Raw genomic sequence first — 72,089 nt, 5'->3', positions numbered from 1 at the left:
TTCTGTTAGTGTCATACCTTGAAATAAGAAAGAGGCTCGGACAAGTTACTAAGCCGGATGGCCTTTTGGTTCCCGGTACGTAGCCCCTCCTCTACTCGAGTTGTCAGCTCGGGTACATAGTCTAGAACAAATACCCAGGTTATGAACCTAGAATAACTCAGCTTCATGCCGGATCCTTAGTAGGAACGTTTGTTTACATCACGTGCATTTGACTTTGGAGGCTCAACACAGGGGTTGGGTCTGTCTAGGACAGGTGTACCAAAAATGACAAAAGACCATCCTGATGCATCTTACTTGCTGCTTGTGCATTTGTTTGCTTCGGACTTGCATACTGACCGACTTTTGAATATTTTGAGGAAAGGGAGATAGAGGTACGAGGGTTAAAGAGAGTTAATCGCCTGTTTTGAAAAAAAACAATGTCCAAATAGTGTCGAAATTCTGCCCATTTTTTGAGAAAATGAAAAAAAAAGTTTTGTTTATGAAAAAATAGTTTTATTTGCCAATGAAAAGAGTCTTGTTTTCAAAATAAGTTTGTTTTATCGGCCCGAACTACGCCAGTTTGATTCTCACAAGGGTGTGGGATATGTAGGCAACCCCAATCGAGTCAAACTCCACTTTTTGCGAAAATAGCCAAAAGAACAAAGTTTTTATTTAAAAATAATTAGGATGGTGCCATTCTTGTTAGGAATAACCGAATGTCCCTAAAAGGGTGCCGGAAGGCTGTTTTTGCAAGAACAGCCGCATGTGGTCATTTTTTCAAGGCTTTCACCGGTTAGCCGACACAGCCTTAAAATCTTCGACCTCGAGGTGCTGAAAGGCCGTATTGGCAAAACCGGATTTTATTTCAAATAGAAGAGTGTCCATGTTATCCTTGAGTCAATTGAATCGTGATTTTTGCTTAACCACCCTAATAAATGTGCAGAATGAGCACAAGTAAGAATTTACACGTAACAGTAGTGAACAAGATCCCTTTGGAGTTGCACATGTCGTGGGATGACTTGGACGAATCAGGGCACGACATGGTCAAGCTATACCTGGGAGACCTCACTGGGTTGCTGAAGATTAATCCTAGGGGGGGATATCATAAAGGCCTTGGTCGCATTCTAGGACCCGGATCACAATGTATTTCATTTCTCAGATTTTGAACTTACCCCAACATTGGAAGAAATAGCCGGATACATCGGGGGTCCCAAGGTTCCTCTGAGACACCAGTACTTGATTGCTCCAAGGGCCATAGCCGTACACAGGTTCCTAGACTCTTTGAAAATAAGCAGGGGGTCCACAACCCAGACTTGGCAGCTGGTTTTTGTACTTTGCAGTTTATATACAACAGATATGGCCACATAGGGGGTTCAACAAGCCGGAAAACAAAATCTGTAGCAAAGGAAACCGCCTTAAGTGGGAAGAACATAGGTGTTTTGCATTCATGGTAGCCTTTTTGGGACTCCTGGTGTTTCCTAGAAAAGACAGGAACATTGACATACGAGTATCTGGGGTTGTCAGCACTTTACTTACTCAGGCCAACAGCACCCTCGCACCCATGATAGTAGCTGAAATCTTCCGCGCTCTCGCAGCCTACAAAGCCGGGGGAGACTTTTTTGAGGGGTGCAATGTGTTGCTGCAGATGTGGATGATCGAACACCTATGTCGTCGTCCTCAATTTATGAGTTATGGGTCAATAGAGAAAACATGCATAGAGGAATTTTCTACGAGGGTTGACGGAATCAGCTTACCAAAAGGGGTCACAGAATGGATAGCACATCTCTGTTCCGTCACTGCAAGCCAAATAGAGTGGACATTTGGATGGCTACCTGTGGATGAAATCATATATATGCCAGCCGCTGGACCCCATTTCCTTTTGATGGGGCTCAGGAGTATCCAGCCCTATACCCCTTATCGAGTTTTGAGGCAGTTGGGGAGATGCCAAATAGTTCCGAAAGATGAAGATCTTAGTGGCCAAGTAGTCGAGATCGGGCCTAACAGACAATTTCATGAAGCAGCAGTCCGCCAAATTTGGAGTGAGTATCTATACTTAACGGCAAATACGTGTGTACGTAATCGGTCCAAAGGTGTAGTTTCGCCGGGATACCTTGCTTGGTATATGAGAGAAATCGAGTTTCAGAGGCCAGCCAAAATACCCCATCTCCAGGAGTTCGTCGAGGCGTCGCAAGGACAGTGGGATTGGTTGACTAAAGAACATGAGTATAGAGCCATAATAGGCTGATTTGAGAAGCAAGTCATGGAGCTTCAGTTTGAAAATGGTGTTCAAGCCGCTGCAAACAAGGGAGAAAAGAAAAAACTAGCTCAGGAAAATGAGGTCCTCAAAGCTCAAATCCAGAAAATGAAAAGAAACCCGGAGAGAAGTCGGGCTGATAAAAGGCTCATAAACGGTCTGAAGAAGAAAATCCTCGAGTATCAAGAAAACCTGGAAAAATCTGAAGCTGGTCTAGCGAGAATCCAGGCGAAATGGATAAAGAAGGCAGAAGAGCGAGTATGAATTTATGAAGGGACCATCACTATCCTAAGAAGAAAGATAGCCACTCTCAAGAATGAGGCAGTCAAGCAGGCTCAAAATTTCAAAGCTGATAGGGAACATTGTTATGATCTGATGGCTCAGATAGAGGAAGGAATGCAACAGTTGCAAAATCGACACCTTCATGACTCTCGAGTGTTAGAAGCCCGTAATCAGCAAATAGGGCGGTTGCTTCAGGAGAAAGGCGTCATAAGAGAGAGAATTAGAAACATCGATGACTATATCGTTATGAAGTGCCACATTTGTGAGGATATGACTCGCACTACATTCTTTGCAGCGGTGATGACCTTTGTTAAACAATTTGGACCGACTTCAAAGGGATCTTGCACATAGGCCCGTGGCGAGACCGAACGATGTCCCACGGACACCAGGAGCATTGATGTACTCATAATTTTCCATTTGAATCTGTATTTCCTTTTCTGTCAGAGTCTGTGAGTCATGTTGGGTTTGCATTTTCTTTCTATTCCGAGTCTGCATTTCTTTAGAGTATGATAGCTTGATTTCGGAGTCTGTTTGTCGTCTTTGCGTCAGAGTCTGTTGGTCTTTTGAAACTTGTTGATATTGAGTCTGTGTAATCGAAGCATCTGTTTTATAAACACTAAAAATCCCAAAAATGTTTTATTTACTTGCACACTTATCTGGCAGAACTACGCACGGTCTGATTCATGCGGGGACATGATACGTAGGCAATCTCTATAGGATTCGACCACCACTAAAAGGGAAAAGGAAAAATAAAGAAGGATAGAATAAAGAATGTTTAAAAGAAGAGGCACAATTGTGAGAGGCCGGAATGACGCACGCAACCGAAGCAAATGCATGATAGAAATGGTCAATTGCCTAGGTGCATTGCATCTCAACGTGTAATTGCATATGTGTTAAACTCTAAAAAAACTAACAAGTTTGTTGATTTCCAGAGAATTCAAGCAGTTAGTTTATTTAGAGGATACTGACACATTATCATTACCAAACCAGATCGAAGGGACCAATACCGGAAATCATGTCTATCCCAGATGTCGACACTAGTGTTGAGGTAGAGGAGTTGGACGTCAATAAAATGAAAGAGGAGATGCTCAAGCTTAAGCAACAGATAGCCGAAATGTACCAGGCCTGGTCCAAAGGGCAATCACCGCCAGCTTACCCTGCTAACCCTGCTTTTACCCTACCATTAGCTTAGTCTCAGGATCATCCCTCCATCGATTCAGGTTTTCCCATTTATCAACACTACCATGGCACTACTTCTCATACGCCACAAGCTCCACCACCAAAATCAATTCCATACCCTCCTCCGCCAATCACCCCTGTCTTTGTGGCATATCCACCAGCTGCACTCCATAAATCCCCGAGTGAACCTGTGTTCCAAGCTCAAGACAACCAGTATTATCCCCTGGATCTCACCTTCAAAGCGCCCGAAACCTATCCATATGATCCACATTCTGACCTACCGGGGAAAATAGAAAAACCGGCCAAAAATCCTGAACAGGAAGAGATGTTCAAAAAAATGAAAAGCATAGAACAATCCTTCAGGGATATGAGAGGGTTAGGAGGTCAGGTAAGTGTAGATTACAAAGACTTGTGTTTGTTCCCAAATGTACAACTTCAGGGATATGAGAGGGTTAGGAGGTCAGGTAAGGTTGAGAGGTTTTTGCAGTAAGATGAGGGGAGCCGGAGGAAAGGATGAATTTATAATGGCTTACTTCAGTCAGAGTTTGAGCGGAGCAGCATTGGAGTGGTACACCCGCCAAGATCACGGAAGATAGTACACATGGGATGATCTGGCACAAGCGTTCACTTGTCACTGTCAGTATAATCTTGAGATCATTCCAAATCGACTATATTTGACTAAACTAGAGAAGAAGCACAGTGAAAGCTTTAGAGAATATGGTTTCCGGTGGAGGGAGCAAGCAACAAGGGTAGATCCCCCAATGAAAGAGAGCGAGATGGTCGATTACTTTTTGCAGGCTTTGGAGCCAACTTACTTTGGTCATTTGGTGTCCTCAATTGGCAAGTCTTTTAATGAGGTTGTAAAAATGGGAGGCATGGTCGAGGAGGGGCTTAAGTCCAACAAAATCATGAGTTATTCAGCGATCAAGGCGACCATCAGGCCATCCAAAGCGGCACTGGGGGTGTACTTGGGAAGAAGAAGAAAGAAGATGTCACGACTGTTGAGTCCGGAGCCTGGCTCGGATCTAGAGGCCCGTCACCCTAATATAGCCAACCACGACCCTACCATCAAAATTACCCCTACACTCCATATAGCCCTCCACAACTTTACTACCCACCGCCAGATCCCCATTTTTCCGTCCATCATGCACAAACCTATACCCAAACTCCGGCACACGCACAATGGCGTGCACAGGCTCCACAAAATCCATACCCAGCTCCACAAAACACATATCCACCCCCAAGGGCCTACAAACCCCCCCTCCCCCCAGTACAGGTTTCCGACCAAACCAAGCCCTCAAGAATGAGAGGTCACAGAAGCAAAAGACTTTCACTCCACTGGGGGAATCATATACCAGTCTTTTCCACAGATTGAGGCAGTTGGGCATGTTGAATCCAATTGAGCCTAAAATGCCAAATCCTCCCCCTAGAAATCTTGACCACTCGGTAAGTTGTGAGTACTGTTCAGGGGTCCCTAGGCATGATACAGAGAAGTGTTGGAAACTAAAAACGGTTGTGCAAGAGCTTATTGATACTCATCGGATCGAGGTTCAATCCCCAGAAGCACCAAATATCAATCAGAATCCACTACTAACTCACCATGAGACATACATGATTGAGTTGATACACAAAGAGGGGGAGCCCCGAAAGCCCTCGCAGACGGTAATGATGATTCGTTCCAGTGAAACCAGCTCAAAGGAAAAAGTAACCAGTAGGAAATCAGTGGCCCAGTTGAGAGGGGTAGATGATAAGCCAGCTGTGATAGCCGAGAGAGGGTCGTCAAGCATTGTTGCAGTAAAACCAGAGAAAGCTAAAGTGGTAGTGCTAGGGGTTGCAAGTAAACCTATTGTGGTCGTAAAGGGTGATCGCACAGAGCCTGTTATTATAAAACCAGTAACTCAGCTTCCAGTAATAAACAGCAACGCTATTCCTTGGAATTATGAACGGGTGACGGTGATTTACAAGGGTAAAGAAGTCAAAGAAGAAGTTTGTGAAGCGCAAGGTTTGACTCACTCAGGAAGGTGTTTTACTCCCGAGGAATTAAGAAGAGCCAAAGATAATTCAACGCTGGTATAGAAAGCTGTAACTAAAGAAGAGGCAGAGGAATTTTTGAGGAAAATGAAAGTGCATGACTATTCTGTTGTAGAACAGTTGAGGAAAACGCCCGCTCAGATCTCATTACTCTCGTTGCTAATCCATTCAGATGAGCACCACCAATCACTGATGAAAATCTTGAATGAGGCTCATGTTCCCAACAAGATCTCGGTAAACCATCTGGAAAAGATAGCCAACAAGATTTTTGAAGTAAATAGAGTCACTTTTTCCGATGATAAATTGCCGGTAGAGGGTACTGAGCATAACAAAGCCCTTTACCTTACAGTGAAATGCGAGGATTATGTGGTTACCTGGGTATTCATTGATAATGGTTCAAGTGCGAACATGTGTCCTCTCTCCACTCTAAGCAAGCTGAGAGTAGAAGATGGGAGGATCCATAAGAACAGTATCTGTGTGCGGGGATTTGACGGCGGAGGCAAAGACTCAGTCGGGGATATAATGTTGGAGCTGACCATAGGTCCAGTAGAATTCACAATGGAATTCCAAGTGTTGGATATAGTTGTTTCCTACAATTTGCTGTTAGGGCGACCGTGGATTCACACCGCTAAAGCAGTGCCATCAACACTCCATCAGATGGTCAAGTTTGAATGGGACAGACAGGAAATAGTGGTGCATGACGAAGATAATTTGTGCGCTCACAACAACACCAATGTACTATTCATTGAAGTGGAAGATGACAAGGGACCATGGGTCTACCAAGTTTCTGACGCAATGTCAGTCGAGAAAGTTCTAGAGGGGAAATGTATCCCGAATCCAAAGATAAATGCTGCCTCAATCATGGTAGCATATGAAATGTTGAAAAATGGTTTTGTACCAGGAAAGGGTTTGGGATCAGCGTTGCAACGCATCATACAGCCCGTGTCTCTTCCTGAAAACTTGGGAACATTTGGTCTGGGATTCAAGCCCACAGCCGCAGATATAAAAAGAGCCAGGAAATTGAAACAGAGGACATAGGTCCTCCCAAAGCCGGTCCCACATCTTTCCAGATCATTTGTCAAGTCCGGTACAAGGAGTCGCCCAGTGACAACAATTCCCAGTTCTGCGATTAATCCTGACAAGGAGTTGATTGAAAGATTTGAGAAGTTGTTCGACAGTGTGAACATGGTGGAAATTGGAGTGGGTTCTAGCAACTCGAAAGTGCAATTTGTCGGGCCAAAAATGAAGTTTAATAATTGGAAGGCTACTTCTCTCCCTACTCGGAAGGAGTCTTGTTTTTTTTCTGCTGGTTCTAATGACATGGCGTGCATAAGGAATCCTCAGCCCAGTCTTAAAAATCAATCTGATTCTAAAATGTTAGTTCAAGAAGTAGATTGTGGTTACGAATCAGAATATGATGATGAAGCCTTCGAAGAGATTAGTAAGGAGTTAATTCACTTCGAAGAAAACCCAAACCCAATTTGAATGACACATAAGTCGTCAATTTAGGGGACACAGACAATGTTCGAGAGACTAAAATAAGTGTCCACCTCGAGCCAAAAATTCGGGAGGAGTTAATCAAAGCACTCATCGAGTACAAAGATGTTTTTGCATGGTCATATGATGACATGCCTAGTTTAAGCACTGATTTAGTAGTCCACAAATTGCCCACTGATCCAGCATTCCCTCCCGTCAAGCAAAAGTTGAGGAAATTCAAAACTGATATGAGTGTGAAGATTAAAGAAGAAGTTACCAAACAGTTGGATGCAAAGGTTATTCGGGTCACCCGATATCCTGTTTGGTTGGCTAATGTCGTGCCTGTGCCGAAGAAGGATGGCAAGATCAGAGTATGCGTTGATTACCGCAATCTTAACAAAGCAAGTCCGAAGGATAACTTCCCACTACCCAATATCCACATTTTGATCGATAATTGTGCCAAGCGCGAGATTGGATCTTTTGTGGATTGCTATGCCGGGTATCATCATATTCTAATGGATGAAGAAGATGCATAAAAGACGGTGTTCATCAAGTCATGGGGAACTTATTGCTACTGGGTAATGCCATTTGGTTTGAAGAATGCTGGGGCAACTTATATGAGGGCGATGACTACTGTATTTCATAATATGATACACAAGGAGATTGAGGTATACGTAGATCATGTGATCATAAAATCAAAGCATCAGGCCGACCACGTCGAGGATTTGAGGAAATTCTTCCAAAGGCTTCGCAGGTACAACCTCAAGCTTAACCCCGCCAAATGTGCATTTGGTGTTCCATCCGGAAAGCTGCTAGGATTCATAGTCAGTCGGCGAGGCATCGAGTTGGACCCATCAAAGATCAAAGCCATACAAGAATTTCCCCCTCCGAGGAACAAGACTGAAGTGATGAGTCTGTTAGGAAGGCTGAACTACATCAGCAGGTTTATTGCTCAGCTCACGACAACTTGTGAGCCAATTTTCAAGTTGTTGAGGAAGGACGATGCGATCAAGTGGACTGATGAGTGTCAAGAAGCATTTGATAAGATAAAAGGTTACTTGACAAACCCACCTGTGTTGGTTCCGCCAGAACCAAGGAGACCTTTGATTCTTTACTTGACAGTCTTAGAAAATTCATTTGGTTGTGTACTGGGGCAGCATGACGTCACCGGCAGGAAAGAACAAGCCATCTATTATCTTAGCAAAAAATTCACAGCTTATGAGGTTAAGTACACTCACCTGGAAAGGACATGTTGCGCCCTAACTTGGGTGGCACAGAAATTGAAACATTATTTGTCATCCTACACTACCTACCTCATTTCGCATTTGGATCCATTGAAGTATATCTTTCAAAAGCCTATGCCGACAGGAAGACTTGCAAAATGGCAGATTTTGCTCACAGAGTTTGACATAATCTATGTGACTCGGACTGCGATAAAAGCCCAAGCATTGGCCGATCATTTGGCCGAGAACCCAATCGATGAAGAGTATGAGCCGCTGAGGACTTATTTTCCCGATGAAGAGGTGATGCATATTGACGAGCTAGAACAGGCAGAAAAACCAGGCTGGAAACTTTTCTTTGATGGGTCTTCTAACATGAAAGGAGTCGGAATAGGAGCTGTGCTTATTTTTGAAACAGGGCATCACTATCTTGTTACGGCTCAGCTTCGGTTTTATTGCACCAACAATATGGCTGAATATGAGGCATGCATTTTGGGTTTGAGGCTAGCTGCAGACATGAATGTCCGGGAAGTTCTGGTCTTGGGAGACTCGGATCTTCTGGTGCACCAAATTCAAGGAGAATGGGAAATGTGAGATCTGAAGCTCATACCATACCGACAATGCTTGCTTGATCTTTGTCAACAGTTTAGATCAGTGGAGTTTAGGCATATTCCAAGGGTCCATAATGAGGTCGCCGATGCTTTGGCTACCCTAGCGTCAATGCTGCACCATTCAGACAAAGCCTATGTCGATCCTTTGCACATTCAAGTACGAGATCAACATGCTTACTGCAACATGATTGAAGAAGAATTTGATGGCGAACCGTGGTTCCATGATATCAAGGAATACATCAGAATGGGGATATACCCAATGCAAGCTACAGGGGATCAAAAGAGAACAATTCGACAGTTGGCAAGCGGATTTTTCTTGAGTGGAGGAGTTTTGTACAAAAGAACACCAGACCTGGGATTGTTAAGATGCATAAATGCTAGACAAGCTACGTCTGTCATGTCCGAAGTACATTCAGGAGTCTGTGGACCACATATGAGCGGATATGTGTTGGCAAAGAAAATTCTCCGAGCAGGTTATTATTGGCTCACCATGGAGCGAGATTGTATTAGTTTTGTGCGCAAATGTCATCAGTGCCAGATACACGGAGATTTGATTCATTCTCCGCCATCGGAATTACACATAATGTCAGCGCCATGGCCCTTCGTCGCTTGGGGCATGGATATTATTGGACCAATTGAGCCAGCAGCATCCAACGGGCATAGGTTCATTCTGGTAGTCATTGATTATTTCACAAAATGGGTTGAGGCCAAAACTTTCAAGTCTGTGACCAAGAAAGCAGTGGTCGATTTTGTTCACTCACATATCATCTGTCGATTTGGAATCCCGAAGGTGATCATCACAGATAACGGTGCTAATCTTAATAGGAATTTGATGAAAGAGGTATGTCAACAGTTTAAGATTACACACCGCAATTCCACCCCATATCGTCCCAAGGCGAATGGAGCAGTTGAGGCAACCAACAAAAACATAAAAAAGATACTTCGGAAAATGGTAGAAGGTTCTAGGCAGTGGCATGAAAAATTACCATTTGTGTTGTTGGGTTATCGCACTACTGTCCGTACTTCAGTAGGGGCAACTCCTTATTTGTTAGTATATGGAACTGAAGCCGTAATACCTGCGGAAGTTGAAATCCCGTCCCTTCGGATTGTCGCTGAGGCTGAGATTGATGATGATGAGTGGGTCAAAACCCGTCTGGAGCAGTTGAACTTGATTGATGAAAAAAGATTGGCAGCTGTGTGTCATGGCCAGTTATATCAAAAGAGAATGGCAAGAGCATACGACAAAAAGGTGAGTCCCCGGAAGTTTGAGGTGGGCCAGCAAGTGCTGAAACGCATCCTTCCACATCAGGCCGAAGCAAAAGGCAAGTTCGCCCCGAATTAGCAAGGGCCATTCATTGTAACCAGAGTATTGTTCAATGGTGCTTTATGTTTAACAGATATCGAAGGAAAATGCATAGACATGGCTATCAATTCTGATGCAGTAAAAAGATATTATGTATGATTTCTTTGGTATAATTGTTGATTGTTTGTATTTGGCATTATTTCGAAGATTGAAATGACGAAGGCAATTTGTTCTACTATCTAAACATTTTACCCTTTGTTCCCTTTTTCGAGCCTTATTTATTTCTTTCATACCCCTCTTTTGGAATCAATAACGAAAAAGAGAGAAAAGGAAAGAAAAGAAAAAGAGAAAAGAAAAGAAATGAAAAATATAACAACAAGGAAATTCAGGTGTGAACTACATTTGACCTGATCACTATTAAGGGTACGTAGGCAGCTTTACGGCTCGGTCATAGTAAAATAAAAATCAAAAGATCCCCAAGCAAGAAACTGGGGCAGAGGTTGTATTTGTAATAAGAAATGTGATTCCAAAAGTTGTAATTTTAAACCCATGTCAAATTATTTTGAGCCTTTAATACCCTTTCTTTCTAATCTCATCCAAAAGCCCACATTACGGTCCAAAGAAAAACATTCTGATCAGTTTTCGAGAGATGCCAAGTTGAGCAAATAGAGTGATTCATATCAGGGTAATACTCCGGTCCAAGCAGGGAAATTAATGAAAATGAGAGAGTCTTATGGGTGAAAACTTTCACAGGCATCATAAGGCAACAGAAGTTGAGAGAAAGAAAATGAGAGAGTCTTATTGGTGAAAACCTTCACAGGCACCATAAGGCAACAGAAGTTGAGAGAAATAAAATGAGAGAGTCTTATCGGTGAAAACCTTCACAGGCACCATAAGGCGACGGGAGTTGAGAGAAACGAGAGAGTCCTATTAGTGAAAACCCCTCGAAGGGCACTATAGGGCGACAAGGAATTAAAAGGGGCAAACGAGACAAGCTTGATGGAAAGGATCCGTCGAGACATCAAACAGAATAAAGATGTTGTTTCAGCAAAAGAAGATGGGTTGCGGGACCTTTGAAATACAAAGTAAGGACATCAGAAAGATTGATTGATGTAAATAGACTGGGTTGATTAATCCAAAAATGCACGACATGACCATTGGGATCGGTTATACCATTCAGGGTGCAAGGTAAATCAGGCGAGGATAATGTAATGGGACTAGAAAGACGTCGTTGTAAGACCAGATGATGGATTGGTCTAAGATTTCGGGACAGTGTCGAGCAAAGGTGGAAAATAACGGTTGAGAGGTTGGTGAATACAGAATCATCAAGAAGGTCGGAAGTTATCAGCCAAGTTTCAAGATGGTCGAACAACGCAGAGCATGGAAAAGAGCGAAAGGGAAAACTGTCCCCAACAGGAGTATCCTCACATTTTAAACTAACAAATTCTCTTTGATTTTAAGCAGGGACAGGAAATGTTATTGATGACAGAAAGACATGCCACAAGAAAGATTGTCAAACTAGGGCAGAATTTTTTTTTCATTTTGAAAATTTTCTGGAAGTCAGGTACCCACTTGGGGAAGAAGGAAGATAACACAAGTTCGGTGAAAAGCGGTATCCCCAGCAGTTTTCGGAAGAAGGTAAAACAAGTTTTAAAGAAAGCAATTTCGGGAGGAAGATAACACAAGTCTCAAGGGAAGTAGTTCCAGAGGAAGGAAAACACCAGCTTTAAGGGAAGTAGTCTTTGAAGGAGGAAAATAACATATTTTTAAATGAAACACCGGTGTTATCCCCAACAATTTTCAGAGGAATGAAACACCAGTTTTGAGGGAAGCAGTTCTGAAAGAAGATAATTCAAGTTAGAAGGAAAATGGTTCAGGAAGCAGGAAGGAACAACGGCAATAGAACGCATTTTAAGAAGTTGTTGAAGTCAGGAGCCCGCCTGGAGAATGGAAGTATTATCTTTTTAAGTCGTAGTAGAAGTCAAGAGCCCGCCTGGAGAATGGAGGTGTTATATTTTAAGAAGTAGTCGAAGTCAGGAGCCCGCCTGGAGAATGGAGGTGTTATATTTTAAGAAGTAGTTTAAGTCAGGAGCCCGCCTGGAGAATGAAGGTATTATATTTTAAGAAGTAGTTGAAGTCAGGAGCCCGCTTGGAGAATGGAGGTGTTATATTTTAAAAAGTAGTTGAAGTCAGGAGCCCGCCTGGAGAATGGAGGTATTATATTTTAAAAAGTAGTTGAAGTCAGGAGCCCGCCTGGAGAATGGAGGTATTATATTTTAAGAAGTAGTTGAAGTCAGGAGCCCGCATGGAGAATAGAGGTTGTTATATTTTTCAAGTTGTAGTCGAAGTCAGAATCCCGCCTGACGAATGGAGGTTGTTATCATTTCAAGTTGTAGTCGAAGTCAGGAGCCCGCCTGGAGAATGGAGGTATTATCTTTAAGTTGTTTATTGAAGTCAGGAGCCCGCCCGGAGAGCGGAGGGTTACAACAAAAAACCCCAGCATAAACTCAAGTGCAGAAGTCAAAAGAGAGGCAACGATGGTCAAAGGAAGATAATTCGCGTGTCGGAGGAAAAACAATTCGAATTTCACAAGAAAGAAAGAAACATCAGAGGAAACACAAACCAACAAGAAAGAAAGGCAACAAGAGCAAGTTTGAAGACCTAGATAAGATTTTGTAATCCCTAGTTTAGTCTAACTTCTTGTTTTCTTTTACCATGGTGTAATAAGGAGGTCAGTAAGCGGTAGCAGCAACAACAACAACAGTAACAGTAAAACCACAGCTCCGTGGTAGTCCCAGCTACCAAAACTTCCCGAACTACATTGACCTGATTCCCTTTTGGCCAGAGATATGTAGGAAACCTTTGAAGCAACGGTTCGGTCAAATCTTTCAAAAATGCTTCACACGGAGTAGCCGAACGGGCAAAAATCGCTCGTATCCGCTCACTTTATCTTTGCACGAAAACTCTTCATGTTTCCGGACAAAGAGGGGCAGCTGTGAGCACGTGATTTTTGCCCTACAAGAACTACTCCCAAAAATTCAAAATAAAATAGTTTTGTGTTGCTTGTGATTTATTTGTACTTGTCTGTGCATGTTTATTTTTACTTTAATTAAGAAAAATACAAAAATATGTGTTGCATGTGCATTTAGGATTTAATTTTACAATTAGGAATTAATTAAACAATATTTGGATTTGCGAGAATGAAAATCACAAAAAATATGTACTTGGCATTTTTTAGCATTTTCTCCAATTATGTGATTTTATTTTAGTTGGTATTTAATGGTGTGTGATAATTGTTATTAGGAATTAATTAGTATTTTTAATTTGGTTTATAATTTAATTTATAATTTTAGTTTTATTAATTAGGAAATAAAAGAAAAGAAGGAAAAGGAACAAAATGGAAACCGGACTGGGCCAAATTGGCCACAGCCCAGTTCTTACCCAAAAAAAAAAATCAGCCCAATACCCGCCCCAATCCAGTCCATCTCCAGATATATCCAAACGACGTCGTATCTGGCCAATAGATCCAAGCCATTGATTTGTTTTGATCGAACGGTCTAGATCACCCCTCCCATAACCCGTTTTGACCCATTCCCTGTACCCGTCTAACCCGATCCCCTCACAAAACCAAACGACGTCGTTTCTCATTAGTGAAGTAATCCAGGCCGTTGATCGTGAATGATCCAACAGCCAAGATCAAATCCCCACCCCATTATATATTTCTAAAACCTCACCCCACGCCCCTTAAGCCATACCCCCCCTCGCCTTCGTCTCTAACCTAGAGACAGGCCCAACACCCTCTGTCTTCAACCACCGCCCTCCGCCCAACGGAAATCGCCTCACTTCGGTTCCGGTGGTCCAAACGGCCCCAAAATTACACTACAGCCTCCCCACGACGTCCTCTTTCCAAATCCCGAATCAGTTTTCTTCGAATCAGTACCATACGCTTCGAATCTTCAATCGAAGAACAATCCCAAAACCCTAGTTCGTCCGTTTGACCCCAAAGTTACACCACTGAACCACCTAGCTACCCTCGTCCCAAATCCCACCCCAGTTCTGTCTGAATCTTGTTAGAGCCTTTCGAATTTCAAATCGAAGGCAAACCCTAAAGGAACCAAACTTTAGACTGTGTACGAAGTTAAAAATTTGAGGTTTTAACCGACTTTAGTCGAGACTCGATTAAGGTCCGTTTTGGCTTCAAAATTTCAAGACGAAGTGTCGACTAAAACGGATTGAGTTTGGTCTGAAATTTCGAGGTATTTCTTTTGTTTTCCTTTTTCTTTTGTTGTTGTTTTTGACTGGTTAATTCGTCATTTTTGTCAAGTAGTTCTTCCTCCTCTTTCGGACCTTTTTCTTGGTCCAGTTTTCTTCTGTTGATTAACATATGTTATAAATAGTTTCGTCGATTAATCCGTTCAAGTTTGTAGTTTAGTAGTTCTCGTCAAGTTGTTTCGTGTCGATTGTTTTGTTCTCAACCTCAGGGCTCCATTCAGTATATCCTCAGTGTTCCTACATTTTGTGTTTAAGGTTAATTTAGAACTATGAGTGTTTGCTGTTATTATTGTTTGGAATTGCTTCATTTTGGGTGATGTTTGGTTCACTTTTCTTTATTGTTCATCATTTTTGCATATGAGTTCAGTTCGTTTGTCGATTCAGTGCGTTTACAGTGATCATTCATTTTGCCTAAGTTTAATTTAGAATTGTGAATATAGTTAGTCATTCCCATGTATCTGTGTCAATCATGGTCTGAAATTTGACCTTGGTAGTTCAATATGATTTTTGTTCGGATTCATTGGTCTTTATTTTTTATGCTATTTGATCTGATCTGAATTCTAGCTTGAACTGCTGATTGAATTTGATGAGTTGAATTGGTTATAGATGTTGGGGTTGGTACCGATTGAAGGGGGAATTGGGATAAGACAGTAATTTCAGGGATATCATGAGGGTAATGTGGGGAGTTTAAAAGTTTGGCAAATGGTCTTGCTAGTGAGCTATCAGTAAAGTACTTAATTAACCATTAATCTAATGTGTTAGTGGGGAACAAAACATAATGGTATGTGGAGGCTTAAAAGGAATTGATTAAAATATAGCATGCCCATACCAATTGAATTAAATAATGGCAAGGAACATATAATAGTGGGGAATGCACTTGCTGATTTTAGGGACTGAAATAGGCATTAATGATTAAAATAAAAGCACTAGGGTAATAGAGGGTAATAAAAGAATTGAAAAGATAAGATGTTAGTGGATTGAGCATTAATGGTATGCCTATTAAAAGAGCTATGAATCAGTCATTGAGGGAGGAGACCTTAAGGAAGAGAGTTGAGAGAGCTTTTACTGTTTCATTACCTTAATTAACTTGTCAAAATCTCAGCCAGTAGTCCAGCTCCCTGAGAATCATAAACAGTTTTAAAATTCTCTGCTTCAAGTTTCAAAGATCACTTTTGAGAGTCTTTAATCAGTTAGAGAGGGTCTTGAAAATCAGTTTCTAAAGCTTAAAGACTGGAGAGCTTGGTCAGTCTTTGAACAATATTCTGAGGAGTTCAGAGAGTTTTTTTTAGAGTTCTTTTGAAAGGCAGTCAGTTTTGGAACAAATTTCGAAAGTTTAAAGTCAGTTTCTGAGAGTTTAAAAGATCAGTTTTATAGTAGAATCTTGGATTGACTCAAGCTCGGTTGAGTCTGTTTGTGGCTGTTTGGAACTTCAAATTGCTGCTGTGAACTGCTGTTGTATTACTGCTCGTATTACTGCTCGTATTACTGCTGATGCTGATCTTTCTTCTACTTTATTTATGTTCCAATTCCAGGTACACAACTTGACTTCAATAATTGTAAAGCTGAAATGTAAAAGATGAACTTGTAATTGAAGCCTGAAGACTTTAATTTAATTCAGTTTCTGATTTGTATATTTGAACGTTTTTGTTCATTAAGGATGTTTAGATTCTTGTTTATAGTTGCGTTGGCTGAACTGAACCGGGCTATGCAATAATTGGATTATAGACTATTATAGCTTAGTTTTCTTGGATTGGTTTTCCCAGTAAATCACCAATTGTAGTTAATTCCTTGTTAGCTGATTCTTGCACCTGTTGAGTACTGGTCGTAGCCAAATTCATGGTACAGAGTAGTTCATGACTAGTCATAGTTAATTTCGTGTTAAAGACCTTTGTGAATCCGTTTAGCATAGTATAAGATAAAACCTAGAGTGGCTGTTTTGTTTCATTCAGGTAATTTAAATATGACCAGGTTGTATAGGGATTGTAGTAGACTGCCAAAATTTCCCTGGATGGTTTACTACGGCTGCATAGTGTGACTTGATTTCAGTAGTTCTTTTAGAACCTTAGTTAAAAGGTCTACCTTGAATGTTTAATTTCAGTAGTTATAAAATAGGCTTGAATGGTTTTTAGTCTTAATGTGTCCTTCAACAGTTCTATTAGGAAATCGTGAATCATTAAAGTGGTTAGTGTTAGTTTATTTTTTTCATGACAATTCTTAAGCATTGATTCGTTTCAATAATTGTAAAAACAAGTTCAAATAGCTCCGGATTTCATATAGTTCACTTCCGTATCCCAATAGTTTAAAATACCAAGTTAATCGAGTACTAGTTCAGTACTGATAATGTAAATAAAGTACTGTTTGGGTCTGGGCCATCAGATGATTCGTTTGGAGCTGATTGGGCTGCCCAGATTCGTGTTGTGATGTTCCCGTCCAGGCTCGAACCCCGGGCTCGTTGGGCTGCAAACGTCCTTATAGGCCCAATGTTGGAGGCAACCTTTCTCATAGTAAGGTTGTTGACGTATTAATTAATTAAGGTCTTTTCTTTATTTTTAAAGACAAAAATAAAAATAGCAAATCATAGTCGCTTTTAGGTTTGCCTTTTAAATAATACTTGAGACGAGTCTCGCCAAACAAAAATACATAAATTGCGGGGCCCTTAATAAATGGTTAAAATGAAACATTTAGAATTCGGGATGGGCCGCTTAGTGAATTTCACGGCCCTCCCCAAAGATAATAACGCGCTAGTCATTTTAGACGCGCTTTTAATAATTTACTTTCTTAAACTCGAGTGCACATTTATGTGACCCAAATCCAAATCTCAACAGAGTCGAAATGTGTCAATAATCATGGGTGCATTGATGTGACGTGGTTCGAGATGTGTTTTCACGACGTTGCAATTCTCGTTAAAAATAATAATAATAAAAGCGGTAAAAAGTTAAAATTTGCACATAGGTTCAACATGTATTAAAATCAGATAAATAAGCCGAATATGACATTTGAGCGACCGTGCTAGAACCACGGAACTCGGGAATGCCTAACACCTTCTCCCGGGTTAACAGAATTCCTTATCCAAATTTTTGATTCGCGGACTGTAATACAGAGTCAATCTTTTCCTCGATTCGGGATTCAACCGGTAACTTGGGACACCATAAATTTCCCAAGTGGCGACTCTGAATTAAATAATAAATCACGTTTCGATTGTCCTTTAATTGGAAAAACTCCCCTATGCCCCTGCGGGCGCAGGTAAAAGGGAGGTGTGACAATATACACTATACTTCGTCTTCTTCCTTGCGTCTTTTCTGAAATTTAACTCAAATCTACTCCAAATCACTTCAAATTTAAATTTTGAACTCCTTTTGATATTTTCAATCAATTGGAACAACACCCAATCCAAACAACTAATAAATTCGAAGAAATCCATTTTCAAAAGCAAAGCTTTGTATGGTCTTCAATGGTAAACTTCGACTCTTCAATTTTCTTACATTGCAAGCAGGTGACACAAGAGGAGAAGCAGAAAATATATGGCCCATTAAAGCATATGTAGAAGATGTGAGAAGAAGAGAGAGTGAAAACAATGGTTGTGAGAATATATATTTAACTCTATAGCTTTTAGAAGCAATGGTTGTAAGAACACAGATTTTGAATTTGCCAGTGCTTTCAAAATATGTACATTGTGGGCTAGGTCAGGTAAAACTTAAAAACATAAGTCATTTTTTTTATGGTGTGAAGTCATATATATTTTCTTGTAATTCTTTCTATTTTCTCCCCCTAACTTTCTTTTAAAATCTAGAATTATCCGTATAAACGTTTCCTACCCTTAGATCATGATCTAGCAATTTACCAAGTCTTTTTTGGTACATCAAGCCAATTAAAAGGTGATTTTAGAAAAAAAGATATTTATTTTGCCTTTATGTAACATATTTTGTGACTCTCCTTTTATTTTCCTTTTCACGATATTGGTTGTTTTCATTAGAGGTGTTTATCGGGCGAGTTAGGACGGACTGAACGGAAAAAATCCCAGCTTGTTCGGTTAGCGGGTGGGCTGTTAGCGGGCTGGGGGATAACGGACTGTTATAGGGCTGTGATTTTTGGGTTTTTGTGGGCCCGTACGGGTTAGGGCTCACACGGGCTCGGGAGGGTCGGGCTCCAATGTTTTTTTTTTTTTTTTTAATTTAAATTTTATTATTCTTATTCAATGTTATTGATAGTTAAGTATTTGCAAATTTTTAAGGGTTAGAATTAAACTTTGAACTTTAAAGTTTAAAGTTTTAAATTTGAAATTTGTATTTTAAAATTATAAAATTGAAATTAGAAAGTAAGTGGCTACAAAAAATTATTTAATAAGAGTATAAGACCAATAGGCAAATGTAAGGAACAAACTCCGAAGGCTTTCATTTATATTTTTAATACTTCAAATTAATTTGCAAATTCCTTTTTTTATTTTTTTTATTTTTGAACTTGCAAATTAAAATTTAAAAGTTTACAATAATTATAAAAAATAAGAAATAGTACATCACATGCTTTGCATCATTTTTGTAAGTTCTTCCATGTCAACATGAGGTTCTTAGTTTCCGGGATTGGTTGAATCGGAACCATAAACCATTATATCTCCAATTTCTTGGTCCTCCTCTTCGTCTACCTCGTCACGCCCTTGATTTCGCCGTTCTGATCTTATCCAATCTCTGAAGCATACTAGAATTTTCAAAGCGTTGTTTCCCAATGAATGACGGGTATCTCCTAGCTGCTGTCTTGCTTGGCTAAATGCGCTCTCTAATGCGACTGTTGAAATCGGCACATTAGCACGTCTCGAGCCATGGCCGAAAGAATAGGAAATTGATTTGAGTTGCTCCTCCACCAACTCAGCGGTAGAAAATCCTTTGTGATGGGCTCTGGTGACTTTTGCAAGTAGAATTGTAGTTCATCAATATTCTTGCTATTGGTTTGTTGATGCTCTCCTAGTGTAGACCAAATCTGATAATCTTGAACACAGTCATCATCATCCATAGTTGTTCCAGATGTTGAAGGATTAGTTGAAGGAATATTTTCATCTACAACCGAAGAAGCGTCAACAATGTTAGCATAAGAATTATATAAAGTTTGTAAATGTGTGTGTAGCTCAAAATACAAGTGTCAATATCAGGAGTTTCAGTTGGGCCAATATCCATTTAAGTATATAAAGCTCTAATTAATTGGCGACACTTTATCATTTTGACAGTAGGGTTTAAAATAGCACCAATTAGGTAAATATAGGGAATTAGGTAGAAATACTTTTTAAACTTATCTAGCATAGATTCAACAACAGTAGCATATCCTTCTTTCTGCTTCAAATTATGTAGTAAAAGAGAAATTTCAGCAATATGAACTAAACCATTTGAAATGGTAGGATAATAAGCTCCAGAAAACTCAAGTGTAGCCACATAAAATTTTTGTAAAAATTGTATAACATCATGAATGACTTCCCAAGTTCTAGATGTTAACAAACGGTTAGGATCGGTACAATGAGAATTAACAACTTCAGTTATAGACATTCTATATTTATAACAACATCTTAAGAACAAATAAGTATAATTCCACCTAGTAACTATTTCTTCAGGCGTGAGTCTTGGTTTTAGTCCATAGTGTACACATTTTTCCTTAAATGCATTTAATCTAGCACTTCTATTATTTTCTTGAATTACACCAACAACTCTCCTAATTAAAGTAATTTCATCTCTAAATAATTCAAGGCCACTCTTCACAATCAAGTTATAAATATGACATGCACATCTAACATGAAATATTTCAGGAATTGGTGGGTGTAGATGCAATTTTAATATTGTAATAGCAGCAGTGTTGTTAGAAGCATTATCAAATGACATACACAAAACTTTTTCTGCAAGATTATAAAATATAGCAACTTCATGTATAGTATTACTTATAAATGCACCAGTATGACTTTGATCTTCATCATATTTAAAAGCAATAATACGTTTTTGCATACAAAAATTATCATCTATCCAATGGCATGTAACAGTTAAATAATCATTTTCATTCACAGCACGACCAATATCAGAAGTAAGAGAAACTTTACAAGGAAGACTTGCGAACAAATAACGTATATATGTCTGATATTGTCCAAAAAGCCTAAAGATATCAGCTCTACAAGTACTTCTAGGAATACATTTAAACATAGGGTTATAAATTCTTTGAATATAAGTAACAAGATACGGTGAAGAAGCAAAACTAAAAGATAAACAACCTAAAATAATCATTTTAGCTAATTCTTCCCGATCTTTCTTAATATCGTATTTCCCCAATAACCCCCAGTACTCGGGTTAAGTTTTTGTTGCCCAGATTCCTCATCTACTCCCCAATCAAGAGCGTGTTTCTCCTCCATATGCCTATGAAGTTTACCCATTCCCCCTCCTTTACCGGACTCATATTTATAATGTTCACTACAAATTTTACATTTTACATAATTTTTTTGAACTTCTAGTCTTTCAAAAAACATCCAACACTTACTTCTTAATCGTCGATTCTTCTTAATAGGGAGAGGAGGCCTACTTGTTGCATCCCTAATATTTTGAGTTTGACTAGCATTACCAGGTATAGGTGGTGGTGTTTCAAGATTATCGGGTGATTAAATATCATCTAACAAAGCATCTAAATCATCATCTATACCAAAATTTTCTTGCATTCGATCATAATCTACATTTAAATTCTCAGGTGAACTTTCAGAAATATGTGTAAAGCTACTAGAAGAACCAACACCACCTCTTGTTCTTTTTGAAGTTTTCTTACTACCACCTCTAGCACATTTTTTTGGCCGCTCTAAGTAAATTCATTATATAAATTAAAGTAAGTAATTAAAGTAAGAAATTAAATTAGGAAATTCAAATAAGAAATTAAATTAAGAAACTAATTAATAAAATAAGTGTACACCAAATAAGAGAAAGAGATGGAACGAGTGTGCTGGGATTCCTTATGCCGCACTAATTTTGAATTTTTGATATCAAAATTCAAACTTCAATTGATAGATCAAAACTTGATAGTTGATAATACTTGAATACTTAATAATTGATACCACACTTCACTTGAATAATTGATATTTGATAATAATAATTTTGTAATGGCTAAACTAAATAATTGATGAAACTTGAAATAATAAATAATTGAGAATTTGAGATTTGAGAATTTAAGAACTATAATATCAAGAAAGAATTGAGAGTTTGATACTTGAGAGAGAATTAGAGTAGTAAGAGAGTGAATTTGTGAGAAAAAATGAAGAATAAGGGGGGCTATTTATAGATTTTGGGGTGGGAGGGCTATATTATTAATTGGGGAGGGGGGGGCGAAATTGGTCATTTCTGCAATTTCTGGCCGTTCCCCAACAGTCATTTCTGAATTTGACCGTTGGGAACGATCCAATTTAATTAAAAAAAAAAATTCAAACGGTAACCGGGCTGCAGCCCATGTTCAACCCGTTAAGCGATTTCGGGTTCAACGGGTTTGGGGCACCGTTAATCTAAACGTGAACGTACACAACCCGCCCCCCTTAACAACCCGTCCCAACCTGTCCTAATATGAACAGTAGCGGGCTGAAAACGGGTCAGCTCGGCCCGATTAACACCCTTAGTTTTCATACCTATTAAGGATCCACATTTTAATATTAATTAATAATAAAATTGACCATATTAACCTTAATTTGTTCATTAGAAATACAATAAATACTCCTAGATTCTTTACTCCAGGAGCAATTTAAAAAAAATAATTAATTCGGTCTTATATTTGACAAAATCAAAATTATGGACCACGAAAAAAAGCCTAGGAGGGAGTAACTATCAAGGTCGTTTAGCCTTTAATCCCAAATTTTCAGTTTTTAGATAACATTTATACTCCTAGTTTATTTGGCCAAACTTTTATAAAATTCAAATTATTGTTATAAGTATAAATTATATTATGGATTTTTATTTAGTACTCCGTTGTAAATAAGCTTCCTGAATAAGCTTATCATTTCGGTAATCCGTTATGGATAAATATTACCCCCAGCAAAAGATTATCTATATTTGGTACAGTAGCAGCTTACAAGCAACTTACAAGAAGCTTACACAGCAGCTTGCAGTAGCAGCTTGCAGTAGTAGCTTACAAGCAGCTTACACAACAGCTTGCAGTAGTAGTTTACAAGCAGCTTGTAGTAGCAGCCTACACAACTGCTTCCTTTCTTCTATAAATAGAGGAGATTTTAGTTCATTATGTACATGAATTTGAAGTTGAATAATAAATCTCTCTCTCTCTCTCTCTACTTGTCTTTGATTTCTTTACTTGACAATCTTTATTTTATAACACGTTATCAGCACGAGACTCTGCCATTTTGAGCATTTACTTCAAATTTAATTTCTATTTCAGTGTTTATCTCCGATGTAAGGCGACGCTCTTACATTCATGGTTAGATCTTGTTCATTCTGAGCATCATAAAGCAAATTATATCCTTGAAGTGGAGTACTTCTTCTCTCCTGATGTAATTGGTTAGTCTTTGTTATAAATTCCATTTCTCTCAACACCTGAGATGCAATCCTACTGGTATTCTTAAGATAAGTACTACTATTAAATTATGTTCTTTATGTCTTTCGAGCTTGAATAAATATATGTTTATCATGTATGTTAATTAATGTCTTTCTAGCCAACTAATGCTGCAGATGTCGTTTTACTTGGATGTGGTCTCGTGAAATTGAAAAAAACAATTGATTTTACTTAAGTTGTTATATGGTCGCGAGACACACCAGTTTTTATGTGGCAAATGAATGTGATACATATATGTATATAATAGTTATTTTGTGCTTATTGTCATTTTAGTTATCTTAATAAAGGGTTGCAAACTGGATAACATTGTTAGATTCACTTAAACTCCAGCAGAGTTTGTAAGATATATACAACCACCTGAATTAGTTATGTTTCGTATATCTCATTGTGAAATTTTGTTAACCACCAGAAGTGGTATATGCCTATGACCACCAGAAGTGATAATTTAGGCTTTCTATGGTTACAATTGAAGATGAGCTAGAGAAAATTTCTCTATATTACTTGCATGCCTCGATTTGCTCCTGAAGTAGCATTATCTTAAAAGAGGTTGAAGCATCACACGATTTGGTGTGATTAATACACGTTCAGATAATTATGTTCCGTTCCCTGAAGAATGAGAACTTTTGATAAATATTAATCCATTCCCCGAAGTGAATGTGACAATATTAATAAAGCTCGTAAATATGAACACGTTTTTGATGTAAATATATTACAATTTACCTCCAGAAGAGGTAATATGATTGAGAGAATATATACTCATTTTTTCGTATTTTAAATTTACTCCTGAAGAAGTAACACGACTGAAATTTTCTCCTGAAGAAGGAAAATATTATGAAACTCTGTCTTTCTGTGCTTAAATAAAATAATAAGCTATTCAAAGTTATTTTTGAAGCACATTTTTATTCCCTGGAGTGAATAAAGAAATACCACAACTCACCTCCTGAAGAGGTATAATAACAAAGGATATAAATCTTGTTTTTTGACATAAAGATCATTATCGCACGTACCCGTTGTACGTAAAATATCTTGAATAATTTTATTAAATATCATTCTAAGGCAAAAGCATTCTTGTATAATGCTTTGTACTACAATCACATTAATATGTTATGGTTAGTTATCGATTCCCGAAAGAAATAACAACTCGTGTATCTTTCCCTGAAGGATGTATGATTATGTGGTTGCCGCTTTGATATAAAATATTCAGATGTTAATGGCGTTTCTCCCTGAATGAGACATTTGTCACAAAGTTGGTGGTAAAAATACTGAAATTCTTAATTTCTTACATTTATAAACTTAGAATTGTCTTTATAATGTTCATTTTATTATGATTTTCTCTCATGATACCATAAGTGTCTGAGTAATATTTGATAGTACAAATATATCAACAACTCCTGAAGAGCTAACTGTTTGTCTAGAAGACACATGACACCAGTAGTGTCTGATAAATATTAAATTGTGGATAATAAATGAAGGCTCTCGAAGAGTTTATGTACAAATATGTCATTCATATTATATGATTATGGTCAAGACATATGTTGTAGTAAACTTGAAGTTTACTAATACAAATGACTATCATATTGAGACTACAAATGATTGGAAGATTAAAAATCTTCATGTTTCCACAATCATGGGGGGGGGGGGGTAAAATAATATGTATATGAGAAGTTACCCGTCTTATATCTTCAATTTGTACTTTATCATGTATCATAGTAAACCAGAAGTTTACCAATGAAAAAGTTTATGCCATAGTAAACTAGAAGTTTACTAAGAGATAGCACATGCCATGATAAACTTGAAATTTTCATTTGCCATTTTTTAAATGAGCTATTTGAGAATTCTGATAAACATATACCGAAGAACCAGAAGATTCTTCAATAATTCTCTTGTGCTGTTTGTTCTCATAATAAATTGGTTATACCGGCTAAAGTTGGGACTAACCCCTGAATTCTAGAATATATAAAGGTGAATATGGCCTCATTCACCTATCATGTGAACCACTCATAGATGCATATATAAGATGGTTACATGCGTGTTCATTGTCAACCTGCAGTTTGATATTTGAAATTGCTTTTCTCAACTAAGAGCAAAACTTTCAGATTATGAAATCAAGACAGTTCATCTTGATAATGTTGGTTTATATCCAAGCTGGTTTAGCATTGAATACCTCCTGTTAATGGCTAAACCATTGCTTATGAGAACAAAGCTTCATGTGTTGGTCTAAGATTTTCTAAATTGCATATAACAACACTTGTATGCATCAGACCAACAATATATGATAAGTCCTCCCCTCATAATTAGTTTAGGATTAGAAACCAAATATTTTTACTATCTTTTGATATGTGGTATATGGTTAATTTCTCTACCACAATGCTCAAAGATATGTTTCCAAAAAAATATTGAGAATATATGTTAGTTTTCTAACATTTGGGGGATGAAATAAACAGCTAAAAAATATGATATATGAATCAAATTATCATTAATATGATCCTCACTTAGAAGATAATTCAAGTCAAATGCCAGAAGCATTTGCTGATCCAAAATCAAATATCATATTTCAGCGGCAAATGCTCCTATTAAAATTTAAAGTCCCTGAAGGATAGAGTTTACTGTTCACATGAAGCGTGGTAGACCAATCGGTTCCAAAGGTAACGATCCTTGAAAAATGATAAGGAGCTAATGATCAAAATGATCATAATGAGGAGGAAATGAGCTCGAGAAGAGCTCACGACATAACATTTCATGAAAGTCCAGAAGAAGTTCAAGTACCTGAAAATAAAGAAAGTGATGAGATCTCAACAAGTTATGTCGCTTGCGAACCGATACAAAATGATCGTCGACGATATATTTAATACAATATAGTGCACAATACTATAAAATATTGTAAGGATCGGACCAGTAGTCCAGACACCTGAAGATGTTATGCCATTTAAATGCGATTCATAACCTATATGACTCATTTGACCAAATCTCTATAAAGATCCCTGAATGATTTAAAATGCCTGAAGCATATTCAAAATCTCAGGAAATGTACTCAATCAGATTACAAATATCTTTGTACGGTTTAAAGCAATCTGGGCGTATGTGGTATTATCGCCTCAGTGAATATTTGTTGAAAGAAAGTTACATATATGATGTTATTTGTCCATGTATTCAGAATTTGATATACTTGTTGTTTATGTTGATGACATAAATCTTATTGGAACTCCAAAAGAGCTCCAAAAGGCAATTGAATATCTTAAGAAGGAATTTGAGACGAAAGATCTTGATGAGATAAAACTTTGTCTTGGTCTGCAAATTGTACATTTAGTGGACATGATCTTTATTCATCAATCTGCCTATGCAAAAAGGGTTTTAAAACGCTTTTACATGGACAAAGCACACCCATTGAGTACAAAAATGGTTGTTCGATCACTTGAAGTGGATAAGTGTCACGACTATTCGGTTGACTTTTCCAACTCAAACTTTCTTAAAAGAGACTAAGTATCTCAAACCTTACCAAAATCATTTTGGATTCGATCCGACCAACCCGATACCACAAAATACGAATAACGAAGCATAAAAAAGCAGAAATGGGGGAAACAGAGCGGTAACTCATGAAACGACTGGTCAGGTCGTCACAATAAGGATTTGTTCCGACCTCCAAAAGAGGATGAGGAACTCATTGGTCCTGAAGTACCCTATCCTAGTGCAATTGGTGCATTAATGTATCTTGCTAATGATACAAAGCCTGACATAACATTTTCTGTTAATTTACTAGCAAGATATAGTTCTTCTCCTATACTGATTTAGGATCCGTTCTTAGCTCCAGAAGAAAATGATGAACTCCTTGGTCCAGATATACCCAAGTCTCTGCACTGTACTCTTTTTCCCTTGCTCGGATTTTTTTCCTAGTAAGGTTTTTAATGAGGCAGCTTGCAATGTATATTATTAGTGTGCTCTTTTTCCTTGTCTAGGATTTTTTCCCATGGGGTTTCTCCTAGTAAGGTTTTAACGAGACACATAATAATGAACATCCAAGGAGGAGTGTTTTGAAAATATTTTTGTGGATGTCTATTTATTACTCCGCTGTAGATAATCTTCCTAAAGAAGATTATCCATTTAGTACTCCATTGAAATTTTCTACAAACAGCTGATGCAGGCAGGTTGCAAGCAACTCAATGAAATGACTTGTAGCAGCTTCTTGATTTGATGAGATTAATTTAAATTGATCTGAAATAGTGGTGGATAATATTCTCTACAAATTCAACTTTTGAGAAGATAGTATACAAGATTGGAATGCGGAGACTCGAATATTTGAAACAAGGTTTTCATTAAGGGGAGTAAAATACGCATTGCACTCTTTTTTCCTTGCTAAGGTTTTTTCCCACGGGGTTTTCCTTATAAGGTTTTTAATGAAGCACCTAGCAATGCGTATTACTAAATATGTGTACTCTTTTTCCTTCACTAGATTTTTTTTCCACGGGGTTTTTCCTAGTAAGATTTTAATGATGCACATTATCTTTAATTGAACATCCAAGGGGGAGTGTTATGAATATATATTATATTATGAATGTTCATTTAGTACTCCGTTGTAAATAAGTTTCCTGAAGAAGCTTATCATTCCGGTAATCCGTTATGGATAAATATTACCCTCGGTAGAAGATTATTTATATTTGGTACAGTAGTAGCTTCCAATCAACTTACAAGAAGCTTACACAGCAGCTTGCAGTAGCAGCTTACGAACAACTTACAAGCAACTTACACAACAACTTGCAATAGCAGCTTACAAGCAGCTTGCAGTAGCAGCTTACACAACATCTTACTTTCTTCTATAAATAGAGGAGATTTTAGTTCATTATGTATATGAATTTGAAGTTGAATAATAAATTGCTCTCTACTTGTCTTTGATTTCTTTACTTGACCGTCTTTATTTTATAACAATTATTATATTATTATTATTATTATTATTTTATTTTGACAAAAAACCACTCCTAGCTTATTTCAGATTTTTTTTTCTTTGTCCAAATGCTTTTGAGGCTTATCCAGTCTGTCAACCTCACTCAGCAACTCATCGTGCTTTCTTCTCATTGGTCAATTCAGAAGCACACGAATCGTCAAATCCTCTCATATCACAGCCGTAGATTAACCCCAAAACCAACGGCCCAAAATAAACTCTCCCCTTCATTCAATAACCATTTCTTCCATTTAAAACGTCAGCTCACAGTAACACTCAATACAATCTCAAATCAGTTCTTCCAAAGTCACAACACACAACAATTCTCCCTAATTAATTCGAGTTTTTTAAAGGTTAGAAATGGAGAAGAAGGGTGCTGGAGGAAGAAAGGGGGGTGGTCCAAAGAAGAAAGCCGTTTCCCGTTCCGTTAAGGCCGGTTTGCAGTTTCCAGTTGGTAGAATTGGGCGTTACTTGAAAAAAGGTCGATATGCTCAGCGTGTTGGAAGTGGTGCTCCTGTTTATCTATCTGCTGTTCTTGAGTACCTTGCTGCCGAGGTAAATCTTAAAAAAGCTTGAATTTTCACCATTTGGGGTTTTGTATTTACTGTTAAATTGCAAATGGGTCTTGGTTATTTTGTTTAATTTAGAGCTGTTTACTTTTCTATCGAGAGTCTTTTGATGGGCTTTTGTTGGGGTTTGTGATTTTGATTCCCTGCTAGATGGATTAGGCGTGTGTAGAGGTCGATCCAAGATTTAAATTACATTGGTTCAATTTTTAAGTTCTTTAGTATTGAACCCATTGTATTTTTACACTCTGGGTCATATATACTATTTGTTGCACATAAATTTATGTTTTGCGTCAAAGTTTTTACACATTAATCCATTTTTTATGATGGATTTCTCAGTCGTAAAAAAATGGATTAGGTTTGTAGTGGTGAAGTTAATGAAGTATTTGCATTTGTGAAAGTAGCTGAATTGATTGGTTGTTGTAACATATGTATTATATTTCAGTTCAGATATTTGTTTTGGTCAGAGATTTGGGGTTAGTTTGAGGACGAGTGCGAGATTTTGGAGAACTTTACTTTTTGATAATTCCTAATTTGCGATAAGGGTGTTTTTTAAATTAGAATTGCCTTAAGATAAATTATTTAGTGTCAGAAGAGAAGGGGAAAGGTTCAAGATACAAGGTGGTAGGTCTATTAGTTTTTCTTGTTTATCATAGTGGTTTTTGTTTTTTTCCTCCCATTTTTCGAGTATAAATAGGTTGGATTTATGTTTATGATGGGGTCTCTTGTTTTGGTCTGGATGGTGTTTAGGTTTTAGAGTTGGCTGGAAATGCAGCGAGAGACAACAAGAAGACCAGGATAATACCGAGGCATGTTTTGTTAGCTGTAAGGAACGATGAAGAGCTCGGAAAACTCCTAGCTGGTGTAACCATTGCTCATGGAGGTGTTCTTCCCAACATCAATCCAGTTCTTCTGCCTAAGAAATCTGACAAAGTCGGAAAAGAACCTACTAAATCGCCAACGAAGGCAACCAAGTCACCCAAGAAGGCCTAATTTGTGACGATGCAGGCTCGTGTGATGGCACGATGTTCTACTTGAATCCATGTTGTAAGGACATTGTATTGTAGCTGTGCAATTAGGAGCTTTAATGGTGGTCGTGAAATAATCTGTACTTGTATGTAGTTTTGGTATCTATGGTTTGCATGTAGGCAATGTTTGTTGAAAACTAGGAATGTTTGATTTCTGTTATGATGTAAAACAAATGAAATTGGTTCTGGTTTCTCAAGCTCTTTAGTGGTGGTTATATATGAGAAAACCTATGCTTGTCTTCTGAGCTTTTAATTTGAATTAAATTGGCAAATGTTTGTGGCACTGTATAAAGCAAGAAATGCTTACACAAGCTGGTCCTATGAGCTTCATGGCATTGTTAATTTGGAATCTTAAATTATTGGCCACTATTGTGAAGAAAGATGTCTTTATTACTGATATAACATCCGGTATTTACTAATCTGATTAATTTAAATTTAAAATGCATATGACCAACCTAGTAAAAGGGGAGTGTTTCTTACCAATGGATTTTCCATTTCTATGACTTGGTTAAGAGTGGAATGATTTATCCATTGGTTTTATAAGGTACATTAAATTCAACCTCTAATTTATGGTCATCATGTTAGAAGTAGATGATATAAAATCTTTTTGTTTTTCTGTCAAACAAAATATGCTTGAATTGTTATCTTAGCTAGTCTTTTGAGTGTCTTTAACAAAATATTTTCTTGATGAGAAGTTTCAGTAATAAAAAGGATATGTATTTAACATTAACAACGAAGTTTATAATGATTTATTGAAAATACTTCTAATTGCATGTCCTAAAAATTTCATTTTACATGGTTTGCACGTACATTCACAATTTTTATATTTCATGAATTTAATTTTACAATGACAAGTAAGAAGGAATTGACAAAAATAAATTTTATATATGTCCATAGAATTAAATAAGAACATTAAAGTATATGGAAAAAAAAATCCAACTATAATGTCATGAATAAAATAATAGTTGAAAAACTTTTAACATGCTTTTTTACTACTACAAAATGGTGATATGGAATCTCCTCATTTTATGTAATCGGTGTCAAATGATTCCTATTATTATCCATGTTCTTTTTTAAAACTTCTGGCAATAATTTCTGGGGAGTAGAAGAAACTAAAAATTAAATTTAAACCATTTTGTCTTTTTAAAAGATTGCTCATATAAATGAATAAATAGAGTACATTGTTTTATTGGTGAGAGAAAAGATAGTACATTGTTTTACTATTGAACTCCCTAAGTTTCCAAATATTACAGTTGGAAGAAAGTTTCCTAAGTTTGTTTTCCTACAAAGGCAGGGATTTCAATTAAAATTTGTTGAATTTACTTGGGCTTTACTACTTTCCTAAAATCAAATCCATTGCCTTTGATCATCAATATCAACCTTTTACTCTATAAAAAATTCAAAAAGTATATATACTCATAAAAAATCACTACTTTATAACTCAAAATTCTCTAGTCTTTTTTCCCCCATCTTTTATAAGGTTTGTATTAATTTTGTTCTTCGTATGCAAGAAAGAAGTAATATCAGAGCTTCAAGAAGTATGTTTATTTCACATTGATTTTGATCAAATTGTACATGATAACCTTTCGAGCAAGTCATTTGAGATCTGAACAATAATTGTACATACTGCAGTACTAATTAAATGGAGGTTTACATTTTTTCCTCAATATACGTTGAAAACTAGGAACATTTCATATCTTTAGTTTGAATTGGGTCTACTATCTTATTGATGGGTCAAACTGTACATAAATGGATCAAAATTGAAAAGGTCGAACATTAACCTTTGAATTGGGTCGTATTCATACAGCGGTGGCTTAGATCTAATTGCTAGACTTTTTTTCGGTCAAGTAAACCCTTTGGTCTCCTTAATTCTAGAAATAAGTTTTTCTAACTTCTAAGACTTTTTTTTTTACCTGAATTTTGGAATTCTGTTAAACTAAAGAAACCCATTGCATGGGCGGACGGAATAACAAATAAGGAAAAGCATACAAATTACTCAAATTAAGCATTGCTTTCATCAAATCGATTTGGTGTAAAATAAGAAAAAATTCAAGTGCCCATTAATTTTTATCTTTTTTTAAATTTACCATTATTCAGTAAGTCAATCAAACTTTAACCACTTATGTTCAAGTTGAGGGAGGTAAAAACTTATCCGCACTTAATTTTTATACTAATCTATATTAACTTTGGTTAAGTAATCTAGTGACGTAAAATATGTAATAATTAATCATGATTAAGAGAAAAACAATTATATGTGTAAACACATAGTATATATTTATTGATATGGTGTAAATTCCTATACGAAAAGAGTATAAATTTTATTACAATTGTTTCATTCTTAAATTTAGTTCCCTAAAAAGTAATAAATCTTAATGAAGTTATAAATGTTGGAAACATGAATGGATAATTTTGCGATATAATATAATTACAGTCGCTAATTATACAAAAGATATATACTGATTATATAATATATATATATATATATCTTATAAATTAATATATAAAAATAAATATTTCAACTACTCAATCCGTTCACTTTTATTTGGCACGTATACTAAAAATAGATTTTCATTTTTACTTGTCATTTTACGCATATCAAGAGATTTTTTCCTGTTATACCCACAATATTTATTAATCATTTCAAATCATTTTCTCAAATCTAATAAAATATGCATAAATTAATATGAGTATAATGGTAAATTATGCACTTCATTTATTATTTCTTAAGGGACATAAAAAGTTAAAACATGCCAAGTAAAAGTAAACGGAGGGAGTATTATTTTTGGGACAATTATTATACCGGGTAAATTTTCCGAGCTTAAAAGGCGACAACCATGGACATCTCCACGCGAAATAGCAAGGTCTAACTAGTTTTCGGACTGGTCATTCAAAAATAGCCAGCGTTTGCCAAGTCATTGAAAAATAACCACTATTTTGCTGCATAGAGATCGGTCCAGCATAATATACTGGAGTTTGGTCCATATGTGCATGAACTTCCAGCATATTATACTGGACCGGTATACTTTGTTGGCTCCAGTATAATATACTGGAGTTCCAGCAAAGTATACTGGAACTCCAAACTCCAGTATAATATGCTGTAGTTCCAGTATACTTTGTTGTAACTCCAGTACAATGTACTGGAGTATTTTCCGAATTTTGAATAGTATTTTCGTTCATATTCATCTTTACATAAAAGTGGTTAAATTTTGATGACTTTTGAAACTGTCGCTATTTTTGAATGATTACTGATAAATCTGATTATTTTTGAATTTCTCACAGCTCCACACGTATAGATGAAGCCCAATAAGTTGAACTTTGAAAGTCCAGCCCATGTTCCAGAAATATCTAAAATCAGGGAAAACGAAATCTCACCGTACGGACACGTGTATGAATAAGATTAGCAATGTAATAAACCGACCCGTCACATTCATTGACCCAGTAATATTCTACTTTATTTTCAAACGTATGCAGCACACCATAATACACCTATAAATACAAAAATTCTCTCTCTCAAATTATCTTTAAAAAAAAAATATAGAAAAAATTGTTCGGTCTAGCGTTGAATCCGATGGTAATTTAGGGCTATAAGAATGATCCGATTTACTTGATTTCTAGTTATGCTTCTTTGAAATCCGAGGAATTCAATCATCTTCATTCATTATTTTGTGTTTTTGTGTTAAGTGAGTTGGATTGGATTGGATTGGATCGCCGAGTTATTGGAATTAGGGATTTGGTTGTTTTGGGGGAAATCGAAGGGCATCGCATCGATATACGATGCATTCGGTGACGCCTAGTGGTGTGTTGGATGTGTTGTTGAGTTTACCTCATGCTGCTTCTTTTTATGGTGTTTTGTGTTCTCATCGTCTGAAACGTCGGCGTAGTAATATTTTTAGTTAACGTTTAATTCGTCTTCGCCTCTTTTTTTTTTCCTTCTAATTTGAAGCTGTTTCAGCTGTCGGATTGCCGGTTTTCTGTTTGTTTCGAGGGATTTTCAGCTATTTCAGATCTATTTACGAGTATTTGTTGCCAAAAGCGTTGAGTCTTTTTCTGGAGGTTTCTGAAGGGTTGTTTACGATCGACATACTCAAAGGTAATGATCGCCTAGATTTGTGATTTGATTGTTTTATTTTTGTAATTATATCCTCCGTTCATTTGTTTGGTGCTTTATGGTTAATTGGTTATTTAAATTACGTAATATCTATCACACCTAAAGGTGTGTCGTAGTGGTCAATGGAATGGAAGGAGAACCATGAGCTCTCAAGTTCAAATTCCGGCAAAAATACAAGTGATTTCCTCCCAACATGTGCTTTGGTGGGCAGAGTTATGTGGTACCCGTGCTTGGGGGAGGTAGCAGGTACCCGGTGGAATAGTCGAGGGATGTGCAAGCTAGTCCAAACACCACCCTTATAAAAAATTGAATAATATATGTCTAGAGTGATGTTTTTTTGTTGTAGATCTATGTTTACACAATGCATAAAGTTAATATTGATCCTTCCTTGTAACTCCTGTTGCCCTTGTGGATAATTTTTGTATTAATGAATTTGTTAGGATGATCAGGAACTCTAGATTTAGATAACCATAATTTTCCTTTTAAGGCAGATTGCTTACAGCCAAGGTGCAATTTTTGCCTGATAGATATGTAGCCGGCTAGCATGATGATTAGCAACATTTTATTCTAGTTGTATGGCTGCTGAGTTTTGGAAGTATTTGTTTGGTATACACCATCCCTAATGATTAATATTATTGGATCTAATGCACATTCTGTTCCTTTAACTTTAGATTCGCTTTTTCTCAACATGGTTCAAATCTTGAAGGGTTAAAAATATTTCTTGATAACTTTAAGATGACCAGTTAAGTTATGTGCAATTAGTCATCCCCAAAGTGCAGCAAATTAGATTGGCCTGAGATAAGTTTAAACTTTAAATGAAGTAACTTGGTCAGTGAGCATTCCTCTAGTCGACCCTAATGTGTTTGGGACTCGGGGGTGGTTGTTGCTGTTGTTGTTTTGCTCTAACACATTATGATTCTTGTTTTGTGCTGAGAATTTGGTTTCACGTTTGTGCAGATCTTTGCTGCTCTCTTTTAATTGATGGACATTTGTTCTGCTAATTACAAGTCGGACGTTGGAAGTGTAAGCGGTTTTTGTGAGTCATCAAAGGAGACTCTTGGTTGTGCTTCTGGCAATCCAGGATGTCCTTTTGTTAATGATCTTGGGCACCATTTCTCTGAATCTCTGAATATTGAGGATGGTGAAGACTTGATTGATAAGGACAATTCCAACACATTGGAGGAAGATGGAAGTGAAGATATTGATGCAAATGGCACTGGCATTACAGACTCGGAAAAATGCTTGATCAAGTCTGCAACATTTCCGTGCTCTAGTATGATCACTCCCCCTTCTGAGTTGGTTTATGGGCAGAAGGAGCAGGAAGTTGATGCTAATTCAACTGACTTGCCTTATGCACGTTCCATATCTTTGCCTGTGAGTTCTGTGTCTTGAGACGTTTAAGGTCAAGTTTCATGCATTTACATTATAATGATAAAGGATTTGTTACACCTCAAAAATAACCAGAAAGTATACTTCCTGTTTTTAATAAAGTTTATAGTCCACTCAAAGCTGTCCTTTGTTAATTGTTATATAAGACAATTCATTTGTTGTCTGCTTACGTTAGTATTCCTTAATAGAGCAGGATGCATTCTGACTTCGGTAATCATCATGAAAATTACTAGTGGGAAGTGTTAATGGTTTATGTGCGTGTTTTGTTTCTTTAGGGGTATGTGTTTGGCTGTGTTCATCTCAATGTTCACTTGGATCTGCTCTCACATTTTTGGGGATGGGACATCTATTGTGTCAGAATTATTTGTAGGAGGATATTTGAACCGTACGCATGTGAAGCTTTTTGTTTCCTTCAGTTGTACCCTTTATGTATATTGCTTGTCTGGCTACCTTTTTCTTCCTTGTGCTGGTAGGTTGCTTTTGGATTTTACCAGTTCTCTGCTCTTAGGGCTATTGTCTATTCAATATGATAAGTCATCATTTCCTCTATTTGTTTTTTCCAACATATGCTGCGCGCGTGCTCTGTGATATTATCACTCTCCCTCTCTTATTTACACATGGCTCTGGAGTCTGTAGCTGCCTGAAGCAACAATGTTTTTGGAACAGCGTTGGAGCAAACAAATACTATCTCATACACAGGGGTGACTCTGTGTTGGGAGATTTTCAGGGTTGAGCAATTAAGTTATTGCCAATTTTCTGTTGGTTAACTGTCTTGTTTTTTTCTCTTTTTTGTTTTATTCTCTCACAGACAGCTTTGAAGCTTGTATCTGCCATTAAAGGTAGCCGGGAAAAACAAGGCAAATCACCCAGGAAGCTGTCTGTGACATGGGCTCCCGATGTGTATGACCCTATTCCAACAGCAGTTTCGCATGTGCCAAACAAGGGACAACGCCACAGGAGTGACAACAAGAGGAGTGGGAAGAATAAGCAAAAAAGCAATGGCAAATCTTCACGAGGTAGCAAGAGTAAAGACAAGAAACAAGGTCGCAAGCATGGTGGGAGTGCCAAGAGGAGTTATCATCATCTAGAGGATAACCACATAACGACTTGTTCTAGCTTCCATTCTTTGGGGGATAACATAACTGCTCATTCTAGTGGGCTGCAGGCTAGCACTGTTGATTATGATATTGGCAGCACTCCGGATCCATTCTGTGGGAGTAGTTTTCTCAAGAAATCTGTCACAAAGTTGCATTTTCCAGTTGCAGAAGCTTCCTGAGCTTCCTTTTTGATTGTGGTGTGAGCTGTTGATCGTTTCATTTAGTTCTGTAAATAAATAAGTATGACGCTTAACTGAGTTGTGGAATTCGTTATGAGTGTTATTGGCATTTTTGTACTAAGTTTTAAAACTTTTGCCCTGAATGGATGACTGTTTTTTGCTTTGCTGTTTTTCATGTTAGCAAGTTACAGAGTATTTTTGCTTCATTGTGTTTCCCTGAAGTCTGAGATTTTGACCATCATAACCTGTAGTCCGACCATATCCTGAATGTTTCGTGTACCTATCAATTAGAGCTATGTTTAGATGACTAGAAGCTCGTGAGCGATCTTTAAAGATACAGGCCTCCTTTTGCATCTTTTTAAAGGTTATATCTTCTTAGTTTTGAAGTATTGCCTTGTGAGTGTTTGGTGCTTCAGGCTGGCAATCAAACTGCCAAAACACGGCCTTTCTGAGATCCTTAAGCCCTAATAAGTGATGCGGCTGGACCTAACAGGAATCATGTCTGTGAATATAGCAAGCTAGTGTCCAACTAATTTGTGGATGTAATTTCCAGACCTCAGGTGTTAAAACTTGGAAGTGCAAGAAAAAGAACAAGAAAAAAAGGTACAGATTTGGAGGTCTAGATTATCAGTCTAACTTTTATGGAGAGCCTAAACTTCTGAAAAAATGACGACATTAACTAAAATTAACAATTTAGAAAGGTTTTGTACATCTAGCAAAATTCTGCTAGTCCCAGCAGTATCCTTACATGTTATTTGCATTTAGCAGGGATTTTACAACTACAAAACCCATAATAATGGCTAAATGGGAACTGCTTATTAGGAGAGACTTCAATCTTTGAACTACCGCTCTTGTTTCATGTCGTGTACTCTGCATTAATTTTGACATAATCATAACTCAAGTCACAACCCCATGCTAGTCCGCTTCCTGGACCATCACCTGTGCATGGAAAACACAGAGACTATTATTTATACTTGCAGTACAAGATTCTTGTTAATACAGACAGAAGCCACAAAAACTACAGTGGATATAAACAAATCCATGATGGCCTGAACTAGCGGACATAATGCCTTAGTCTTGCAAATGCCACAAAGATATTTATGCACGGGCAAAGATATAGAAGCAAAGATAAGATAGTAGATTCTTGTTGCGTTGTCTTCCATGCACCTCGGAAGGTGGGACCGGAGGGTAAGAAAGAATTTCAGGAACACACATAGCTCATTGTGAGAGAGCTTCATACTTTGGAAGGGTGCGCTATCAAACTAATAGTCGCACTGGAAACTGAGAAAATATAGAGTAGATGTCGATTTGTTCCAGCCAACCAGAGAATATGACCCACTTTTGCTATCACGGAGCTCAAAAGGAAGATTTTTAAAACGCTCCTATGTTGAGGTGGACTCAACATGTGAAGTTAAGAATAGTTGTTAAAAAGATGTTTCATCAAGTCTGAACTAACGAGTTAGTATTAAGTTAATCTAAATGAATTCTTGGACAGTGAAAAATTTTCCCAGTTTATTTAAGGTATGAATGTCAATTTTGGACTGGATAAAGAGGAAAATTGGTTCTTTTTCCTGGGTTTGGGAGTGGGGATTGGCACAAAAAGAAAATATATCAATTTGACTTGAACTTTGGAACAGCAATTTTCGTGCCAGTATTGTTCTCAACGCCTCAAGCAACAGAAATTGGATAGCATGTAGAGACGAGTCACAGCTTGCACCATCTTATAAACAAAATCAAGTCAATGCACTCTCCAAAGACTAGGTTGCATAGACTCTCTTCTGGGTAAATATATCTCTAGAGCTATGTGTGATGCCATGGAGTTGGTTTACTTTCATCATGATACTTCCACCACTGCAGAGGAAGTAGAATATGAATATGAACATGCCTGTTTATGTATGTGAAACTTACCGGTTGATATTTGAATTTCGACAGTGCCGTGGACATCACCAGCCTTTCGGAGATAATTGCTAGCTGCAACCCTGCAAAAGGACCCAAGATTTCATGATGTCCAAAGAGAGAATATTAGCAAAAGACATACAAAAAGAGAAAGGAAAAAGTTCTGCGGAAGAGTGTACAGATGAGGTGGTAAGTACTTTAGGTCTAGCATCCAAAATTGGCCTACTGAATACAGGATCGACAGCCAACAATTTGAGATAGAGATATATCCAAACAACAGAATTATCATACGCTCTATATGGCTAGAGTCCCACCAGGAAAATTAAATATATAAGAGCTAAAGGAATCGGATAGGTTTTGGTCAGAAAATGACAGTAGCATCCAAACTTAAGCAAAATGAGTTGGTTAGCGTGCTTGTAGCCGGCTCTTTAAGAAGCGTGATAGTTCCCTTTTGAGATAAGAACTGACACAAGGCAATACCACGGCCCATGACTAATAAAGCAATAAAATTGTGGGGTATCATTCTCCATACCTATCAAATGGAAGTGGTTGCCCTGCTTCCATAAGCACAATATCTCCAAGTGATATCTGAAGCTTGTCGGAGTTGAAAGGAATCCCTGCATAGCCAGCAGCACAAGCAATACGGCCCCAATTGGGATCCCTACCGTATACAGCAGCCTGATTATATATTAGAAAGGAAAGCATCATTTAAATATACTTTCAAGACTGCTCCAAATAGATATGTAAAGTTAATTCACTCCATACCTTGACAAGTGAAGAAGCCGCCACTGAACGAGCAATCTTTGCTGCATCAGCTTCGTTATCAGCACCAGCAACCCTCACCTATGTCCAATTAGAGACAAAAATGTCACAGATCCCTTCTTTTTTTTCCGGGGGGGGGGGGGATAAGGCAGACATGTCACAGATCCAAAGAGCAAGTACTGCATGAAAAATAACAAACTATTGATTCTAGAAGCTACTGGTTTATATATGCTTATCAACAAACTGACAAAAATTATATAGGAAGCCACATTGAAATTTTTTTTGGTCAAAATGAAAACACATTATTGCCCTTTTTCTTCTTAACGTTTGATAACCAAGAAATACCCGAGAGCTAGGGAGTGTTACGAAATTCAGTGGATAATAAGTCTGCTCTCTACCCTTCTCCACTTACATGATTGTCCTTTATCATGCCAATTGCAAGTAACGAAAGAATTGAAATCAAGAGTCAAACCAAAGATAGAATTAATGCGTGTATGCTATATATAAATACACTAGCACCTTCTCCCTACCATAATCTGTGTTTAATTCGAGCACTCCAATAGAGCTTGTTCTCTTTACTCATATAGCAAAGCCACCATCCTCCAGTATTTGTATCAAAATAAGATAATGCCAATTTATTTTATGACCTCCATTCATATACCAATACAAGATATACTTTTCCATCTTTGACACCTTTTCAATTTATCCCTAACAAACTCAACTATGCTAACCAATTCAATCATTTTTTTCTTTCTGATGGTGTCCAAATCGCACCTCAACTACAGTCCAAACAGCCTGTTCGACCTTAGAACCCACAAGCAGTAATCTGCCCGCCAAAGCTGAAGAAATGAACTCACACTGAGTGTTGTAGTTGAGATCTGAACCTGGGATCTCTAGGTTCTTACTCCTATACCTCAGCTACTCAGCCATCCATTTAATCATTCTTTTCTAGTACTCATCTATGATCAAATAGCTTAAATGAAAATATCAGAGGAGAATTACCTTTCTAGAGTTGGTTGCTAAGCTTATGCATGTTTAAGAAACAAGACTAGGAGCAAATGGAAGTTGGTCAAAGCTCATAAGGAACTTAATAAAGAAATACAGACCTCAATCAAACATGTTGCTCCTTCACCATCCCAAGCTATTGATTTTGCTAGACCCTGCATTACCTGTAGTGGAATCAAGTCAATACTCCTGCAAGCTAAAAGGATATTCCTTATTTATTTATTTATCAGTTAAAAGGACGTTCCTTTATTATCATGTTCATAAACCATCACAGATCAAGAGGATCTTCGTTTGTGACTATTGTGACCTGTAAATTTGCTAAGCTATATACATGCTTTTTGCTTGAAAGTGACCAGCATGCAGTCCATTATGGTGAAACCAATGACAAAAGAGTGCAGGATGAACTATACAACACAAAGATCATGTAATTAAAAGTCACAGAAACAATTAGCATATATGGTGAAATCATCATCTGAAAATACTTACACTGCATCACAAATGTAACTCTTCTACCATCACATAAGGCAACAAAAGAAGCAAAGAAGAGACTCAAAGGAAGTATTAAGGTATATAGTACACTGACATGAGAAGGTTGGAAGTGCTAATTCTCAATCGGGAACTGATAGTAACAAAAACCCCATCCTGGTTGTGTTTATGTCAAGATAGACTAGTCCGCATGAGAATAACAGCTTGTTTGGATGGTTGTTACCCATTGTATTGTATCGTATTGTTACTTTAAATACGATGTTTGTTTTGATTGTTATTTAAATTTTATTGTATCGTATCGTTAAATCCGTCGTTACATAACGACGAAATGTGTCACTTTATGTAACGACCAATTTGGTGTGGTCGCGTTGTTACCTTGTTTTTTTCTCTCAATCTCACCCTTAATTATTATTAAATAATTCTTTTTATCATTTACCCTACTTTTTTATATAATAATTTTACTATGTATCATAATTTTTCTTTATAATATTACAAATTTATTCTTCATAGTGCTGGTGCGTGATATCGTGAAACGATGGCAAACGACATAATCTATCCAAACATTGTATTTATCAAACAATACAGTACAATACAATACAGTACGATACGATACATTATGAAACGATACGTACAACCATCCAAACAAGCTGTAAAGCAATAAAAAGGAAATAACAGCACATACAGCATCAAGGCAGTTCTGTAGGTGTTCTGCCTCGGAGCAGTTCAAAGAAGAAATCTCATATGATTCTGAAAGTCCGCTGGCCAGAGCAATGACAGCATCATTTGTACTGGTGTCTCCATCAACCTGTCAAAATATATGCACCTGGGTTTAGATCATGCAATGGAATCACTGAGTGCATCGAGATGACATCATTAAACAGAAAGGGGCCAGACAAAGCATATCAACGTGAAATCATTTGAGATATGTGAACAGGCTGAGTCAAATCAAGCAGGTAATATTTTAGCATTATGGGAAAATGAATTTGATAAAACCACACAACTTAAAACTTAAACCATTCTAGAGATGCAACCAAGAAAATAACATACGACTCCTCAACATAACAGAAAAAACAATACATTTCAGATAGATCATGCAAAAAACTTCTACTAGCACTGATGTAGCATAAACGCACTACATCAAATCTCTCTTCCTCAGACTTGCACACAAGGTAGAAACAACTTGCATAAGGTTCAAGAATCTAAAGCTTTACTTTAATCAGCTTACATATAGGTCGAACAAGAAGAAAAATAAAAAGAATAAGGAGAATATGGACTTGATCTATTTAATAAGTATTCTTTCAGTGAACTCAAATGTTGCTGCTTCATTTGATAAATGATAATCAAATACAACAGAAATGTCCACATGCAACTCAGTGCAAATTTCTACCATTGAACTCCAGTCCTCATGCAGGTCAGAATCGTATACGTCTGAAGTATTAATTCTATGTAAATTTCTTACTTACAGTAATTTGATTAAAACTTCGATTTACAGCAACTTGTACCATCTTTCTCCAAACATCACTTGTTACCGAGGCATCGGTAGTTACAACCTGCAAAGTTGCATTTCAAATCCAGTAAGATACTCTCACTGCTTAAGGGAGAAACAGCGGAATTCCGAAGATACTTACACCAAGCATTGTTGCCATGTTAGGATGAATCATCCCAGAACCCTTTGCCATGCCCCCAACTCTTATTCGAGTTCCTCTGACCTGACCATAAGTACAGATATATATATCATTACATACTCATTATAGTTTTCCAAATGTGAAAATTTTAAGATACACAAACTGCAGATAGTCTTGAGTCAGATTATGCATTGATTTCGCCTAGATGCTAAGTTACTGCTTTTGATGGTCGGTGATAGCACAGCATGTCACCAGTAATGCATTATCTTAAATACAACAACAACAACTACCCAGTAAAATCACACCAAGTGGGGTCTGGGGACCGTAATGTGTACGCAGACCTTACCCTTACAACGATAGGGCAGAGAGACTGTTTCCGATAGACCCTCGACTCAGAAAGACGGAAATAAAAAACAAGAAAAGACAATTTATTAGTAACTCCAGTAGAAACCGTAATAGTAACAGAAGTATAACAACCAAAAGATGAATGACATGCAATAATAGTAACCAGTATCTAAGGCCCGGGGCTAAGATAAACAACAAGGATAGTGTGGATTCAACATAAACTGCAAGCCAACTAAGATCAACCCTAATCCAACCCCGCCTCACCCTCGGTATGAAGTAAGGAAAGTTCTATTACCCCCTAACTTACAACCCTAATGCTTGACCTCCCGACCTTCCTATCAAGGGCCATGTCCTCGGAAATCTGCAGTCGTATCATCTCCTGCCTGATCACCTCTCCCCAATACTCAGGCCTCCCTCTACCTCTTCTCGTACCCACCACGGCCAACCGCTCACACCTCCTCACTGGCGCATCAAGGCTTCTCCTCTGCACGTGCCCGAACCATCTGAGCCTCGCTTCCCGCATCTTGTCATCCACAGGGGCCACACACACTTTCTTCCGAATATCTTCATTCATAATCTTGTCTATCCTAGTGTGCCCGCACATCCACCTCAGCATCCTCATCTCTGCTACCTTCATCCTCTGGATATGGAAGTTCTTAACCGGCCAACACTCTGCCCCATACAACATGACCGGTCTAACCACAGCTCTATAAAACTTACCTTTGAGTGTCGGTGGTACTTTCTTGTCACACAAAATTCCAGATGCAAGCCTCCATTTCATCCAGCCCGCCCCTATACGGTGAGTGACGTCCTCGTCGATCTCTCCGTCCCCCTGAATCATCGACCCAAGGTACTTGAAGCTATCTCTCTTCGGGGTGACCTGTGATCCAAGCCTCACGTCCCTGCCTACTTCCCTCGACTCAGCGCTAAACTTGCACTCCAGGTACTCTGTCTTAGACTTGCTAAATTTGAAACCCTTAGACTCGAGGGTTTGTCTCCAAACCTCTAATCTCTCGTTAGCACCAACCCTCGTCTCATCAATTAGAACTATGTCATCAGCAAATAACATACACCATGACACATCCCCTTGAATATGGTGTGTCAATGCATCCATCACCAAGGCAAATAAGAACGAGCTAAGCACAGAGCCTTGGTGTAATCCCATAACAACCGGAAAATGCTCCGAGTCGCCTCCCACAGTCCTAACCTTAGTCTTAGCTCCATCATACATGTCCTTGATCGCTCTTATGTAGGCTACCGACACGTCCTTTGCCTTAATACATCTCCAGAGCACCTCCCTAGGAACCTTGTCGTACGCTTTCTCCAAGTCAATAAACACCATATGCAGATCCTTCTTCTTATCCCTGTATTGTTCCACCAACCTCCTAATAAGGTGGATAGCTTCCGTAGCGGAGCGACCCGGCATGAACCCAAATTGATTGTCGGATATAGACGTCGTCTTCCTCACCCGCACCTCCACCACCCTTTCCCAGACTTTCATGGTATAGCTAAGTAACTTGATACCCCTATAATTGTTACAACACTGGATATCACCTTTGTTCTTGTACAACGGTACCACTGTACTCGATCTCCACTCATCCGGCATCCTCTTCGTCCTAAAAATTTACATTGAACAACCCAGTCAGCCACTCCAATCCTGCTCTACCCACACACTACCAAAACTCAACCGGAATTTTATCTGGCCCGATCGCTCTACCCCTACTCATCTTACGCAAAGCCCCCACGACCTCCTCCACCTTAATGCGCCTGCAATACCTAAAATCTCGAAGACTCTCCGAATGCCCCAAGTCCCCTAGCACTATATCTCGGTCCCCCTCCTCATTTAGAAAACCATAGAAGTAAGTCTGCCATCTCTGCTTAATCTGGGACTCCCCCATCAATACTCTACCATCCTCGTCTTTGATGCGCCTTACTTGGTCCAGATCCCGGGCCTTCCTCTCCCTCGCTTTAGCCAGCCGAAACAACTTCATGTCCCCGCCTTTCTCCCCCAATTCTTCGTATAGACGACTAAACGCTGCATTCTTAGCCTCCGTGACCACCAACTTTGCCTCCTTCCTAGCCACTTTGTACCTCTCTATTCGCTCTCCTCTCCTCCTCGCTTGTGCTCCCTGCCAACTTCACGTACGCTTCCTTCTTCGCCTCCACTTTACCTTGGACTACGTCATTCCACCACCAGTCGCTTTGGTGCCTGCCAGAAAAACCCTTTGATATACCTAGCACCTCTCTCGCCGCCTCCCTCACACAGTTCGCCGTCGTTGACCACATAGTGCTCGCGTCTCCACTACTCTAAGCTCCCATAGCTGATAACCTCCCCTCCAACTCATGGGCTTTATCCTTGGTTAAAGCTCCCCATCTAATGCATTATCTTAAATGTGACTGAAAATTTAATTTCATATCTACCGAAAACTCTTCTTGTCTTTATAGTGAGTAAAGGAAAGTTGTCATTAGTTGTAAATTGAATATGGGCAAAACCCGCCAGCGACCTATTAAGTTCACATGCATTTACTTACTTTTCTTTTTCAGAAAATCGTACTCCAAGAAACAGTATAAGATAACAAGAGAAGAGACCTCCATCCTTTTCCACCCTCCAAAAAGAAAAAATCTCTAGCACTCTTAACCTCATTTTTTTCTTGCAAAAGCTCTTACTAACCATTTCTCGGTTTTAACTTATGCAAAAAAAATTGACCAACATCAAGAGGATTTAAATGTTCAATGTGATTCATTGCAAACAAAATAAAAAAAGAGGATTGGTATAACCGCAAAACTAAATGCAACATGCACAAGCATAGAGATTCATACACATCAGGCTACTCATATTCTGGAGCTACCAACGACTGCTGATGCACTATCAACCAGCAAGAATTTTAAGGCTTCAAGCTATAGACGATGCATAGTGAAACAGCATCACGCTGTTGATTTCTTAGTGCTTGACAGTAAGCAAGGAATTGGAGTTCCAGCAGCAGAACATCTTTTAACCCGACTAAAGGAAATTCGGTGTAATCTTCTCCTCCAGCTATAATCCCAGAAGTTAGTTGATTTCTTTTACATTTTCCACCTTTGCTTTATTTCTTTCATGGTTTGGCAGTCTCCATGGTTACAAATTGTAACGCCTCAAACAGTTATTATCATATTGTTCATCCAATTTTATGCAACACAACAATGTCAAAATTTTGAAGTATTAATATTAATTAATTTAATTTAGAAAATGGAACTTGAATATTTTAAAAAAACTTAATGAAATTTTTATCAAGACCTTAATAATGATCTAGTAAAATTCAACCAAAATAAATAGATTGATTCAAACTGTCATACAAATTCGGAGAGTAATGAATATTAGCATCCAAGAATCTTAATCATAACAAGCACAACAATGTCGGGAAAGCTAATCTTCTTACCTCTGTTTCAACTGCCACACTCTTACTAACAAGATCAGTGGTCGTTATAGCTACAGCTGCAGAATCTGCCCTGCAAATGCACATATGAGATCAGCAAATCCCTAAGCAGAAGAGGCCATTTAGAATGGATAGAAGTTCATTATGAGAATGCATGAATACAAAACCAAACAGGTCTGTATAAAGAAAGAATATGAGGTGGAAGAAAGAAATACAATTATTATAGGATAAAATCTGATGATGCAATTTATACAGGAAAAAAAGGAGGTTACCCCTCCACAGTTGATGAAAGCTGCCTAACAAGGTGTGGGAGTGAGTTGAGAAGTGCCTCCTACAAGTGATGTAAAACATAAAAGATGAGGTTACTGGTCAGGGGAAAAAGTTCGCACAGTAAAAGCACACACATATATGCCAAAGAAATGTAAATTCAAGGCGTCCAACACTGTGCATTGCTATATGCAAGAAGGAGGTTCAAGCACTTAGGAAAAAACAATTAAGTGCAACACGTTAGCGTTTACCTTCTTTATTCTTTGACCTATTACACCAGTTGATTCGATCAAGACTTCATCTTGCTTCAGTTGAAGTAACTGTCACAATTGAAAAATGCTATCAGAAACCTAACATCTAAAGTCTAAATTAATATGGACAAAATGAAAACTGCAAACCTTAGCTAGTGCACTTGAGCACTCTATTACATCCTGATAACCTGCATCACCCTGAAAAGGAAATTTTGAAACTATCAAGTCACATTATAAATTAACGCAGAAAGAAAGTGATATGACAGTCACTACTTATCACTTCAAGCCTATCCCTTCTTTGAGAAGTTGGATGAGTCTGCTTTGATTTTACTGGCAATCAAATTGAAACTAGAGGTAGAGATACACCCCCCTTTGTACTGAAGTTCAAAGATTGGGCTTCCAATTCAAACTCAGGAGAAATTACCGTTGCCGCATTAGCTTGACCAGCATTTATCAGTACCGCACGAGCCTGAAAAGTAGCAGTATTCTTATAAGAAGACAAAACTTTAGAAGTAGTCATGTTTGCTGCAAGCAATCTATGACAGCAGGTTACTTATATATACTTCTAATAAGCCTCTTGGATTCACAAAATAGTAATAATTCATGAAAGTTTGAGGTCATTCCTAAATATAAATGGAGATGCGTCCTTTTCTTCTAATAAAACAGATTTATACAAAAGCATCGTCCTTAAACATGTGAAAGCAGCTAATAATATAGCACGATAGCTTAATTTAAAACCTTTTTCCGCTCAATAGTCACCAATTGCAACGACTTTGCTGCTTGTCGTATAACATCATCGCTTAAGTCAATATAGGTTAAACAAACATTATGCAGAGTGCGGAATTACAATAGCACGTGAAAGTTGAGAGTTGACAGTTCTAAATATGAAAAAGAGTTCCTTTACCACAAGTGAGAGGCAAAACAATAAGTACAGTTTCTCCTACATACCGTTTTTGATGCATTTAGTGCGCTTTTACAGTATAGTACAGGTGCAGCTGCAACAACGTTTGTAGTAAATGCCCCTGGATGAAAGAAAAGAAAAAGAAAAAAGTGATTCCTGATTCATCGGTTTCTATCGGTTGGTTGTTAGATGGTAAGTTTTAACACAACCACCAAATAGGTGTATTCCTTTTCTCTTTCAAGGAAGTTGTGGATGGGGGGAAGGAGGGAGGGATATTAAACGAACGACAATATAATTTTCCACTCATGAACCTAAGAAAAGCTCAACACTGATGACCTAGGACTATATCAGGGTAGCTGACCTGCAGATATGGCATCTACATCACAAGTGACGAGCGCGAGATCAGGCTTCTCTCCGAGAGCACGCAATCCACCATACATCCCAGCAGCTTTGAAGCCCTTTGCAGCAGTAACTCCACCAGGAATCTACAGATTTGAAGCAGTCTAAGTGTCTAGAGAAAAAATTTATATCATATAGTAGTCCTGAATAATCATTTGTCCCTTTTAAGAACTAATTTTCAGGAACAAGGCGAGAGTACTGAAGCAATGAGGTTCAGGAAAAAAGACTATTCAATCCTATCATATCATATAGATTCGAACGATTTTGAGCTTACAATAGAACTCTGCATGCTTTCTCCTGAAATGATGGTTGTACATAATTACACTAGCACTTCTCTAAAATGTTGGCACCAATTATCCATCTCATCTCTAGCTACAAATGTCGTAGCAATAGTAAAATACCTATTAGAGTAGCTTAGGATGGCCATATTTATTTTTATTCCTCAATCCAGATTATATAATAGGCACACCTGTATAGGAAACTAGAATCTCAATCTCATCAGACAAAACAGTCAAAACAAAGAGATAACAACACTTGATAACATTTAACTTATATACTATGACAGCGTGAAGAATATTTTACACTATCAGGTCGCCCCAAAAGGCATTTACAAGTAAGCCTCCACAAAAGGTGGAATTTATAATTTTCAAAATAAGGCAAGTAACCTGCTACAATATGTTAGTATACATATAAGTATTATAATTTAGATAACTTCTATTAACAGAGAACTCCTAATTTAGTATCGGAATGAAATGAGCCCAAATAGAGTAGAATTGATATAGTTGAATAAGATAGCCACTAGTTTGTATAAAAGTCTCTCACCTGCTGCCATGGTCCTTCAGGTAGGAATATAGGAGCTGCTGGTATATAATTTGATGCTTCCTTTGACATTGATGTAACTGCTAACACTTTAAAATCTCTCCTTATATGCTTTGGCAAACCATGTGCCTTCACCTACAGCTTAAAAACTCACACTTTTACCTAATAGTGCAAATGCAAAAGATCACATAAAAAACCACAGAAAATGCAAGTAATTGAGCACCATCAAGCTGTTGCACAAATCAAAAATACTGTACTTAACAAATAAATGGGCATTCTTTGCAATGGCATCATTTTCTAGGTAACCAAACAGAAATTAAAAGGAAAGAAAAAACTGACCTTAAATCCATTGAGGTCGGAGAATCGGACAGAGATGAAATGAGGAACAGATAAAGACATTGTTTGGGAGAGGCTATGTAATAGGGTTTTAGTGTAAGATTTGAACTGAAATTTTTGTGGGTTAATAGAAGAAATAGGAAATCTACAGAATTAATTAACACAGAAAAGTAAAAAAGGGTGTTCAATTGGAGGCAATAATAAACAAAGTACAGTACACTGCTGGAGTCAGAGTTAGTAGTAGGTAAAGGTAGGAGTAGTATTTGTTGGGAATCATTTTCTTGGAGTTTTGTATTAATATAGGGGACAAAAAGATTTGGTACATAATCTACCACGTTTTAATTTAATTTAATACCATTATTTATGCTACTCCCTCGTCTTAATTTACACGACGGAACTTGATTGTGCATGAAATTCAAAAAAGGAAGATTTTTTTTTAAAACTTTTTTGTAAGCCATGATATTCCAATAGTTTATTTAAGGTTAAATTAGTTTTAATTAAAAAAATATTTTATCTTATTTAAGTGTCACGTAGAATGGGATATAATATAATATATGCCATTTGGCACACCATTTCATTATCATCTGGGATGGTTTTTTTTAACTGCAATCACAAAAATCAAAGAAGAGTGATTTTATTAATTAGTTAGGGATAAAATTCTATTCGTTCCTTTAACCCTTCTCTCCTAATTGTTCTATGTGATGCGAGGATTGGAACAACATATTTCTCGAACTTACAACTTATTTGGATGGTTGTTATGTATCATTTCATAATACATCGTATAATATTGTATTGTATTGCACTGTATAGTTTTGATGTATACAATATTTGGATAGATTGTATATCAAACATGATTATTTAATAGTATGGAAGGGCAAGATGACAGAAAAAAATAAGAGAACGACGCGACCACACCAAATCGGTCATTCCATAAAGTAGCATTTTTTGTCGTTACGTAACGACGGAATTACTGATACAATATGATACGATATAATAATAATCAAATAACAATCAAAACAGACATTGTATTTAAAGTAACAATATGATACAATACAACAAGTAATAATTAACCATCCAAACAAGTTGTTAGGATGATGGGATCTCCTTGTGTTGTATTTGATATCAAGAACGTCAGGCAACACTTCGGTACTTCGAGTTTGAGAAAATATAATTTGATGTCTTTCTTTTTGTGAAATCCCCAAGAACTTATGGGATTTCCGAGATGTTTTGAATCTTTTGTGAATATTCTAAGAGTTTATTGAATTTTCGAGATGTCATGATCTCCTTGTAAAATATTTCAAGAGTTTATAAGGATTTTCGAGATGTTTTAATCTTTTTGTCCCAAGAGTTTGCGGGATTTTGAGATTTGTTGGATGGTTATTAACTACTAAACCTTCGTGTTGTGACCTAATTTATTTGTTGGATGGTTATCAACTATTGTGCCTTCATCTTGTAATGCAAAGGTTATTCAAAAGAAGCTACACACTTCATCAAAAATTAAATACTCACTTCATCTCAGAAAGAATAGTACAATTTTTTTCACAAATAATATAAACCTGGATATCGGCGTAATTATTTTTAAAAATAAGATAGTGAATAAGTTTAATTACCAATTACAACATTTGATACTGATTGAATAGACTTAGGGATTGTTTGATTTACTATTTGTAATATGAATGTTATAATGCAAGGATTGTTTATACAGACAATAATAATGTATGAATTGCTATGTGATTAATAATAATACATGAATAATGAATTGTTAGGTAGGGATTACCTAATTTAAGAAAACTATTGTCTTTATATATTATTATTCTCCATCAACAAAAGTTGTTGTAGTGAAGCCCTGTACAGTGTACTCTCTAGCTCGCCGACGACTTTATGATATTTGTATGTTTTGTTCTCTCGGTCCCTGTCCTATTTCTTTCTTCGATTCAGTCTAACCGCGTTGAGTATTCCTTGGGTTATTACTGCTTTGCTTTATTGTTTTTGGTAACCAAAATTTGTGTATATATGTTTCCTATCCTTTTGAATATAACTTCTTGCTGCAATTATTATATGCATATTGGTAATTGTACTTGATTTGCTCATGCATTTTATCTCTTTGATGAAATTGCTCTCAGTTACCAACTAATTGGTGCAGAATTAAACTATCTTATGGAAATCTGAAATGTATATATCCACTTGAGACATTAGAAAAAGCTATTAAGCAACGATGCAGAATTTTTAAAATAGTTTCATCTAAAATATAGTAGTCCATGAAATAAAAGTCCCTGAAAGACATTGTCGTGGAAAGGTTACAACATGAAAGTAAAAATGCTGTTTAAAATGGTTATGACTATTATTATTAACGTTGATGGAGGATGTGGTTCCCTCACTTGAGAGGTTGCTTCCATGCTATCATATTTAATACTTAGTTTGTATTCATATAATACACTGACTGGACTTGGACTGTAATATCAGGTAGTACGAGCATGAAAAGAATCTCCCAGATGACCTGGTTGGCAACCTTATAAGATATGTTCCCTCAATTGCCGTTTTCCTTCTCTCAAGTGCGCGACCTTGAGTTTAAAGTTATCCCATGCTCATATTCCAAAATCCTTCTTGCAATTGGAGATGCCCATTTAATAGTGTACTATGATTTAAAATTCAAGATTTAAAGTACTATAAATTACGACATCGTTATTGAACATTGCAACAATTGCGACAGTAATTGAGATTAGCCATTTGATAATCTGCTTAATAATTATTTGTGTTTAGATTAATTTACCAAACAAGGCCTAAGTGAGATGTTAGGATCTAACTGTTGAGTTTTTGTTTAAGATGAAATAGTCTTAAAATTAGAGTGAATGAGAAATGGGATTCGGATTTGGTCAATTGATTAATTTTTTGGACCAAATTTATTTGTTAATAGTGAATATTAACGCGATATAATCCGTGTTTGTAACGGATGTTTTCCAATCCGTGTATTATGTTGCAACACTAAGAAATAAGCAGCCTAGTGCACCTCCCACAATGGTGCAAGTGCTCCTCCCACCAAGCAAGTGTACATTCCACCATGTAAGTGTTTTCTCCATGATAGCCTAGTGCTTGTTGCACCATAGATGGGGCAGATTTCTCTCAAATAATTGCTATAAATAGAGCATAAGTTGGAGAGAAAGAGAACACATAGGAAAAAACACTCGAAACACTCTGTATACACTTAATATACACTCTGTATACACTGGATATACACTCTGTATACACTGCGTATACACTGGAAAAACGAATTGCAATTTGATATTCTCTTCAGTAAGAATTCAACATCGGCTATACTTTGCATTCCTTCCTCTCAGAATTTCCATTCGACTTCTGAGTTGTCCTCCTTATTCTACATTGTTTTTAACTACAAACAAAGCATCCATAAGTGTGATTTGCTGCCGAACTTTGTATTCGCTGAAACACTGGGGTTTGAAGTACCGCTATACCAGTGTGTAATTCGTTCTATCCTGAGAGAAAATAATCCATAACTTTGGGTACTAGGAGGGGATTAAATTCCTTAAGGAAACACTGTGAATTCAGTGGGCTCGAATTAATTTCTGTTTTATTTATATTTACGTTTATAAGCTAACGTTCTAATTTCCAGAATCATTATTTACAAGTACAGAAGGAACAAAAAGCTTAAGGAATTTAATAATTTTAATTTATGTATTTGTGTTACTTTTATTATTCTGGAAACTATAACCTTTGTGGTTTTTGTGTACTCCCGTTTGGAGAGTAAAGCCTTCGTGGCGGTTTGTTGGAGATTAAAATCTACGTGATTTTTACTCCAGTTTTAAAGCCTTCGTGGCGTTTTCTACGTGATTTTTCACTCCAGTTTTAAACGTTTATTAAACGTTTGATTGTGTCATTTTTACAGTAAAAATGGCGAATGACGGAAATCAAGTTGTTCCGATGATGACTGCCAACGCATCGACAAGTCGAACTCCGGCGTTGGCACCGGCAGAGAAACCTGAAAAAATTTTCGGGATGGATTTCAAGCGTTGGTAACAAAAGACGTTCTTCTACTTGACTACGTTATGTCTACAGAAGTTCATCAAGGAAGATGTTCCTGATCTTCCAGATGAAACCCCAGAGAATGATAGCTTTCTCGTGATTGAGGCGTGGAAGCATTCTGACTTCTTGTGCAGGAATTATATTCTTAGCGGACTGGAGGATAATCTGTATAATGTATACAGTAGCGTGGAGACGTCAAAAGAATTGTGGAATGCACTTAAAAAGAAATACAAAACTGAAGATGCCGGGATGAAGAAATTCGTCGCCGCAAAATTTTTGGACTACAAAATGGTAGATAGCAAGTTTGTTATTACCCAAGTCCAGGAATTGCAAGTAATTATTCATGATCTACTTGCTGAAGGTATGTTTCAAATAAATACTGATATTGAAAGTAAAATTTTTAGTAATTTTACTAACGGAATTTTCATTGAAGGTCTTGTCATCAATGAAGCATTCCAAGTAGCAACAACAATTGAGAAGTTGCCTCCATTGTGGAAGGACTTTAAAAATTATTTGAAACACAAACGAAAGGAGATGTCCCTTGAAGATCTTATTATTCGATTGAGAATCGAAGAGGACAATAAAGCTGCTGAGAGAAGAGGCCGTGGAAATTTAACAATAATGGGAGCAAATATTGTTGAAGATAACAAAAAGAGAAAGAAGGCTTCTGGTCCGAAATACAACCCAAGCAAGAAGCGGTTCAGCGGAAACTGCTACAACTGTGGGAAAACCGGACACAAATCTACGGAGTGTCGTGCTCACATGGTAGAAAAGCATGATGATGTTGATGACTTGTGCGCCATGCTTTCTGAATGCAACCTGGTAGAAAACCCAAAGGAGTGGTGGATTGATTCTGGAGCCACTCACCATGTTTGTGCCGTGAGGGAAGCATTTTCTACATATGCTTCTGCTGGACCCGAAAAGACGCTCTCTATGGGAAATGCTGCTACAGCAAAAATTGAAGGATACGGTAAGATATTTCTCAAGATGACTTCTGGCAAGGTCATGACTTTGAACAACGTCCTTCATGTTCCCGAGATTAGGAAGAACTTAGTCTCTACTGGACTTCTTGTAAAGCACGGTTTCAAGTGCGTTTTTGTATCTGACAAGGTAGTGATTAGTAAGAATGAAATGTTTGTAGGAAAAGGTTACCTTACTGAGGGCCTTTTCAAGCTGAATGTAATAGTTGTTGAAACTAATAATAAAACTTCAGCTTCTTCTTACTTACTTGAGTCAAATGATTTATGGCATGTACGTTTAGGTCATGTCAATTATAAAACCTTGCGAAAAATGATAAACTTGGAAGTATTGCCTAAGTTTGAATGCGAAAAATCAAAATGTCAAATATGTGTGGAATCTAAGTATGTTAAACATCCTTATAAGTCGGTTGAAAGGAATTCAAATCCTTTAGACTTAATTCACACAGATATTTGTGACATGAAGTCAATACCATCTCGCGGTGGAAAGAAGTATTTCATAACTTTTATTGACGATAGTACTCGATATTGCTATGTTTACTTACTTAATAGTAAAGATGAAGCAATAGACGCATTCAAGCAATACAAAAATGAAGTTGAAACGCAACTTAACAAGAAAATCAAAATGATAAGAAGTGATAGGGGTGGTGAATATGAATCTCCTTTTGAACAAATATGTTTAGAATATGGAATTATTCATCAAACAACAGCCCCTTACACGCCCCAATCCAATGGGATTGTGGAAAGAAAGAATCGTTCATTAAGGAAGATGATGAACGCATTGTTGATAAGTTCTGGTTTGCCACAGAACTTGTGGGGGGAAGCCGTTCTTACGGCTAACCGAATACTAAATCGAGTACCTCATAGCAAAACACAATCCATTCCATATGAAAAATGGAAAGGAAGGAAGCCCAACTTAAATTATTTTAAAGTGTGGGGGTGTTTAGCAAAAGTGCAAGTTCCTAAACCCAAAAGGGTAAAAATAGGACCGAAAACAGTTGATTGTGTTTTCATAGGATATGCGACTAATAGTAAAGCATATCGATTTCTGGTTCATAAATCAGAAAATCCCGACATTCATAATAATACGGTTATAGAATCAGATAATGCTGAGTTCTTTGAAAATATATATCCGTATAAAAAGGAATGCGAGTCGATTGGTGAAGTATCTAAACGACCTCGGGAAGAAACAAAAGAAAGTACATTTAATCAGGGGATCCAAGACGTAGTAAACGTCAAAGAACGTCTACTTTGTTTGGACCAGATTTTGTGACTTTCTTATTGGAAAATGAGCCTCGAACATTTAAAGAAGCTATGTCTTCTTCGGAATCATTGTTCTGGAAAGAGGCAGTCAATAGTGAAATAGAATCCATATTGAACAACCATACATGGGAATTGGTTGATCTTCCTCCTGGAAATAAACCTTTGGGTTCTAAATGGATTTTTAAGAGAAAAATGAAAGATGATGGCACTATTGATAAATTTAAGGCAAGACTTGTTGTCAAAGGGTATAGACAACGAGAAGGTCTTGACTACTTTGATACATACTCCCCAGTTACAAGGATTACGTCCATACGGATGTTAGTAGCATTAGCTGCAGTGTATGGTCTTGAAATTCATCAAATGGATGTTAAAACGGCCTTCTTAAATGGAGAGTTGGAGGAAGAAATTTACATGGAACAACCTGAAGGGTTTGTGGTTCCAGGTAAAGAAAATAAGGTATGTAGACTTGTTAAGTCCCTTTACGGACTAAAACAAGCACCCAAACAATGGCATGCGAAATTTGACCAAACAATGTTGTCAAATGGTTTTAAGATAAATGAATGTGATAAATGTGTGTACATTAAAAATGTTCCAAATCACATAGTCATTGTTTGCCTATATGTGGATGATATGCTTGATAATGAGTAATAACATTGCCAACATAAATGCTACTAAGCGTATGCTAACTAGCAAGTTTGATATGAAGGACTTGGGAATTGCGGATTTAATTCTGGGGATTAAGATCCAAAAGACTCCTCAAGGTCTGGCATTGTCACAATCTCATTATATTAAGACAGTACTTGAAAAATTCAAGCACTTGGGCTTTAAAGTTGCAAAGACTCCAATTGACGTAAATCTTGCACTAGCAAAGAATAAAGGCCAAAGCATATCACAATTGGATTATGCTCGTGTGTTGGGATGCTTAATGTACATCATGAATTGTACACGACCAGATATAGCTTGTGCTATAAGTAAACTAAGTCGATACACGAGCAATCCAGGTCAATCTCATTGGATGGCAATGAAACGAGTTTTGGGATACTTAGAACATACCCAAAACTTTGATTTGCACTACAGTAAATATCCTGCGGTGATTGAAGGATATTGTGATGCAAATTGGATCACCGGTTCAACTGATTCGAAGTCCACAAGTGGATATGTATTCACTATTGGTGGAGGAGCGGTATCTTGGAAGTCGTCCAAACAAACATGTATTGCCCGCTCTACAATGGAGACTGAGTTCATAGCCTTAAATAAAGTCGGTGAAGAAGCTGAATGGCTCCGGAATTTCTTGGAAGACATTCCATTTTGGCCCAAACCGTTGGCACCAATATGCATACACTGTGATAGGCAAGAGGCAATTGGAAGGGCTGGGAGCGTTATGTATAACGGTAAATCTCGTCATATACGACGAAGACATAAAACCGTTAGACAACTTCTCTCTAGAGGAATTATCACGATTGACTATGTAAAGTCAAGTGATAATGTATCGGATCCACTTACAAAAGGCCTAAGTAGAAAGGTAGTTGAGAAATCATCGAGGGGAATGGGACTATGGCCGAGAACAAGTCATTGTGGCGGTAACTCTACCTAGAAGACTGGAGATCCCAAGATCTAGGTTCAAGGAGATCAAACAAAGTCATTAATGACGGTTCAACATTGTCAACAAATTTTTTTAGTCCATTCTCGTGATGAGACAATGTTCAGTACCAAGGATAAAACATTAAGGCTTTTTAATGATTTCTAAATTTGATACATGGTATATCAAATAGTGTATCTACGAGATGACACGTTTAGAAATCACCTATGTAAGTGTGAAGTATTAGCCGCTTCAAGGAGAATTTTGCAAGGCCAATTCTCTACGCACTTATGAAACCAGGCAGTGTTCATGGCTGAAACGAACACAACAATGAGAACCAAAGACGGTTAAGGGATTGATTGTGTGACTTATGGTTGTCTAGGTATACACTAAAGTTCGACGGTTCAAAGATATCAAATCTACCGATTGACCGAGTATATCCGACATAAGTTCACTACGGAAAGTTCAAAGGGAAACCTACTTATCCAGATGCAATTAATTCTTGCTTGCAAATCACACAAGTTTTTCATGCATACTTCCGTGATATAGCCATTCCCCATTCATGTGGGGGATTGTTGAGTTTTTGTTTAAGATGAAATAGTCTTAAAATTAGAGTGAATGGGAAATGGGATTTGGATTCGGATTTGGTCAAATGATCGATCGATTGATTAATTTTTTGGACCAAATTTATTTGTTAATAGTGAATATTAACGTGATATAATCCGTGTTTGTAACGGATGTTTTCCAATCCGTGTATTGTGTTGCAACACTAAGCAACAATGCAGCCTAGTGCACCTCCCACAATGGTGCAAGTGTTCCTCCCACCAAGCAAGTGTATATACCACCATGTAAGTGCTTTCTCCATGATCTAGTGCTTGTTGCACCATGGAGGGGGCGTATTTCTCTCAAATAACTGCTATAAATAGAGCATAAGTTGTAGATAAAGAGAAAAATGGGAAAAAACACTCGAAACACTTTGTATACACTGGATATACACTCTGTATACACTGGATATACACTCTGTATACACTGGATATACACTCTGTATACACTGCGTATACACTGGAAAAACGAATTGCAATATGATATTCTCTTCAGTAAGAATTCAACATTGGCTATACTTTGCATTCCTTCCTCTCAGAATTTTCATTCGACTTCTGAGTTGTCCTCCTTATTCTACATTGTTTTTAACTACAAACAAAGCATCCATAAGTGTGATTTACTGCCGAACTTTGTATTCGCTGAAACACTGGGGTTTGAAGTACCGCTACACCAGTGTGTAATTCGTTCTATCCTGAGAGGAAATAATCCATAACCTTGGGTACTAGGAGGGGATTAAATTCCTTAAGGAAACACTGTGAATTCAGTGGGCTCGAATTAATTTCTGTTTTATTTATATTTACGTTTATAAGCTAACGTTCTAATTTTCAGAATCATTATTTACAAGTACAGAAGGAACAACACTAACTTTAGGGTCTGTCCATTTTGAATGAACAGGTTCCTTATATATTTTAGTTGGGGTTTTCTGTTTTGTCTAACTCTACCTAAACTATAAGTTCTATTTTCCAATGGTGTTCAGTTGTACCATGATTTTGTGTTGGTGATTTGTATTGCATGTTGAGATATTAACTATTAGAAAAACCAAAAAGATAAAGGCCTTCTGGAGTAGGCAAGAAACATTCTTACAAAAAAAAAAAGGACTCCATTAGTATGTGGACGCACTTTCAGAAAAATATTTGATCCTTTATCCAGAAGACAAAACATTGCCTCAATCTAATATGAGGCTTGCAAGAGGAGTGCTCTTGTGACACAAGACTTCTTTTATTTCTATTCAAGGCTGGGACGCTAAAATTATAGTGTCCATACAAATATTAAAGTGCGTGTGAAATCTATTCTATTTAAATATTATATTGTACATGTGTGTATAGGAAAAGGTGTATGACATTCCTAGAGGAGAGACACAAAAGATGCTTTGAAGATAGCAAAACTTCAATTTGATCTTTTCCCTTACCTTTCTGTCACGACCCAAAAATCGACCTGGTCATGATGGCGCCTATCGTGAAACTAGGCAAGCTGACACAATTCCCGAATCAACCATTATTCAATAAAAGTCATTTTTAATACTATTTATTAATCAATAATCTCATGATGTAAGTCTAAATAAATAGTGCGGAATAAATTCACAAGTCCGATATCGGGATGTCACTAGTCATGAGCATCTACTACAACTGTCTAACAACATCAAGACCACTATGGCCGGGAAAATCTATCACGACCTGGATTTTCCGCCCTCGGGAGTTGTGATGACGCCTACTAGTGTGAGCTGGGCAAGCCGACTTTTGAACAATTTACCTATTTCCCATTTTAATCCTTTAATAATTTTGAACAATAATTTAAAGACAACGGGAATTATAACAAGCGGAAGAAAAATAATAAAAATACTGAGTATATCCAATACAACTGTTTGAACAAGACTACTCAGAACTGAAGTCACAGCTTCACATACGGTTTAAGAGTACTACAAACAAAGTCTGAAAGATAAATAGTACACTGTTTCTGAAATAAGTAAATGAAACAGGCTGAAGAGATAGAGGGAGACACCACGGCCTGTGGACTCCTGCAGGAATACCTTGGATCTCCGTATGGACTGAAGGCAGTCACCCAAGCTAAGGTCCAAAAGTTGCTGCTCGGGGATTTGCACACAGTGCAAAGTGTAGTATCACCTCAACCGATCCCGTGTGCTGGTAAGTACCTAGCCTAACCTCGGCAAAGTAGTGACGAGGCTAGGACCAGACTACCAAATAAACATGTGCAGTTAAATTATACACAGCGGAAAAGAAGAACAGTAATATACAGTCAAGTATGGGAAGGGGAACACATGCTGCGGGGAAACATCAATTAAGAATAGAAAGTCAGGGGTAAATACAAGAAGCACCATATCTCAAATATCAGCAAAAATCAGGAATCAAACCAGTGCACGGCATCACCCTTCGTGCTTTTACTCTCGTCCTGACCAAAAGAATCAATATAAATTGCACGGCATCACCCTTCGTGCTTTTACTCTCGTCCTCACTATAAAATCAGTATAATCGGCACAAAATGGTATATCGTGCGACACAGAATCACCCTTCGTGCTTTATACTCTTCTTAACAAAATCATATATGGCATAACCCTTCGTGCTTTATCACTCTCTCACCAAAACAATACACGACATCACCCTTCGTGCTTTAACGCTCTTCCTCACCCAAACAACAATCACAAACAATAGGACAAGGGAATAAATGAAATTACTATAAGAATCCCGGCAAGAGAATAATAGTTCAACAATCAAGTCCCGGCAAGGTAACAACATCAAAACATCAACATCTAGGCAAGGGAGATAGCATTAAAAGCAACAATATCCCGGCAAGGGAGGCAACAATAAGATTCTCTTCTCTTTTTCACTTTTTACTTCATAACTCACTTCACAACTTGAGCCAGTGCTCTAAAAAGGGGTTCAATTACCTCTTATACTTTTACCTTTCGTTATACAACTTGAGCCAACGCTCCTCAATGTTCAAATATTACTATTACTTCCACAAACTTTGCCCAACAATAGAAATTATCATTAAGGCATGAATAATACAACTAAATCAAGATAATCATGATATAAGACTCACAGGCATGCTTGACACTAACATATAGATACTCGTCACCATGCCTATACGTCGTACTCAACAAATACCACATAGCAAATAAGTCTCGACTCATAATCCCTCAAGCTAAGGTTAGACCAAACACTTACCTCGATGCCACAAACACAATTCAAGTCCCAACTATCACTTTACCCCTTGATTCCACAACCAATTTGCTCGTATCTAGCCACAAGTTACTTAATTACATCAATAAATGCTAAATGAATCAATTCTAATGCATGAAAATAAGTTTTCCAAAGTTTTACCCAAAGAGTCAAAAATCGCCCCCGGACCCACATGGTCAAAACCCGAGGTTCGAACCAAAACCCGATTACCCATTCCCCCACGAACCCAAATATATAATTTATTTTGAAATCGGACCTCAAATCGAGGTCCAAATCCTCAAAATTTGAAAAACCTAGGTTCTACCCAAAACACCCAATTTCCCCCATGGAAATCATTGATTTTGAGTTAAAATCATGTGAAAAGATATTAAGGATTGAAGAAAACTAGTTAGAAATCACTTACAATCGATTTGGAGAAGAAATTGCCTTTGAAAAATCGCCCTAGAAAGTTTATGTTTTTAGAAGATATGAAAAATGGTTGAAAATGCGTCTAAGTGTGAATTTACAGGTCTCTAATATCGCAATTGCGACCAGAGTTCACAATTAAATTTTGAGACCTTCGCATTTGCGACCAAATACATTTTCTAGTCTTCTTCGCATTTGCGATAGACCTCTCGCAAATGCGAAGTCGCATTTGCGATACAACAGTCGTATTTGCAACTAAGGCAGTAACTGGGGGGGATCGCATTTGCGATGGGCACCTCGTATTTGTGATGTAGTGCTGGCCTAGGCTATTTCGTATTTGTGACTCAGCCCTCGCATTTGCGAACTCACATTTGTGAGCCATGCAAAGCCTGCATGCCTGTAATAGAACAGCTGAAACCTGCAATTTTTCCCAAGTTCAAATTCCACCCCGTGGCCTATCCAAAACTCACCCGAGCCCTCGGGACTCCAAACCAAACATACACACCAACCTAAAAACATCATACAGACTTTCTCGTGCATTCAAATCACCAAAATAACATCAAGTATGAATTTAACATCAAAATCATGAAATTTCTTAAGAACTTCAAATTTTCCAATTTTTCTCAAATAAGGTCCGTATCAAATCAAGCTCGTTTCTTACCAAATTTCACAGACTCATCTTAAATCACATATAAGACTTGTACCGGACTCCGAAACCAAAATACAGGCCCGATATCATCAAGTTTTAAACACATTTCATTTCCAAAAACTCATAAATATTCCAAAAAATAATTTTCTATAAAAATTCATCTCTCGGGCTTGAGACCTCGGAATTCAATTTCGGACATACGCCCAAGTCCCATATTTTTCCACGGACCCTCCGGGACCGTCAAATCATGGGTTCGGGTCCGTTAACCCAAAATATTGTCCAAAGTCAACTTAAATTCATTTTATAGGCAAAATTCATCATTTTTACAGATTTTTCACATAATGGCTTTCCGGCTACACGCCCGAACTGCACACACAAATCAAGGTGATGTAGAAAGAGGTTTTTAAGGCCTCGGAATACAGAATTTATTTTTAAAACAAGTACATTCTCCACCTCTAAAACAACCGTTCGTCCTCGAATAAACAGAAGAAGGAAGTACCTGAGTCGGGGAAAAGATGAGGATAACGGCTCCGCATATCAGACTCGGACTCCCAGGTCAATGCCTCAGCAGGCTGACCTTTCCATTGAACACGAACAGAAGGAAAACTTTTCGATCTCAACTGACGAACCTGTCGATCTAGAATAGCTACTGGCTCCTCCTCGTAAGACAAATCCTTGTCCAACTAGACAGTGCTGATGTGACGACCCGGCCAGTCGTCTCATGAGTTACCACTCTGTTTCCCCCATTTCTTCTTTTTATGCTTCGTTATCCTTGTTTTGTGGTATCGGGTTGGTCGGATCGAATCCGGAATGATTTTGGTAAGGTTTGAGACCTTAGTCTCTTTTATGAAAGTTTAAGTTGGAAAAATCAACCGGATGTTGACTTATGTGTTAGAGGGATCGGATGTGAGTTCTGATAGTTCAGTTAGCTTCGGGAAGTGATTTATGACTTAGGAGCATGACCAGAATGGGTTTTGGAGGTTCGGAGTAGATTTAGGCTTGAATTGGCGAAGTTGAGATTTTGGTGATTTCCGGTTGATAGGAGAGATTTTGATATAGGGGTCAGAATGGAATTCTGAGAGTTGTAGTAGCTTCGTTGTGTCATTTTGGGATGTGTGTGTAAAATTTCAGGTAATTCGAACGTGGTTTGGTTGGGTTTTTGATCAAAAGCGTATTTCGAAAGATTTTAGGAATTTAGGCTTGAATCCGGTGTGTTTTGGGTGATTTGATGTTGTTTGAGGTGTTTTGATGATTGGAACAAGTTTGAATAAGGTTTTAGGATGTGTTGGTTCCTTTGGTTGAGGTCCCAGGGGCCTCGGGTGTGTTTCAGGTGGTCAATCGGATCATTTTGGAGTTTAGAAAATTGCAGAAAAATCTGTTCAGCTGTTGCAGGGATTTTACCCTTCGCATTCGCGAGTGGAGCCTCGCGTTTGCGAATAGGTAGTTGAGGAAGGCAAGGATTAAGCCTTCGCATTCGAGAGAAGGGCTTCGCATTCGCAGAGGGCTGGGAAGTGGTGCATCGCGTTCGCGAGAAGGTCTTCGCGATCGCGTAGAGGAATTTTGGTCAGATAATTTCGAGGTCAAGTGTTCATCACATTCGCAGAAGAGTGAGCGCATTTGCGATGGGTAGGGTAGAGGAAGAACCGCATTCGCGATGGTCGTGTCGCGTTCACATAAAGGAAAAATTAGTCAAAGTGAGTTTGTGCTTTGCGAACACGAGGGTTTGATCGCGTTCGTGAAGAAGAAAATTAAGGCCTGGGTAGAATGTTTTTAACTCATCTTGTCCGCGATTTGGGGCTCATTTCCTCCATAGTTGGCCATTTTGGGAGATTTTTTAAATAGATTGAAGAGGGATTCAAGGGGAATCGTTGGGAGGTAAGATTTTCGGACTTAAAACTCGATTATTATGTGAATTCTACCTAGAAAATCATGGAAACTTAAGCTAAAAATGGAAGAACTAGGGCTTGGAATTTTGGACTTATGATCGGGGATTTGGAGGATCATTTGGGGTCGGATTTGAGAACTTTTGATTTGTATGAACTCGTGGATAGATAAAGAATCTATTGATATGAAATTTTTTGAATTCCGAGACGTGGGCCCGGGGGTCGGCTTTTGGTAATTTCGGGATGTGCCCTTTATTGATTGTTTTCGCTTAGGCTTTGTTCCCTTAACATATTTTGACATCCTATTTTGATTTTGGATAGATTCGAAGCGCGTGGAGGCCGATTCGAGGGGCAAAGGCGTCCCGAGCTAGAGATTTAGCCGGTTCGAGGTGAGTAATGATTGTAAATGATGTTCTGAGAGTTTGAAACCCCGGATTGCACATCGTAGTGCTATATTGAGGTGAGGCACACGCTCGATGACGATCGTGGGGTCGTGCAATAATGGGGATTTTGACTTGGTCCGTCCCGATTGATGATTTTACCGCGTATTTGATTGAAAAGTATTTGCTATCATCATTATTTGGGCTGAATGCCATATTTGGGCTTCGTTCCAACGGTTTGAACCCTTCGGGGCTTTTTACTGGTATTTCCTCACTATTTGACTTTATATTTGAACTCAGTCATGCTATTTTCCCACTATTTTCATACTCAACCATGTTTACTCAGTTTTATTATTTAAATGATATTTTAAATGATGATTGGGCTGAGAAACACTGTTTTACTGTTGCCCGAGTGGCTTGTGAGGATTTTGACTAAGTAATGCCGAAGGCCTATATTGTAAGGAAACACTAATACTGATTGGAGGCAGAGGGCCTGAGATATGTACGCCACAAGGTGGCTTGATTGATATGAGGCCGAGGGCCTAGATTTGATGCCACGAGATGGCTTGTTATTGTGCTTGGGCCGTAAGGGGCCCCTCCAGGAGTCTGCACACCCCTAGTGAGCGCGTGTACCCATTGTGATGTGAGATTGAGCCCGAGGGGCTGGTATTGTTCTGAGATATTGCCCGAGGGGCGGATTTGCTGATACTGTGCCCGAGGGGCAAACTTCTATTTGTTTACTTTACGTTAATTACCTGTCAATTACATGTTTGCTTGTTGAAAGAAGTTTTACTTGAGTTTTCACTAGTTTACTGCTTTTAAATAATTTTTTACTGCTTCATTATAGAATGCCTTGTGCCTTACGTGTTTTCTTACTTTCAGTCGTTATTTACATTTGTTACTCATTGAGTTGGAGTACTCACTTTACTCTCTGTACCCTTGTGTGCAGATTCAGGCATAGCTAGTACCGCTCCTGAGTGTTGATCCCTCCAGTTTCAGGCGATCATTCGGAGACTACGAGGTAGTTGTTGACGTCCGCAGCCCCGTGTCTCTACTCTTTTATCATTTCTATTTCCCTTCAAACATTTGTACTAGTTTATGGATTTAACAGACTTGTATTATGGCCTATATATGCTTATGACTTATGACACCCCAGTTAGGGCTGTGTCGGGTGTATTTCTGCATTTTATCGACATTTTCCGCTATTTAGTACATTTAAATCATAGTTAGACTATTTTTATGTTGATTAACTATTTTACAAAGTGAATTGGATTTAACTGGCTGGCTTTGTCTTCACGAGAGGCGTCATCACGACCGGATTCGGGGTTAGGGTCGTGACAGCTGAAATCTAACACATGGATGGATCGTCGTGATACTTCCGAAGCATGGACACGCAAAACACTAGATGCATGGCTGATAAGCTCGGCGGCAATGCAAGTCTGTACGCCACCTCTCTCGCTCGATCAAGAATCTCAAACGGGCCAATGAACCTAGGGCTAAGCTTGCCCTTCCTCCCAATTTCATCACGCCCTTCATAGGCGACACTCGAAGAAATACCCGCTCACTGACCATGAATGCCAAATCACGAACCTTATGGTTGGAATAACTCTTTGCCTGGACTGAGCTGTACGAAGCCTATCCTAAATGATCCTGACCTTGTCCAAGGCATCCTGCACTAGATCCGTACCCAACAATCTAGCCTCTCCTGGCTCAAACCATTCAACCGCGACCGACACCGCCTACCATACAAAGACTCATAAGGAGCCATCTGGATACTCGACTGGTAGCTGTTGTTGTAGGAAAACTACGCTAAAGGCAAAAACTGATCCCATGAGCCTCCAAAGTCAATGACACAAGCTCGGAGCATATCTTCCAAAATCTGAATGGTCCGCTCGGACTGCCCGTCCGTCTGAGGATGAAACGTTGTGCTCAACTCAACCCGTATGCCCAACTCTCGCTAAACTGCCCTCCAAAAATGTGAGGTAAATTGCGTACCTCGATCCGAAATGATAGACACGGGCACACCATGAAGGCGAACAATCTCCCGGATATAGATCTCAGCTAACCTCTCGGAAGAATAGGAGACTGCCACAGGAACAAAATGTGCTGACTTGGTCAGCCTATCAACAATAAGCTGTAGACATGTGATTTTTGACCCTCCCCAAGATTTTTCATATTTTAGCACTTAAATATTTAATTTAGGCCTAATATAGTTATTTTAATTGATTTCGACTCTTTTACTTTATTTTATTACAAGAAAATGAAAATTACAAAAAATAAATAGTTTCATTAATGTTTTGTAGTCATTTTAATCTTGAACAATACCAAAAATAGTTTATTTTAACGGTCAATCTTATTTTAATAAGTTTTTAGGACTAATTAATAAATGAGATCGTATTTTAATCTCGTTTGCGAGGAAAGAATAAAACTTGGGCTCGAGCAACCCATTTTTAGGCCTAATTTTGGACCTAACCCATAATTCTCAAGCCCATAATTCCTAGGCCCATACCCCTAACCTAATCCCTACCCCTATATAATAGTAACCAATCCCTACATAGACCGGGACCTAAAAATTGGAATCCGCCGTTTTCCTTTAGCAAAAAATACACAAAATGAACGCCCAAAAAGACCCTAAGGCTGACAAAAAGCTGCGCCGGATTTTCAGCAAAAAACCAGGATAAAACCCATCTGGTCGTGGTCCCCTTCATGCTTGAGCTTCAGCAGCCATAAATGACCAGGACCTTCCCCCAAACTTCATCCTCTTCGAGACCCCAAACTCGTCGACCAACCCCCGCTCCTCCACCTCAACCAGACCAACAGTCCAGACCTGCACAAAATCTGGCAAACTAATGTTTTACAGTGAGTTTTTGAATCAGTCGAGGATGGTTCTAGTTGAGTTCGGCGAGGTGCGACGTTTGGATTTTTCGAGGTCTTGTTCGCCGGTCTTTGTCTGAGTTCGAATCGACAGAAAACAGGGAAAGAAAACATTGCCATATTAAGGCCCATTTTCTTTCATTTTTGGCTCATGCTTTTAGATAGTCTGAAGTGTTGTTAGTGTTAATTTTCATCAGACATGTATGTGTGTTTGAACTTCACGTGCTTAAATGATAACAGGAAGAGGTTAACCTTCCTAAAGTTATTTTGAGTCTGGAACAAAAGTGATTAAACCTTGACATGTTCTTTGGCTTATGTGCTTATGTTAATTGTAGAGCATTCTGATTGTTTATACTCATGCTGTTCATTACAAATATATTAAATCTTAAGTTGGGTCTTACTTGAATTAAAAGGTCAAGAGAATGTTTCTATTTTTTGAATTAGTTAGGATTTGAGTTTTTTTTTTTAAAAAATACAAAACTATTCTGCTTTCTTCATCTTTAATTTCGGATTTCTAGTTTCAAAAGTGAAATTTGCTTTTTGTTGGGGTTCGTGGGTTCATTCAATTAGCTGAAATCCTAAACATTAGTGTTTTGATTTTAAATGATTTGTTTGGTTTCTCTTTTCCTTTACTGAATTTCTCCGGTTTTTGACACAAACCATACTTGAATTATAGGTTTCATTTAACGTTGTTAATTTCATGCTTGACTTTCATGTGCTCTACGTTGAAAAACCCATGGACCTCATGTAATTAACATTAATCCTTTAGAAATCGAAGTGTGCCATTTAGTTTAATTGTCCATGGCCCTCGCAAATTTGAAAGTGCGTAGTTGCTCTAGGCGCGCTATTTAAAAATTACTTTTCTAAACTCGGGTGTACATTTATGTGACCCAATCCAAATCTCAACAATGTTAAATAAAATGTGTCGTGGACCGCGGGTGCAGTTATGTGACGTGGTTCAAGACGTATTTTAGATGACGTTGAATCTTTCTTAAAAATAATTAATTGAAAGCGGTTTTAAAAGGAATAAAATGCATATAGGTTTAAAAATGTTTAAAATCAGATAAATAGACCAATAATAATAGTTGAGCGACCGTGCTAAAACTACGGAACCCGGGAATGCCTGACACCTTCTCCCAAGTTAACAAAATTCCTTACCCGGATTTCTGTGTTCGCAGACTGTAAAACAGAGTCAACCTTTCCTCGATTCGGGATTTGAACCGGTGACTTGGGACACCATAAATTATCCCAAGTGGCGATACTGAACATTAAATAAACAATCCCGTTTCGATTGTCACTTAAATTGGAAGAAATTTCCTTATACCCTTTCGGGGATAGGATAAAGGAGGTGTGACAGCTCTGGCGACTCTACTGAGGATCGAACCCAGAACTTCTGGTTCAGGGTTCAGAATTCGAGCTTAGAATAATTGTTATATTTGACTTTATTTATTATTTGATTTTACTTACATGTTTGGGCCTAATGTGCTAAATGTTGTTTCTTACCGCTTTGATATTATCTGAACTGTATATAAACTGCTACGAAACCCTTCTCTTCTCATCTTCGAGGATGTGCACGCTGGCGTGACTCCTTTTCTGTTAGTGTCATAACTTAAATTAGGAAGAGGCTCGGACAAGTTATAAAGCCGGATGACCTTTTGGTTCCCGGTACGTTTTCCCCCTCGGCTCGAGTTATCCGCTCGGGTACACAAGTCTAGAACAACATACCCAGGTTTTGAACCTAGAATAACTCAGCCTCATGCCAGATCCCTAGTAGGAACGCTTATTTGCATCATGTGCGTTTGACTTTGGGGACTCAACATAGGGGTTGGGTCCGTCTAGGACAGCTGTACCCAAAAATAAAAGACCAATCTGATGCATCTTATGTGCTACATGTTGCCATTTCCAAGGGTAAAAGAGGTCATTTGGCGGACCAATGATAGTTGAGGGTAAATGAGAAAGAAAAGAGGGTGAGGTGTATAATAAAGCAAGTATGACCCACTTATGTTTTTCTTTCACATTTTTTTAAGAAAAGACCAAAAAATGAAAATTGAAAAATCTAAAAAGATTTTGCACTTTCCCACTATTTTTTAAAATAAAAAAAAAAGGAAAAAGAAAATCCAAAAAGAGTTTACGTGTCTCATCAGTTTTTTTAAAAAAAAGAGAACCTGATTCTTGCCCGTATCCAATCTGCCCGAACTACGCGAACCTGATTCTCATCTCTCGGGGCGGGATACGTAGATAACCCACATAGGGTCCGGTCTTCCTGGTGCGTTTAGGTTCTTGGCTTCGCGGGGTCTTAGCCAAATCTTGTAATTTTAGCTACTTTTAGCCACATAGATTAACTTTAGAAAAATAGTCACAACCATGTCTTGCATGAGTCTAGTAGGGAATGTTATTGTCTCATATAATGTTGGTTTCAATTTTTTTTCATACAGGTGTGGATCTACTTACCGAGGTTTGAGCATGACAGACACCCCATGACCATCCAGTCAGGATCGCTCATTCAGGAGTTGCTTAAGGAGATTTGTTTTAGTTTTTATGTTTTGAGTATGTTCTTCATTTTATGCCATCTTTTACTTTTCAGTTTTGTACAGTAACGTCAAGTCTTTTGTTATTGTACTTTCTACTTTATATTTGAAAAAGTGTGCTGTAACTCAAAAATAAAAAAAAAAGAGAGGTTTCGCGTTTTATATTTCCGTTAGAAGTTTTCTTTAGAATAATAATTCTAGGAATAAAAAAAAACCATTTGAGGTGGTTTTCCTTTATTGAATTAATATTGCTTTTATATTTCCTTTTAGTACATTAAGACCAAAAATTCAAAAAAAAAGAGAATTTTCTTTAGTACCTCTTTAAAAGTTTTCTTTTAAGATATTAATCCCAAAAACTAAAAAGATTTTCTTTTGAGGTTCTTCTTTGAGAAATTGATGAAAAATGACTTGAAAAAAAAAAGTTCTTTTATTTTTACTAGAACTTTAGGACATTATACATAGAAGAAAAAGAAAACAACAATACTTTTTGTTTGGTTTATTTTCAGAGTTTCTTCCTTAGGTAATCAAAAATTCAAATCCAAAAACAATTTTTTTTATCTTTTTCATTTCTTATTTCGAAATCTTTTCTTCAGGATATCAAGTGAAAATTCAAAATATTTTTCTTTGGTTTAGCCTTTAGATTTCCTTCTTAAAAAAGAAAAAAAAAATCAAAAAAATATTTTTCTCTTGTAGGGTCTTTCCTTAATAATTTTCTATAGAGTATTTGTTTCAAAAAGGAAACAAAATATATGCTCGTTAAGCTTGAATTTAGAATAGGTTATAGAACATTAAATCTAGAAAAATAAAAAAAAAAAGATTTGCTTCTTTTATTTCTCTTTTCTCATCAGAGTAGTCATTAAGGTAAAAAAAAGAAAAGAAAATGAGAACGTTAGTTTGTTTACTTTATTCCCGATCTTCCAGAACTATGCAAAGATCTGATTCATGCAGCGTCATGATACGTAGGCAACCTACATAGGGTTCGATCGAATCACTTTTTATTATTATTAAATAAAAAAATAAAAAAAAACAAACAAAAGGAAAAGAAAAAAAAGATGAAATCATGGGATGTGAGAAATGAGAGGGAAGAAAAGAGCGATAATCAGAAAGAAAAAAAGGAAGGAAAATGAGCAAGCTAAGAAGCGCGAGAAAAGAAAAGAGAAGATTCAAATGGACAAATTGGGATGATGCCAAGTGACCTTGTGACCCTCGAAGTCATTCTTGAACCATTAATTGTGGCTAGGTGCATTGCACGAAATGTGATATTTTTAGCTGTTAAATGCCCTAACGCTAACATGATGGCTTCATTTTGTTCCTCTTTGTTCTCCTCATTATAGTAGAAGGGTGGTTGGTTTGTGGTTCTTAAGGTAACTCGTCCATAACACAATGTCAAAGGATAATGTAGTCATGGCTAGCAAAAACTTGGGCACAAGAGTTGTTGACCCGTCAAGGGAGTTTGTGGAGTCAGAGTCTGAATTGAAAGAGAAGGTCCAAAGGGTGAAGCAGCAGATGACAAAAATGTATCAGTCTTGGATCAGAGGGCATCTTCCGCCTTCATTCCCCACTAACTAAATTGAAAACCCTGCAACTATCCCACCACTATCACAAATCCATATTCCCACTGCTGCTAATATCTCCCCACGACATTTTCACACTCTGCCTGCAAAAACCACCTCATATCCCGCTCCTTTGGCCACTCATGCTCTTGCAGTTCCTTCACCAGCTATTTTTCCTCTATCCTCTAACGAGACTGTGTTCAAAGTCCACGATGCCCAACACTGTTCTCCAGAACCAACTTTCAAAGTCTCGGATCCATATTCTCACATTCCTCATTTTGAGCCTCCCAGTGAAACTGAAAATCCTGCTAAGACAGTGAAGCAAGATGAGATATCCAGCAAGGTGAAAATCTTAGAGAAGTCTTTAAGAAACATGCAAGGGATAGGGAGTCAGATGGGCGTGGCTTACAAAGACTTGTGCTTGTTTCCTGACGTCCAATTGCTTGATGGGTTTAAGATGCCAAAGTTTGATTTATATGACAGACATGGAGATCCCGTGGCCCATTTGAGAGGCTACTGCAGTAAGATGAGAGGAGCCGGTGGGAAAGACAAATTATTGATGGCGTATTTTAGTCAAAGTCTGAGTGGGGCAGCTCTGGAGTAGTACACCCGCCAAGATGCTAGCAGGTGGTACATGTGGGATGATATGGCTCAGGCCTTTTCCAGGCACTTTCAGTACAATATAGAAATTGTTCTGGATCGCATGTCCCTCATAAAGATGGAAAAGAAGCCTAATGAAAGCTTTAGGGAATACGGGCTCAAATAGAGAGAGCAAGCTGCTAGAGTCAATCCCCCGATGGAAGAAAAAGAGATGGTCGAGTACTTTCTCCAAGCTCAAGAGCCAACTTACTTTGGGCATTTGATCACAGCTGTGGGTAGGCCTTTTAATTATGTGGTAAAAATGGGAGAAATGGCATAAGATGGGTTGAAGTTGAGCAAGATCATGAGCTATTTTACTTTAAAAGCAACAACACAAGCAATTTAGAACGACACAGGAAGCTTGCTGGGTCAGAAGGAACACGATGATGTTGCCATGGTTGTTTCAGAGTCACGACATGGACCAAAGGGCCTGCCTCACCAATATACCCAGCCTCAACTCCAACCCCAAACCTATCCCCGAGCTCCACATAATCCACCTCAGTATTATCCTCTGAACAATGTCCGGTCATCTGTCCAACCACCTGGTCGCTCC

At 37.8% G+C, this 72,089-nt stretch overlaps 3 protein-coding genes across 4 annotated transcripts; 2 read left to right on the top strand and 1 right to left on the bottom strand.

The window, feature by feature from the left end:
* Positions 1 to 28,338: 28,338 nt before the first annotated feature.
* LOC104219969 (histone H2A-like) lies at positions 28,339 to 29,935 on the top strand. Its single transcript, XM_009770737.2, has 2 exons — positions 28,339 to 28,654; positions 29,416 to 29,935. Exons 1-2 carry the CDS (start codon positions 28,460 to 28,462, stop codon positions 29,656 to 29,658), a joined length of 438 nt encoding a protein of 145 aa, XP_009769039.1. The 5' UTR covers positions 28,339 to 28,459; the 3' UTR covers positions 29,659 to 29,935.
* A 3,235-nt stretch (positions 29,936 to 33,170) lies between these two features.
* On the top strand, positions 33,171 to 36,629 carry LOC104219970 (uncharacterized). The gene is made up of 3 exons (XM_009770738.2): positions 33,171 to 33,783; positions 34,759 to 35,175; positions 35,999 to 36,629. Exons 2-3 carry the CDS (start codon positions 34,783 to 34,785, stop codon positions 36,464 to 36,466), a joined length of 861 nt encoding a protein of 286 aa, XP_009769040.1. The 5' UTR covers positions 33,171 to 33,783; positions 34,759 to 34,782; the 3' UTR covers positions 36,467 to 36,629.
* A 493-nt stretch (positions 36,630 to 37,122) lies between these two features.
* On the bottom strand, positions 37,123 to 49,242 carry LOC104219972 (arginine biosynthesis bifunctional protein ArgJ, chloroplastic). Of its 2 annotated transcripts, none has more exons than XM_009770739.2 (17): positions 48,975 to 49,242; positions 48,639 to 48,770; positions 47,779 to 47,902; positions 47,465 to 47,538; positions 46,941 to 46,985; positions 46,664 to 46,714; positions 46,517 to 46,585; positions 46,271 to 46,329; positions 46,002 to 46,071; positions 42,244 to 42,324; positions 42,079 to 42,165; positions 41,298 to 41,420; positions 40,231 to 40,293; positions 39,128 to 39,205; positions 38,895 to 39,040; positions 38,375 to 38,445; positions 37,123 to 37,405 (listed from the first exon to the last, which is right to left on the bottom strand). In XM_009770739.2, the coding sequence occupies exons 1-17, from the start codon at positions 49,032 to 49,034 to the stop codon at positions 37,323 to 37,325; spliced, it is 1,416 nt and encodes a 471-aa protein (XP_009769041.1). In that variant the 5' UTR covers positions 49,035 to 49,242; the 3' UTR covers positions 37,123 to 37,322. The 2 variants fall into 2 exon arrangements, with proteins under 2 accessions (XP_009769041.1, XP_009769042.1); XM_009770740.2 differs by having other exon boundaries at positions 48,639 to 48,776; positions 48,975 to 49,207.
* Positions 49,243 to 72,089: the final 22,847 nt, after the last annotated feature.

Source organism: Nicotiana sylvestris, chromosome 7 (assembly GCF_000393655.2).
Source record: "Nicotiana sylvestris chromosome 7, ASM39365v2, whole genome shotgun sequence".
NCBI lineage: Eukaryota > Viridiplantae > Streptophyta > Magnoliopsida > Solanales > Solanaceae > Nicotiana > Nicotiana sylvestris.
The sequence above is the reverse complement of the archived record's forward strand: the minus strand, read 5'-3'. Positions and strand labels throughout refer to the sequence as shown.

Coding starts and splice junctions, on each gene's coding strand:
- LOC104219969 (XM_009770737.2), top strand. CDS start 28,460: ATGGAGAAGAAGGGTGCTGGAGGAAGAAAGGGGGGTGGTCCAAAGAAG. Junction 28,655..29,415: donor TTGAGTACCTTGCTGCCGAG/GTAAATCTTAAA, acceptor GATGGTGTTTAG/GTTTTAGAGTTGGCTGGAAA.
- LOC104219970 (XM_009770738.2), top strand. CDS start 34,783: ATGGACATTTGTTCTGCTAATTACAAGTCGGACGTTGGAAGTGTAAGC. Junction 35,176..35,998: donor CACGTTCCATATCTTTGCCT/GTGAGTTCTGTG, acceptor ATTCTCTCACAG/ACAGCTTTGAAGCTTGTATC.
- LOC104219972 (XM_009770739.2), bottom strand. CDS start 49,034: ATGTCTTTATCTGTTCCTCATTTCATCTCTGTCCGATTCTCCGACCTC. Junction 46,715..46,940: donor GTCAAGCTAATGCGGCAACG/GTAATTTCTCCT, acceptor TTTCCTTTTCAG/GGTGATGCAGGTTATCAGGA. Junction 37,406..38,374: donor CGAAATTCAAATATCAACCG/GTAAGTTTCACA, acceptor TTCCATGCACAG/GTGATGGTCCAGGAAGCGGA.